The following is a 72089-nucleotide window of genomic DNA, read 5'->3' as shown; positions in this document are numbered from 1 at the left end:
GATCGGTTTCTCTAAGTTGTTATCCTCCTTGAAAAGAACCGAACTGATAGCGAAGTCTGATATTACGAGATAAAGCCCCAGCATTTCCTATCTGTTGGTTTGGCTAGGACGAGAGGTGTTGTCAGATATTCTTTGAGGGTGGAAAACGCTTGGTGGCATTGATCGTTCCATGAGAATTGCTCGCCTTTTTTAAAAAGTTGTAGGAATGGTCGGCACTTGTCTGACGCCCTTGAAATGAATCGGTTGAGTGCTGCAACCATTCCTGATAGCTTCTATATTTGCTTCTTTGTCTGTGGATCGGGCATGTCCAAGAATGCTCGGATTTGGTCTGGGTTAGCCTCGATCCCGCGTTGTGATACCTGGTACCCCAGAAACTTCCCTGAGGACGCTCCAAAAAGGCACTTTTCTAGATTCAGCTTCATTCGAGTTCGGCATAACCTGGAGAACGCTTGCTCAAGGTGAGTGAGGCGGTCACCTGCTTTCTTGCTCTTGATGACCATGTCGTCAATATAGACTTCCATGGTATCCCCTAATATGTCCTGGAACATGTCAGTGACCAACTGTTGATAAGTCGCTCCAGCATTTTGAGACCGAACGGGAGAACGTTGTAGCAATAAATTCCCTACTCTGTAATGAATGACGTCTTCTCTAGCTTGGTCTTCTTCAGGGAGTGGTATTTGGTTGTACCCACTATATACATCCATGAAGGATAGGAGCTCGTGGCCACAGGTCTGGTCCACAAGTTGGTCAATTCTAGGCAAAGGGAAGCTATCCTTAGGTATTTCTTGGTTGACGTTGGTGAAGTCAACACAAAGGCAAACTGTGTCATTCTTCTTTGGGACTGCTACAATGTTAGCGATCCATTCGGGGTAATCGACCTTTCGGATGAAACCGACTTGTTTTAGTTTGTCGACCTCATCATTGATTGCTTTCTGAAACCGCAATGATAGTCGCCTAGGTCATTGTCGAACTGGTCGAGCCTTAGGGTTGACATTTAATCTATGACATTGAACATTAGGATCTATACCTGGTACATCGATATACGACCAAGCGAAAATATCTTTGTTCATGGATAAAAAGCTTACAAGCTGGGCCTTGAGTGTAGGGTCAAGGTTAGCCCCTACATAGGCGAATTTAGGATCGTCTTTAGTTCCTAAGTTCACTCACGCCTTTTTCTTTTCTTATTGCTTGCTTGTGGTGGTTGAGCATCCTCGGGGAACTAAAATATTTCGGAGATGCTTTGTCGATCTGATGAATAATGGGAGTGGCCGCAGGAACTGGAGTGTCTTCTGTGGTGATGACAACAGGGTTTGATGTGACCTCTGTGGTCATGACAACAAAGGTTGGAGTAGTCTTCTGAAGCTGTATTGGTTGTATAAGGCATGGTGGGGCGATCTCTGAGGTTTTAACAGGTGGAGCGACGACTGTTGGAGCGACCTCTGGGGTCCTGACTGGTGGATCAATAACTGTTTTAGCAACCTTTGGGGTTTTGGCCGTATGCACGACGAATAGACCTTCTTGCTTTGGAGCCCCCAAATGGAGGGTGGCTCGTTTTGGTGCTTTTGGGCTCTTACCACCGGCTGACGAGTCTTTGGTCATCGTGTAGCTGGTGGGATCGTTCCTTATGCTGATAGGTGAGTCAGTGGTCTTGTTCACTGAAAGGATTTTGTTACAATGATAAGCCTCGAGCTGATTGCTCCGAAGTTCCATCATGCCCCTAGGGCCTGGAAAGCGGAGAACTTGATGCAGTGTTGACCGTATGGCTTGCATTTGATTAATCCAACGCCGTCCGAGGATGGCATTGTAGGACGACTTGATGTCCAGGACGCTGAAATGCGTATTGAAGCTGACTTTGTCCTCTCTAGATCCCACAGAAACTGGGAGTATGATATCACCAATTGGGTCGGCTCTAGAGCCATTAAACCCGTAGAGGGGAGCGATTGGATCTATGAAGACTGACTTAGGCAAGTTCATCTCTTGGATGGTATGGTAGAACAAAATGTCACACGAACTACCGGGGTCTATCAGAATACACTTGAGTGTCCAGTCACTGATTTTATTATGGACTACTAGTGCGTCATTGTGTGGGAGGCAAACCTTGTTGAGGTCGGCCTCCGTGAAAGTGATGTCACCTAAACTGCGACCAGAACTGCGTGGAAGCAAAAAGCCCTGGAAGAAAATGGTAAACTTCTTGAAGCGGCTTAACGTATTATATTTAAGTTGCGCTTACTTTATTTTCTCTCTGGACGATGTTACTGAATCATCTGGAAACGTGATCATATAAATGGTTATGTCATTGTCAATTTATCGATGAGGCCGACGCCGCCATGGCGGGAATGGTCTCCGGGGCGTCCTTTATGCATTATGGAGATGCCTTTGCTTGAACATTGTGGCGATCATGGTGGGGTTACCCTGCGGGCTATAAGTTTATGGCGAAGATCGCTATCATCGGTGATGTTAGTGTATTGCTTGATATGCCCCCGCGATGATGAGGTCCCCGAATTAATATCTTTAGCCCCAAAGACGCATCGGGCCTCGAAGAAATCGTGACATTTTAACCGCCGCGTATGATTTTTTGGACCAATTAAAAGCTTGTCGAAGATGAATGGCCTCGATGTTAAAACGTTAGTTGGGTTGTCGTACATCGCCTTTTATAGTATTTTTGGACGGTGTCGGGCATCCGGCTTCAACGCTTGTCCGGATGTAACCGGGAGATCGTGTGAGGGACAAAGAAACGGTTGTTGTTTGTTTTGTTCCCCTCTTTAGCTTTCTTTAATTTGTCTAGACCGCTTCTTGGTTTTGTTTTCCCTGGGCGCCGTTGGAGATCGCCGCTACTTCCTATTCTTCCGTTAGGCGCTAACGCTACAAATTTTGGCCCTTATTGATATATATCCGAGCTTTCTTGTAACTTAATGTACTTGTCTACTCGAGCGTATAGCTCGGACAACGTTTCTGGACGCTCTTTCATCAACAATCTGGAGAGGTCTGTGTTGCACACTAGACAGACGTTGGAGAATACCAGTGTGGCAAAAGACTCTTTGAGACCACTCTCCATTCATAACAGTTCAGCTTTGAACCGACCTAAGAATTGGCGAATAGTTTCATCTTCGCCAAATGATAGCTGAAAGAGTGAATCAAGATCAGCTTTCTTACGTCTGTTGTGGACGTACTTACTAGCAAACAGATCGGTGAGTTGCTCAAAGGTCTTTATCGAGTCTGGCTCAAGTGAAAAGAACCAATCGAGTGCGCCATCTTTGAGACTGGATGGAAACAAACGACAATGAAGATGATCAAACTCCGGTGCACTATAAAGTGCAAGGCTTTGAACGTAGCATGCTACGTGCTGACCGAAGACACATGCTGCTATCATACATCGAAAAATGTGGTTGGACGAAATTTGGAGGAGAAGCTCTACTAAGTACCTCAGTAGTGAATGGGGACGTGTGGTATGTCTTCAGCATTTTTTGGACGATCTGGGTGGCGTCTTTCTTGACTACACTTTGGTCAATCCGTTGTGATAGTTCGTTAATATGTTGATTAACCTTGTTGATGTCGTCCTCTGCTAAGGTAGCAGGTGGATTCTGCGTGTCTACTTGCGCGCGAAGTATGACGTTCTCCTGCCTGAGCATTTGGTGATTTGCTCATTCATTGTTTCTAGTTGACCGGCTAAACTTTGGATTTGAGCTTCGAGACTTTCCATGCTTCGTGAGCTTGAGAATTTTGGTTTTTGGTTTTAGGATTTGTTAGGTGGTTTCTTAAAAAATCGAGACCACAGACGGCGCCAATGTAAAGATGCGTTCTGATCTTCCTTTACATATAGGGTAAGAAGGAGAAAGGGGATTGAATATTTGAATAACCGAGTTCGTTCTATGAGCAAACTGCCTACGTATCTTACTCTCGATTCTGATGGGAGAGAAGAATCAGGTCTAGCGTAGTTCATATGGGAGGTATTTATAGGTGGTGAAAGTGGATTTTTACCCAACACGTGTAAAGATCAATACAAATGTAGGGTGGAGATTACGAAGGCGTGTGAGAACTGTGTTGGTAGGCATGCTGTAATGATGGGAATTAGTAGCAGTGGTTAGTAGCTTGCGGCAGTGGTTAGTAGCTTGCAGCAGTGATTTGTGTAAGTGCAGCTTTAGTCATGATTGTTTCTAGAAGATAGGCTGAGTCATGATTTGGAACGATCTGCGTAGTGACATGATCTGTTCTAGAGCGATCTCGTAGCTCGTGGACGCGAGCTAGTGACGCAGGTCGGAGAAGTAAGTCAGAAATCGGTGTGGTATTTCCACCATGCTGAGCACGTGCTTGATATTCCTGAATGAGAATATCACTCCTTCACAAACATGTTTCAGATAATTGTGTCGTATCATATCCGCATATCATGGGCTGATAAGTACATAGTCATTTGCCATAAATCAATCCGAAAAGCGACAATCTTCTAGTGAACAAGACGGCTTACCAAGATATAAGCAAAGAACTGAAAGAAGAACATTCAGCAATATGCTTCACCAATCTCTTTGAGACAGACACAAAGTTCCTGAGGCCTAGAGAGCATGACCATATGGTCTGATCTTGCGATTTCTTTCACCTGATCTACTGGATTATTTTTTATCATCCAAAGCTGGAAATCCTTTGTACCCGACTTATCTTCCTCAGTGACGAAGAAAACTCGACTAATTTATCCATAATTCTCATTCTCATTGGACCCGCTCTCTCCACTGCGCAAATTCATAGGCCTGACCAACTTGGTTGCCAAGGTCAAATCCTGTTAAGATGTAAATTATATGTAACATTATATATGCATGTCCATGAAAATGAAAACGAAAGACCAAACTATTTTCCATGAGGTATATTGCTTTTACCATGTGCTTTTGAGTGGAATGTGATTAAGACCTAAAATACCACACAAGTAAATAGTAGCTTGAGTAATTGAATTATAAGTACCAGTTCCTGTTTTCTAAATTGTGATCTGCTCCAGAATACTGAATTAGTGCAATTTTTTTTTTAGGATTGCTTATATTCAATTGAATTTGACATAAAATAAAGATCAACTAGTCTTATGAATTTAATTACCAAGCATAAAATTCTCACCTCAGGTGAACAGAGCTGATACAGAATGGACGCCAAGTAGTTTGGACCAAATTCTAGTGATGTTGGGGGTTTGTCAAAGCCATCGTGGAATTTCAACCTATTGTACATTTGAGAACCATAGTACAAAATATCAAGATATGGCAAAATATCGATCCCTGATTTATAGATATGTATCGTGAATATATTCATTTTTGGAAATATTTGATATTGTTTCATATATAAATATCGTTGATATATCTAAAATATCAACAAATATCGTAGATATTTCTTTATATATTATGATATATACTTTATATTTATTTGAAATATAATAGTAAATATTAAATAAAATTGTTACATACACAAAATATTGCCAAATATTGATAATATCGTTGAAATATGGCCGATATTTATAGTTGTAAATATCTCTAAACATATCGCAATATTTACTTATCCTTTACTAAAATCTCGATATATATCACGATATTTCGTAATATTTTGTATTATGCTGGGATCTTTATAAATTTCCATGCCTTAGTTTTACACTGATCCACCAATGCCGTGGTCAAATGATATAGGTTATTTTTTCTTGGAAAGATTGGTACGACATGTCATGTTTTACCCCAAAAAAATGGCATGTCATGTTCCATGTGTTTAACACCCAAAAACACCTAACTGTATGAGTTCAAACTTCAAAAGTTGAAACTTGAAAGTAGCAACTCGTAGGCAAGAAGGGCAGAATCTCTCTCCACGTACATTTGTATGAGGTTCATTTAAATACAATTGTTCTTTATTTTCGATAACTATAAACCGCATTTGTTCAAATAATTTGTTTGGTTTAGGAAATGGTCCTTACATAATGACAGTCATAGAAATTGTAGACGCACTCAAACTAGATTAACTAAGTACGCAACAATAATCAAGAATAAGTCTGAGATATCGCCTGGAGATGGGCACATAGCTCTTGAGGCTTAGAAAGCATAACCATGTGGTCTGCATTTGTAATCTCTTTCACCTCCTCCGTTGGATTATTCTCAATCATCCATTGCTGAAAATCTTGCTTTATTATTTTATCTTCGCCGCTTAAAATATAAACTCGGCGAACTGATCCATATTTTTCTTTCGAAAACGAAACGTCTTCAATAATATTATCATCACCTAGAAGAAACAATGGCCTTACCAACATCTGTGCTAGAGTCAAATCCTGTAAACATCAAAATCCAGCGATGTTAGTGGGACAATACGAAATTTGGACGTTAGTGGATTGGGTTTATGAAAGAACCATGCCAGGCCCATCACGGTGATTAACGTAAGCAATTTTACCTCTGGTGGGCAGTGTTGGTAAAGCTTGGATGACAGGAACTCATTGCCAAAGACAAACGAAGTGGGACGCTTGTCGATACCATTATCGAAGAAAAACTTGTTATCAAGTTGAGAATCAAGTCTGTTGTAATACTGCAAAACCCAACAAATTTTTCAATTTTACTGATAAGAGATAATAAGTACGAAATCACGAGATAATAAGACAATTTTAGCAAACATAGCCGTAACATTAATCTCAGAAAACTTTCATCTAGGAGTTTACACGACATGCATATTTTATTGGACAATTGAGTTCCAAACACGAGCCCAGCGTGTTGGAACCAGCCCATAGTTCCGAGGCTAGGCACTTGTACGCCATAGTGGTATACCCTGACCGGCCACGCCAAAATTCCCCAATGAACTGGGGATACCTTGGACGTCCCTTGAACTCTTGAAACATAGTGCAATCCAAACCAAATTTGATAATTAAGATACCATTCTCCATGGCACGAATTTGACCTGTTTTAGGTTTTCAGCCCACCTAGAACCGAGAATTCTATTTTCAAGTGAACTGAACAAGAACAAAGCAACAAATTTACCTCGTGTACGAGAGTAGTTAAACTGAGGTCGGGCCCAGGCATGAATGCAGTAACAAAAACAGCCACTGCTATTTTATCAGGAAACCTCTCCATAGCCCAAGAAATAGTGATCCCTCCAAAGCTATGTCCTACTAGGATCACCTTCTCATCAGATGGTAGAGAAGCCAAGTGATCCATCAACGGCTTCGAATACTCGGATATCAACTGCACCTCCTCGACTTGTGTAAGATTGATGCCAGAAGCGGCCATATCGAGCGTTGTGACTCGGTAACCAGATGATTTCAGAAGGGTTGCGAGCTTGTACCAACACCAGGCTCCATGACAACCTCCATGTACCAAAACGAAATGACTCTTGGTATTCTCCATCTCTTCTTTTCCTAATATTTTGCCTCTTTACCGTGTACTGTACTTAGTTGCTCTATTTATTGGTGTTATATAGTGTCGTATCACTTTATCTTGTTCTCTTTGTCTAGGAAATGACGATAGTTTCTAGAAAGTGTTAAATGATGAAATTGAAAACTTCTCCCTCCTTTGTTTTAGAGTCAGGATATAGAGGTAATATCACTAGGAAAATAAAGAGGAACGCGTAGGTGCGCAACATTATATCGCGGTAAAAATTGGAGAAATTTACTTCAGCTGTTCCACTAAATTACACTGCACCAAAAGTCGTCTTCAACGGTTCATCAGCTTGTGTCCAACACAAGCACAATGGTACATCCAGATTAGTAGCATCATCTTTGGCGGTTCATGACTTCAATCAGCAAATTTGTTGCTGGGTTTTTTTTTGAATGAAATGGTGTTACGAAAATTACTCACTGAATATTATGTTTTTTAGCTTGATGCAAGGCAAAATACCTTGAAATGACAGGATAATACTAATATTTTCTGATAGATATATATGCATTAATTAATTTGATCTCCTACCTGCTTGTCCATGCATTGATCTAGGAACTATTTTTCCAATATAAAAAACGATTTAAAAGGGTATCAAACTTTACATTTTTGTCCCCAAATTATTTGTTTTTTGCAATGTAGGAATTTATGTCAAATTTCTCTAACACTGTTTTCTGTATTATTATTTTTTTTTTTTTTTGAAAAATAAAAAACATGCTGACGTGATACAACTATAAGTACCTGGCTCACACACACTCTCACGTGATAACAATAGGTCTTCCCCAAATTACAGTTTCTAAAGAATATCTCAGGCTCGCTTTCTGATCCTTTCGTTAGTGTTATAACATTGACATCCACGAACTAAGAATCTCATCCCAACTCCCAAGTGCCCGAGTGGACAAAAGCGCAATGCTAACCAATCAGAGTGCAGAAATGTATCTGAAGAGAAAAAGAGCAAGGCTGGTTGATTTGTAAGGACCCCAAAAAAAAAAAAAAAAAATCATGGAAAAGCGGGAATGTTATCTTTATAACCCAAAGACAAGTAGGAATAGAAGAGGCGTTAAAGGATTCTCCACCACCCATGTTCACTGTAGTTTACCTTTTTCTTCTAATATGTATATTGGCGCGAGCCATCAGTGATAGCGTTTCATTAGGCCAGTAATTTTTTTTTTCTTTAATTCTTTATGAAGCATGCAGAATATATGTTGTTGGAGAAACGCCTCGAAAGTCGAAAGGGTCATATATCACATAAATATGTGGAGTCACAATCCTTTTCAGCTTGGACAGAGTCTAGAAGGGTTGATGTGGATGGAGTGCGGATGCTATAAGCCTATAAGCATATCCAGTGAGAGTTTCCTGTTCTTTTCTATTTGTTGCTTTGGTTCTTTTCTCCCTTTTGCATATCTTTTCAACCAGAAAAGTTAGAAAGCGTATTTCACTTTTGTTAAAGATCAATCCTCTTGGCTGATTTCTGTGAGCTTTTCTCTTTATCCAACCTAATGAGGTGAGATATCTAAACAGTACGGTCGAGGGATTATTCTGTATCTAAAAGAAAGGGTGGAACTATTGGGGAAGACCTATTGTGTCACACTCCGAATTTCAACAGAATTGAGAAAAACAATATTTGTTCCCGACTCTTCGATTTCCGAGGTATGATACACTCTCAACTTCCAAAAACTCATAAACAGTTTAAATATGCGGATAAAAACCAATAAGAATTTAACATTTAACAAAAGTCATTTTTATTACAAAACTTCACAAATAAGATTAGGTTACAACTCTCCTTTCAATAACTCTTTAATTAAAATTACAAATGAAAATACAAAAGCATTATCGAGACTAAAAATTTATATCACCTCAAGGGAAAACAAAACATATCCTGAAATGCAACGCAAATCGCAAGCAGCAACCAACCTTCTTCAACACTAAACCTGTCAAGACTTATCAACTATGTTCATTTAATGAACACACCTGATAAGCAAATATGCAAATCGGGTCAGCATTATAGCAATGCTGGTGTGAGTAGCCCTAAAATAAAACATATACTTATACATATATATACACAATCCATAAGGCAGTTAGTTCCTCCACCGAGGCGCCTTAACTTTCAACGACTAAAACAACATCCTTAAGTACAATAATTAAAGGCGGTAGTTCCTCCACCGAGGCTTTTAATTTCCCACTAACCACACAACAAACTATCGCGATAATAAATAAGGCATGTAGTTCCTCCATCGAAAGGTCTTAGGTTCCAACTAAACAAATAACCAACCAAGCATATTATATAATGCATCGCATTTCATGCTCAATTCTGAGTGGGTTGTCTCGCACAAGTAATTAGTTTGACCCACCCTTATGCCAAACCATATACAATCATCCGCCTAAAGATATATCATTAACCAACATATTACCATAATTATATTAATTAGGGTTAGTTAGACTTACCCCATTACTAGTTGCAATTAGTGTTACCGTTTTCAAAATATTAGTGATACCCCCAATTGCAAGATCCAACCAGTTTCGGATGAATTTTTTTTTTTTTTGATGAAGAAATCGTCGTTGGATCACTCAAATGGGGTATCACTAATATTTTTGAAAATGGGGTAACACTAATTGCAACTAGTAATGGGGTAAGTCTAACTAACCCTATTAATTAAGGCTTTTTGTGTGTCCCTAAAATCACGCTTGTAACTATGTCTTACCTAGTTTTCCCTGGCTACCACAATCGCTTCCCAACGAGAACATGTACATCCACATGCCTCCCCTTACATAATGAACCACTCGCGCGTAACTACCACTGGCGGGATGCGCGCACACCGTAACCCTCACACAAAAGCCATTATGTAAGTAATCGCCATTATTCGCATAAAAATCGCTGCGTCTCGTTCTAATTTTGCGAATGGAATAATCAAGCCACCATTCGGCTACGCTAGAAGGGCCATTCAAACTTTCTTGAAACGCCCGGAAGGGCCAATCACATTACTTACGCCCGGAAGGGCCATTTAGATTCACTGAAACGCCCGTAGGGCCAAATCACATGAGTTGTGGTAGCTAGGTTTTAGGATTTTCGTTACGTAATTTATTCAAGTGTCATACATTTATGACTCATAATAATTCCACTACATCATGTGCAGGTCAAATACCTTATTGCACTAAGCCACAAAATTTAGAAATATCTCAATTATATCTCATAACCACTTTCATTCTTTCACGTGCCAATATATTATTGCACTACGCCACACTCGCCGAGAAATATCCACAAATACTCTACTACCTCCTAGTAGCATCTCACAGATAAAATAATGGAGCGTTTATATATTTATTTATCCAAAACTATTGTATTTAATATATATATCCCAATATATCATATAATATCACAATTGCTTCAAACATATCGTATAACATTTTTATAGCGTTTTAGGAATATTATATCTCCTAAAGTTTCTATCTCGTCACGTGTCAAAATATACACAATATCAACGTCAAATCTTTCTTAGATAATGACCACCAAATTTATACAAGCTTCCACAGCATTTTAGCATTTGATTTGTCCATACAATTTACAACATAAAACGTAGCACAATTAAATAGTCCACAGTCCACAATCAAAGTCCATGAATCTAAGTCCGTATATAGTTTAATACTCATAAAAACATATATATCTAATTCTTATTATCATAATTCTCTTCTTGTTACGTGCCAATATATTATAGGTTTTACACACTACCCACGTCAAATCTTAATTAGATAAAGACAAACAAAATTATTCAATTTCCGACAATATTTTATTACTACATTTGTCCATATTCTTAAACATGTGAAAAAAAACTGAAAAAGTCAACATTCCACAGTCAACGGTCAAAGTCAAAGGTCAACGGTCAAAGTCAAAGTCAACACGTCATGGTCAAAGTCAACACATAATGGTCAAAGTCAAACTGTCATTGTCAAAGTCAAACTGTCGTTTCTATGTTTAACAGGTTCATTGTCATAGCCATGGTTCATGGCTAAGGTCAAGGTGTATGGCTCATGAGCTCATGACTAAGGAAACGGTTCGGACCCAACTAGCTGAGCCCAAACCCCAAACCTTAGAACCCAAAAGTCTACATGTTGAAAGACCAATTTGAATCTCTATTTTTAAGTCTTCTGGACTGGCCCAAGCAATATTAGAAACTGGCCCAAAAACTTTAAACTGAACTGGTCCACAAATTAAAACAAAATCGGACCCAATCAAAACAAATGAAACTGGCCCATAGAGCTTAATCTAGAAATGGCCCAACAACTTAAAACAAAACCGGGCCCAATCAAAAATAGAAATTTCAGCCCAACAACTAATAAGCTAAGGCCCAAAAACCGAAACCGGCCCAAGGCCCAGCTAGGTCATCTTCTCCCTCCAGCAGGCACCAAATCGGCCACCACCAGCCACCACTAATCTCCACTCGTCCAAACCAAATCGAAAATACTCAGGGGAAAAACCCCCACTACTTTAACAAAAGCGAAATCCCTAACTCCTTCAATCAATACTCTTCCTCAAATCTAGATCTGAACCATGCATCCGCCATTAATGGCTTCTTCAAGCTTTCAAAATCCCCCCACCACTCTACAACACTCAATCAAACATCCACAACCAACAATTCATCAAACCAACAAATACCAAACAAGCAAAACTACAAAAGTTCCAACCACAGTATAACAGGGGACGCCATTAACGATTTCTCCAAGCTTCACTGCCCCGACATCACTCAATCACCCAAAACCAAACATCAACCCAACGTCATTCAATCCTAACCTCATCAGTAAGTAAGGGTTCACTACCCCAACAGAGTTCAAAATAAACATAGAGGACGATTTCTTGCTATTGGGCTTTATCTGCCATTAACGCCCATAAAGCTTCGACAGTCAATACGACATAGTTTCAGATTTAATCGTTTATCAATACTACAGTTTATCAATACGACAGGAAGAAAAATTATCGACAGTAAGCATAACCAAAAATATACTGAGCCCGAAGCCAAAACTCTGACAGTACCGTAGGTTCGGTGAAAATTTAAAAATATAACCACTCACCTGTATTAATAGCTCCTACGAATTCCTCCTAGTCCGAGTCGTTACGCTCCAACGCTCGAGCAAACAAACCGCCTCCATTTTTATTATTTTATTCTCCAAAAACCCTATTCTCTAGAACAATGTGATTATATACTTGGGTTTGAAACCCAAGCCCAACACAGACTCGGGCCCAGAAACCAGGCTCACATATCTCAAATCCAATCCAGCGAAATTTTAAATAAATAATTAAATTAATAAATAAATACGTATTTTAAATACGGGCGTTACATATTGTTATCACGTGAGAAGTGTGTGCGTGTGAGCCACATACTTATAGTTGTACCACGTTAGCATGTTTTTTATTTTTCGAAAAAAAAAATTAATACAAATTAGAAACAGTGTTAGAGAAATTTGACTGAAGTTCCTAAATTGCAGAAAGCAAACAGTTTGGTCCCCAAACTGTCAAGAAAAAAAGTTTGGTCCCCAAATTGTCAAAAGGTGTAAAGTTTGATACCTTTTTTAGTCATTTTTCGTTTCCAATATATCGCCGAATATATCAAAACTTTAGGAGTTTCATAAATCACCAATATTGTGGATATTTTGGGTGTAAGGGTGTAAAGTCGTGACCAATAGAGTAGTAACTAGAAGGATTTTGAAGACATTAGCAAAAAGTGTAAAACACTCCATCATTCTGAAATTGCCTCTACCCAATTCACCATTTTTATATTTTACTACATAGGTTCAGGACTTCAGGTGATGCTGCAAGAGAAAATGACAATCATTCAAGGCCAAATATTTCGATGTCGGGCAATATATCAGACTCCTCAAAAACCAATATATATCGAATATATCGGTATTGGTAAATATATATCTTTTTGTTGACTAGTTAAAATTTTGTTTTGTACGTCGATATATTGGAAATGTCGCCGATTATATAAGAAATATCGTTAATATATTAATAAAAATCAGTCAAAATTGGTCAAATATATCATATATATCGGTCTATACATATCGATATATCGAAAAATCTTATCAACTGAGCAAAGCGAATGTTCTGAGCCGAGGGGGGTATGTGGCCCAAAATGTCGTTTGGTTGGTTTTCTGTCTGTCTGTCCGCTTTTCTCTCCGCCAAAACTCTCCTCTCTCAAGTCTCAACTCCTCTATCTCTCTCTCGTTCTCCTCACTCCTCTAGTATATATCTTTGTTGCTACCAAATTAGAAAACGAGGATTCAGCAAACAAAGCGACATAGACTGATAGACGATTTGAAGAGAGAGAGACGATCTCGAAGCGTTGTTCGTTGCTACTGTTTCAAGTTTCAACAATGAAGGAAGAAAGGAACAAAGATGATTTATATGGTTTTGGAAGGATGACCCCTTTTAATTATTAAGCCTGGTAAACCTATTTAATCGTCTGATACATGTTTTATCTTTTAACTATTTATTGGATGCTGGCACCTGACCCCATCCCTTGTACAATTCCATCTTCTTTTAAATAATATTATTGAATTTGGTTTCTTGGCAAGTCGTGCGAGATGCTATTGTATAGTTAATATACACTTTTGTTGTTGCCATTCTTGTAGAGGTACTTTCCTTTCTCCCATGTTGTGAGGCCAAGTGTTAGGTTATGAAAGTAATCCCTTGGGCTGCCTTAGACAACATCCTTACATGTTATTATTATTTTATTTTTATTGTGGTTAATATTTATTTTTAACTTGATTTTTGAAGAAGCTTATGAAATTTGGTGTTCCTGGTTGGTTGTGCAAGATGGTGCAGTAATGTATTTGTGTCCCTTTGTTGTTGCCATGCTTGTAGAGGTACTTCTCTTTCTCAATCTTATCGTTACTTTTAATCAGGAATGACTATATGGCATTGAAATCTTGGGAGGACTTCTCCTTGGTGTTTACTTAATCAATCGTGCTTTACTTTTTTCAATTAATAGGGTCAGGATTGGCCTATAATGAACAATCGACTCTGAAGAGAGCCTGAAACTTCAGGTAAACTTGATTTTCTTTTTTCGAGCACATGTTTCTTACTATATTTTTTTTTTGTTATTCAGTTTTATTTCTATTGTTTAAATATATATTTACCGAGTTTTAAAACACTGGGGATGATTTATCGGCATTGTCAATACTTCGAAAACGGATATCGGTGTTGGGTGTTGATAAGGAGAGAGTACATAAGTTAGCTGGTGGGATTATTTTTTGTGGAAATGAGGATATGGGTAGTTGTTGTAGTAGTAATGAGCATTTGAGGAGGAGGAAGTTGTTGGTTGAGTTGGAAGAGTTGTTTCCGCCACATGTTATTGTGCCAGATAGAAGGTTGGAGTGTTTGGTCGAAATGGCAATTCTTGCCTAGAGGGATGCTTGAATCAAAATTTATACCGAGACTTTCTAGGTTCGTGGTTCTTTGATTTATTATTTTTGTCGAATAATCATAGCATATGTAGGGGTTCCGCTCACGCCCCTACTGCAATGCAATATAAATATATATCCTTTTGTTGACTGTTAAGTGCTCAAAAAGTGTATTTTAACCCTCGATTATGCCTCTTATTTAGCCATCTTAGTGGACTAATAGTGTTTGTAAGTTATATTTTATGATTCTACAGGTGAAAAAGAGAGTGTTGTGGAATATTAGAGAAAAAAATGGTAAAACAGAGCAATTCGAAGCATTAAGGATAACATGGGAAGCCCATGGACAATCATGGAGAAGACCAAGGAATTGAACCTATTAAAGATGAGACTTTGTCCTATTTTAAAGCCTATTTGGAAGCCCAAGGCAAAGTGATTCGTTGCTTGGACCAAAGCCCGCAAAAGATTATTGTACCTGCCTAGATTATTGTACCAGTGGAGGAACTACCTGCCTAGATTATTGTACTTAAGGATGATGTATTAGTCGTTGAAAGTTAAGGCGCCTCGGTAGAGGAACTAACTGCCGTATGGATGGTATATATATATGTATAATTATATGTTATATTTTAGGGCTACTCACACATTTTTTTATAATCTTGACCCCCGATTGCATGTTTGCTTATCGAATTGTGTTCATTAAATGAACCGATTGTTGATAAGTCTTGACAGGTTTTAGTGTTGAAGAAGATTGGTTCTTTGCTTTCGTGGTTTTGTGTTAGCGTCGCATTTCAAGATAGGCTTTGTTTTCCTTTGAGGTGATATAGAGTTTACTGTTGAGACAAAGTTATTTGTATTTTCTTTTGTAAATTTTTTGTAATGAATATGACTTTTATTAATTCAAAATTTTTATTGTTTTTATTTATCCGCATATTTAAAGCTGTTTATGGGTTTTGGGAGTTGAGAGTGTGTCACACCTCCGAAGATCGAAAAGAGTCGAACAAATAATGTTTTTTTTCACGTCGCATTATTATTTGTTCCCCACTCTTCGATCTCCAAGGTGTGACGACTCTCAACTCCCAAAACCCATAAACAGCTTTTAAATATGGATAAATAAAACCAATAAAAAATTTTGAATTAATAAAAGTCATCTTCATTACAAAAATTTACAAAAGAAAATACAAATAACTTTGTCTCAACAAAACTCTATATCACCTCAAAGGAAAACAAAAAGCCTATCTTGAAATGCGACGCTAACGCAAAACCACGAAAGCAAAGAACCAATCTTCTTCAACACTAAACCTGTCAAGACTTATCAACTGTTCATTTAATCGAACACACCCGATAAGCAAACATGCAAATCGGTCAAAGATTATAAAAATGCTGGTGTGAGTAGCCCTAAAATATAACATATAATTATACATATATATATACCATCCATACGGCAGTTAGTTCCTCTACCGAGGCGCCTTAACTTTCAACTACTAATACAGCATCCTTAAGTACAATAATCTAGGCAGGTAGTTCCTCCACTGGTAATTCGTGCGTCCAAATGGATGAACCGACATTGTAGCCACTTCCTTCTTAGTTTTGGAGACGAAGTTGGACTCTGAAAGAAGTTGATTTGTATTAGGAAACAAATGGCGGTTTGGAATGCTTCTAGAACTCATTGTAACCCCTATAAATAGAAGACCTAAGTGCCTCATGTAACTCGCCAATTCACTTATATTCTTGTCTCCAGAACTTGAGGCAGAGAGAGATTAATAAAAAAAAATATTTGGTTTTAACTAGTCGAGTCTTAATAAGTTAGTCTTTCTAGTCTTATGTTCTTCGACTCTTCTTTTTCTCATTATTTGTGTTCTTCCTTCTTCATGGAAGACTAATCTTCTCTTTCAAGGGAGGAGATGAAGTCGGTGCTTAAGGTTTGATGATTATTCTGGTTCATGGTGTTCTTCAATCAAGTTAGTTCTTTATATTTTTAGTTATTAGTTCCATTGCCCACACCAGGGGATGGAAGTATAAAATAGAGTATATGGTTTGCAATATTAATATCATGCTAGTGTTCTTTACTTTTCTTATAGTAGTGTAGTTATTTAGAGTTAGGGAAGTATTTTTTGTGTTGCCCTAGAAGGGGTAGCTCATGGAGTGGCTGCCTAGGGGAAGTATTCTTTGTGTTTGCCTTAAGTGGTGATTCATTGAATAGCCGCCCTATTAGGAAGTACTCCTTGATGTTGCTCTCGGTAATACATTGAATGGCTGCCCGAGCTTACATAAAAGGAAAGAAGATATTAATAGCATAAACATAGGAACAGCCTTAAGTAGAGTTAATTGTTAACGATGTTTCATCTAAGAGGGCATCGGCACTCGCTCGATTGCCTAATTATAGTCTATTTGTGAGAACAACCATGAAACAGAAGGTCACAGATCAAAGGTATTGGTGGATTCTAATCTCTTGAATTTCCTCTCTTATAAATTCTCAATAGTTTAGTTAGTTTAGTTTAGCATTAGAATCTAAAATCTCTATAATCATAATTTTTAATCCCTTAAACCCCCTTTTCAGTCCTATCCTTCACATAACATACACTTAAAAGTAAAACGATACCCTACTCATCCTTTACTTATTGAGGGATAATTAGGTTTTTGTACGCTTCTATTTTGTTCACCGACCATCATCTATCTACATCATCCATATACCATCTCATACACATAAAAAGAAGTGTGTGTCAAATGGCACCGCTGCTGTTTTAAGTTATTTATGTTTAACGTTTTCTTTCAAGATTAGAACTTTGGATCTTGAGGTACTTTTAGCCGCATCATCCATCCTTTTAGGAAAGAAATAAGCTTGAAGGACATCTCGAAGACAAGATCTACCATCCAGGTTAGTCGAATCTTCATTCTTTTTATTTCATTCTTAGTATAATTGCATCGTAGTTTAGTATTATTGCTTTCTAATATAATTGCATTTAGGACCTTTTCAACAATTGAAGTTGTAAGCCAATACAGTGAAACATCAAACTCTAGTGTTTCTTGTCTGAATCTTGACAAACAGACTATCGTCTGTGGGCCGTGGTACTTAAGCAATCCAAGTGATTCACCATAACCCTAGAAGAGACGACTTTTAGACAATCCAATAGATACTAGTCGCAAAAAGCCCAACCCAGTTGAAGGAAAGTAGTTTTGCATTTTAGTATAATTTAGAATAATTGCATATTAGTATAATTGCATTCAAGCATAGTAGGATAGTTTTTCGTTATTTTCACATAGCATTTTCTAGTGTAGGCCCCGTCCTCCATATCATCGTCCGGTAAGAACACAACAGTGGACAAGGTTTAACAACCGACTCACAAGAATACTAGACGAGATTGATACAATGGCCGCACGCAATAATAGAGGTGTTATGGACCCTAATAATCCTGAACCTATCCCACCCATGCAAGCACAACAGAGGAAGAAGCTGAGTGATTTCTATTCGCCAATCATTAGAGACCCACCCAGCAGTATTGTTTTTCCAGAGACAGAAGCTAACCAGTTTGAACTTAGAGCATCAGTAATCTTTATGCTTCCAAAGTTCAATGGTTCAAACAATGTTCAACCTTATCTTCACATGAACAAATTTCTATCAGTCCTCAGAACTTTCAAGAACCAGAATATCAGGGATGAAAGTATCAAGTTAATTCTTTTTCTACTCTCACTCGAAGGTAAAACATCCGAATTGTTAACTGCACAGCCGATCAATTCAATCAACAACTGGGAGAAGTTGAGAACAAAGTTTATGAACAAGTTTTACCCACCCCAGAAGACAGATGTCATGCAGCAAGCCATCAACAATTTCAAAGGGAATGTGACTAAAGAATATCATCAAAGTTGGGAGAAATTCAATAATCTGCTAGTCTCATGTTCATATCATGGTTATGATAAGAGTACACTGGCTTATTTTTTCTTTCGAGGACTTTCTACTATGAACAAACAGATGATACAGTCAATGCATCAAGGTAGGTTTAAATCATTGGATGGAGAGGAATCCTACAACTTTCTTGAGAATTTAGCTGAAGACACTCAATAATGGAGTACTAGCAACGAGGACGTAGCTAGAGTGGAGAGGGTGCCGAAGCAATTTGGTAACCAAATTCATGAAAACCCAAATCAAGCAATGCTATCAATTATGGCAAGCCTATCAACAGGACTTGAAACTCTGAACAAGAAGTTTGTTCAGTTCTCCATGAATCCTCCAAAAGCAAACAATTTCCAAGCTAAACCGCAGCCATCCAAGCCTTGTTATGTCATTTGTGAGCTATGCTCTGATGAAGGCCACACCACTGAAGAGTGTTCGTACTATCTGGATACTAATGCAGATGCATGTAATATCAACTCTTTAGGAAGAAATAACCAGTTCAATCAAAGACAGAATTATTTGAAGCCACAAAATATAATTCAAAAATTTTCCTCCAAGATTCCAAAATCAGTCAAATCAGTTCCAAGATCGCCAGCAACCATACAAAAATCAACAGTCATACCATAATCAGCAATACCAAGCCAACACAAACAGAGAGTTAGTACCATATCTTATGAGTGGATACATTGCCCTACGCCTCAATAGAGCAAAGCAGTTATCTCACATCTAGAAGAAGCTATCACCACCATTGTCAATGAGCTGAAACAAACAAATCAAAGAACCCAGAAGCTAAAGAATAACTTTAGTGTCATTCAAGGCCAGATAGGGCAAATCACTGCCGCCTTGACAAAGAGATCAAAAGGAGCATTACCAAGCCAGCCAGAGCCAAATCCGAAAGGAAGAGGTGTCTTGCAGGTGGATAACTTGGGGATTATTCAATCGAATGACTAAGTTAATGTTGTCACCACTCTGAGGTCAGGCAAGAAAGTTGATAACAAGATTGTCTATGAACCAGGAAAGATTATGCGGAGCCTAAGGTAACTTATGTCCCCACCATCCCACCCAATTCTAACATTCCAGATATATCTAGTGTTGTGCCACTGATAAGAGCCCAAAACTATAGTTTTAACCCTGTAACAGTTATACTTTTAGACCAATTATGTGAGTAATAATTAAGAGTTAACACTGATTACGTGTTTTTATGCATTTCAGGTTTCAAAGTCCATTATGTGTAGAAATGTGCCACTTTAGCGAGATAAAGGAGCAAAGGTCGGTTACTAAGTAGTTCTGTGATTAAAGGCCAAGATTCAAGAAGACAAAGCCTTCCTAAAGCCCGGTCAAAAGCTGAAAAGTCGACACGGCGTAAAAAAGACACAAGTCGCCAGAACTTTCGGGCGTATCTTTGGACTCAGACCTCGGAATGGGGCCTACCTTATGTCAAAACGACCGGATCGGAAAGAGCTTTCCAATGGTCTAAGGCTTGACCCAATCAGAGGAGCAGAAGTGGACGAAAAGTCTGTTGAAGCCAACTGCAGCTGAAAAGGCCTTTTTGGACTGAAAGAATTGGGTTTTGGGCCTGATTCTCTGGCCCAAAACATGGCTCCAAGCCCATGCACGATTTTTGGATCTGAAAGTATAAAAACCAAAGCTTAGCTCTTTGTTAAGGGTAGTTAGTTAGACCTAAAATAATATAGATAATTCTAGATCTAGTTTAATTAATTAAATTAAGTTTTAGTTCCATTTTCAATTCTTGTTTTAGATTAAGTCTTTGAATCATTGTTCTTAATTGATTAGATAAAGATAATAGTTATTTTGTCAATTTCGATTTTTGTCATTTCAATTTATAGATCTAATTTTAATTCTTGTTGATTATCATTTCGTAGTTAAATAGATTGAAACATTGTTAGTTAATTTAGTTAAGTTAGAATTTTAATATGATGTGTAGTTATAATTCAATGGGAAATGATGGTTTGATGACTCAAGGCTAAAACCTCCATTAGAGGGGTTGATGAAGCTTTGATGAAAACTTAGTGGTATAGTGTAGAAGCATTGTAGAATCTATTCCACTCTAGAAGGTCGTGATTCGCCATGAGAATGGGTGGACAACCTCACATGCTAGTAGTACTTGGTAGAAATGCCATGAACACTAGGGATTAGAACTCGAATTTCTTGCCGTAAGAACGTAAGAATCGAGATACAAGAATCTATGCTAGGTTATTAAGTTGGATTCGAAGTGGATTCACTTCCCCTCTAATCCTTTATCTAGATTCAAAAACAATCATATTTTCATAGCATTCGTAGTTAGATTCAACATAATCAATTTCATATAGGTATCGTAGTATAACACACCTTCGTAAAGCTCTCATTAGACTTAAGACCGACTAATTAGATTAGAAAACATTTCATGCTAGAGCACTAGGAGTGGAACGAATTTGTGACTCCACTCTATTTCAATAGATTCGAGAGTAGAAAACAAATATTTTTGATAAGTCTAGTATAAGAAATAGTTTGTAGTTTTACTTTCGTATAGAGTTTCATCTCTTTATTTTGTAGGTAAAACTATCAATTTTATGTTGTATCAGCCACCTACTGAAGAAACTATTGCAAAAGAAGTTGAAGGAACTATTGTGGAAGTGAGAAGAAGCCATCATGAGTGACTCCACCTGTCACTCCACTATCTGTTACCAAGCCAACCGAAGTCGAAAGAAGAGAACCGATATTGAAGAATCCAAGACCGCTTTTCCTTCAAACTAGTGAATACCGAAAAGGATGACCCGATCTGAGGAGATTTGCAATGTATTTCAGAATTTGCAGATTAATATCCCATTTTTGACCGCCATCAAGCAAGTTCCCTCGTATGCCAAGTTCATGAAAGATCTAGTGAAAAGAAAACCAACATTCCAAAAGAAGCTTTTATTGCTCAAAGATGTTCATCATTACCCTCTACGAATCTAGCGGTTGTGAAACTGAAAGATCTTGGAAGTCCAACTGTTACATGCAGAATTGGAGATTCTTTGGAGGAGCAAGCTTTATTAGATTTGGGTGCTAATGTGAATCTTCTACCATATTTCGTCTACGAGAAGTTAGGTTTGAAGGATCTTAAACCGACTGATGTTACTTTACAGTTGGTAGATAGATCAGTGAAGATACCTAGAGGAATCATTGAAGACGTCATAGTCAAGATCGAAGATTTCTATTATTCGGCTGATTTCATAGTACTCGACACAGAACCTACATCTGGTAGGTAGATACCAATCATTCTAGGCAAACCATTCTTGGCCACTGCAAATACACTCATCAACTGTTGAAACGGTAATATGATGTTATCCTTTAGTAATATGAGAGTCGAGACCAATGTTTTCCATATGTTACAGCAACCATAGGAGGTGTGTGCTATAAACGAGGTATGCATGATTGAAGCGTTAGCACAGGATTATGTGACTCATTCATATCCTGCTGATGAGTTGTTGAAAGCTCTGACAGACTCAGACTATGAGGAACTTAGTGTCAAGGCAATCAATGCGATTTTGGATTCATCACCTGTCATGGATGACAGCAAGTTCAAAGAAAAGTTTGAATCGCCTATGCTTGATGGACCATCTAAAGAGCTTAAGAAGGAGCCGCCTAAACTAGAATTGAAGCCTTTGTCGTCTACACTCAAGTATGTTTTCTTGGGAGATTTGGGAACCTACCCAATAGTCATTGCATCATATTTGACTGAGGAGCAGGAATCCAGGTTAGTAGCACTTTTAAAGGAATACAAGTCAACTATAGGTTGGACAATTGATGATATCAAGGGGATCAGCCCTATGATAGTTCAACATAGGATTCATTTGGAAGAGGATCACAAGACTTCTAAGCAACCACAGAGGAGGATTAATCCGAAGATAAAGGAAGTAGTTAGAGAAAAGGTCATCAAACTCCTTGATGTAGGCATTATCTACCCTATTTCTGATAATCAATGGGTTAGTCCAATTAAAGTTGTGCCGAAAAAGTCCAGAACCACAATGATCGAGAACGAGAACAATGAGTTGATTCTAACCAGGATTCAGACTGGATGGAGTGTTTGCATCAATTACAGGAAGCTGAATAGCGCATCGAGGAAATATCATTTTCCATTGCCATTCATCGATCAGATGTTAGAAAGATTAGCTGGACAAGCTTACTACTGCTTTCTTGATGGTTACTCAGGATATTTTCAAATCCATATTCACCCTGAGGACCAAGAGAAGCCCACATTCACATGTCCATTTGGAACATTGACCTACCGTCATATGCATTTTGGTCTATGCAATGCACCGGCCACTTTTCAACGATGCATGATGAGTATTTTTGACGACATGGTGGAGAAATACATGGAAGTTTTTATGGACAATTTTTCAATTTTTGGATGATCTTTTGAGGATTGCCTACACCATCTCTCCTTAATCCTTAAACGTTGTTGCGATACCAACTTAGTTCTGAACTGGGAAAAGTGTTACTTCATGGTAAAGGAAGGGATAGTACTGGGTCACCAAGTTTCAAAGGAAGGAATTCTAGTAGATCAAGTGAAAATTGATATTATAAAGGATCTACCAAAACCGAGAACTGTAAAAGATATCCGTCCCTTCCTAGGTCACGTGGGATTCTACCATAGATTTATCAAGGATTTTAGCAGAATTGCAAGACCGCTATCACATCTGTTAGGGAAAGATATTGTCTTTGATTTTGATAGCTCATGTGTCGAAGCTTTTATGAAGTTAAAGGAAGCACTCATTTCAGCACCAATCATTCGTGCACCCGATTGGAGCCAGCCATTTGAGATCATGTGTGATGGATCTGATTATGTTATAGGAACCGTTCTAGGACAAAGAGACAAGGAAGTGTCGTATGCAATCTATTATGCTAGCAAGACTCTAAATGGAGCTCAGATTAATTATTCTACTACTGAAAAGGAACTCTTAGTCGTCGTCTATTCTCTTGACAAATTCTGACAATATCTAATAGGTTCAAAGGTAATATTCTATACTGACCATATGCTGTCTTGCGTCATTTACTCGCTAAGCAGGATGCCAAGCCTAGGTTGATCCGATGGATACTACTTTTACAAGAATTTGATTTGGAGATACATGATAATAAATGAACATAGAATGTCATTGTTGATCACCTTTCTAGATTGCTAGTGGAGAATACAGAAGACAATTTACAAATCTGTGAGACTTTTCCTGATGAACAGTTGTTCAGTATATCAGAAGTACCATGGTACGGCCACATTGCAAATTATCTTGTGACCGACAAGGTACCATCACATTGGAGCAAGCAAGAAAAAGATTTATTCTACTCAAAGGCCAGATATTATTTTTGGGATGATCCATACTTATTCAAGAAGTGTTCGGATCAGATTATTCGAAGATGCATCCCAGAATCGGAACAGGAATCCATTCTATCATTCTGTCCCGATCAGCCTTACGGAGGACACTTTGGCCCGCAGCGTACTACAGACAAGGTATTATAAGTTGGATTCTATTAGCCTACTCTTTTTAAATAAAGATGCAAATGTTTATTGCAAGGCATGTCTGAGATGCCAATTTTTAGGTAAGACCTCGAAAAGGTTCGAGTGGCCTCAACAACCGATCTTTATCTCAGAAATCTTTGATGTATGGGGTATAGACTTCATGGGACCATTTCCGCTTTCTTTTGGTTACACCTACATTCTACTGGCTGTGGACTATGTTTCAAAGTGGATTGAAGCAGTTCCAACAAAGACCGCCGATCATAAAGTCGTCGTGGACTTTCTGAAGAAGAACATTGTACCAAGATTTAGAGCACCGAGAGCCATCATCAATGATAACGGTTCTCACTTCTATAACCGTATATTTAGGAATCTTATGGCAAAGTATGGAGTAATGCACAAGCTAGCTTTACCATATCATCCTCAGACTAATAGTCAAGCAGAAGTTTCGAATAGGGAAATCAAGAGTATTCTGGAGAAAACAGATAATCCTTCTAGGAAAGATTGGTCGATCTCTTAGACTCCAAGATGCACTATGGGCATACAGGACAACATTCAAAACACCCATAGGGATGTCACCCTATCGCTTGGTATATAGAAAGGCGTGTCATCTACTTGTTGAGTTAGAACATAAAGCCTATTGGGCAGTGAAAGAGATGAATTTCAACCTAGATCAAGCAGGAGAAAGGAGGAAGCTTTAGATCAATGAATTAGAAGAATTGAGAATTGATGTTTATGATAAGTCAAGGATTTACAATGATAAGACTAAAGCATTACATGACAAAAGAATTCTGAAGAGAGAATTTGAACCTAGACAGAAGGTTCTGGTCTACAACTCTCGTCTAGAAATTTTTCCTGGAAAGTTGAGATCTAGATGGATGGGATCGTTTGTAGTAAGACATGTTACATCTTTTGGAGCTATTGAAGTAGAAGACATAAAAAGAAGGACTCGTTTCAAAGTCAACGCTCATCGACTGAAGCCTTTTATGGAGTTACCAACTGGAGACGTGGAGGCCGTTTTTCTCTAGGATCCGGTTTATCATACCACTGTTGAAGCAGAAAATTGGGTAAGTTACCTACACACCTTAAAGATTACATTCTATGTCTTGCTGAACCTGTCACTCTGTCTAGTTTAAATTTTTTGCATGAGGAAGCCAAGCGTCGTAAGCTTGACTCCTTAAGATCTCATTAGTATAAGTGCCACTGATAGTCAAGCCCTCAAATTTTCATAACTTTACCCTTTACTGAGAGGAGTTGCAAGCGCCAGAGTCAAAGTCTCATAACTCTAGTAGACCGAGTATAAAATGTCTACAGGAAGTAAGCATGTTGTTGAGAGATCAGTTTTGAGATGGAAACCTAAGTGTTCACCACCTGTTAGTTTATGGGATTTACTCCCCGTTGACCTTCAAAGGAAGATTATTTCTATCGCTCGTGTAGGGTTCGGTAAAAGTTCATTTGTGCGTAAGAGGAGAGTGTGTAAGCTAGGCTGGTGTAAGAATTGTTATTCTGAAACTTATCCTGGGTTACAGCCATTAAGAGAAAATTGTTGGTACAAGGTATACTTTTGTCAATCACCTGCTGAGAGAGATCAGAAGAATTCCTACAAAGTGAAACCTAGTGGGTTGGAATATTAGTCTTGAGGATCTGACTATAAAGGACTCAAAAGTATTGAGAATTTGACTTTAAAAGACTCACATTACGTCTTGGGGATCTGACGTAAAAAGACCTAAAAAAAATACTGATAGATGATTATGAGGACTAATGCTGATTATGAGGATTAATTTTGATTTGAACTAATTGTATTTTATTTTCTCTATCTTGTGAGCTTAACCTTTATATGACAGAGAAATATCAAAATATTGACATTCGGCATCAATGGTAATATCCTACATTTTTCTCATCCATTTCATTTACTTCTTTATACATTGAGGTCAATGCATGCATAAGTAGGGGGAGGGTCTAGTTGAGAAATGAATTTCGAAAATTAGTTTTCAAAAACAAAAATATTTTTGTTTCTATAACAGTAGCATGAGAAAAATGAATTTTAATGATGAGCCTGAGATATAGATTCTATACTGCTTAGTGTTGAGTTTGATCAATAGTTGATATTATTGATTTCATTACCGTTTAGACTATTTATTATGCTCGGACATAGTTCTTGTTGATAGAATTCTTTATCAAGGCACCATCATAATACTTGGTCAGTTTTGTGTACTTTTGCTATAAGAGAGATTTAACCCCTAGTAATCTGGAAGTAGATTTATTTAGACTTAGCCCGTGAGACTCGAGCTTTATACCCATTCTTTGGAGAGTTCTTATGAAAAATCCGAGTCTTAGTGACTCAACATCTTTCAGTTCTCTATGTCGTTGTAATATAGTCTCATTATTCGTTGATTTGGTTAATCACGAAGTGACATCAACTGGGGAGATAGCCATTAGGTCTTGTAGTCTATTCGGAACATAGTATCATATTGACAAGTCAAGTATTGAACCCATTCAGCCTTTATCCCACCTAATATGACCATCATGTTAAACCCTTTTAAGCCTTATAATAAGTCATTTCTTCCAAAACCCTTTATCCTTTACCCAACTCCGAACCCATATCACCATACCCATATGTTTTGAATGGATGGAAAAAAAGAAGATTAAGAGAAATGATGAAGACTATCATTTTCTAAGTGAAAGAAGCTAGTGGAAAACAAGCATATCCAATACTCATCAAGGATATACCACGAAAAAAAAAGTTCCAAATGGATGGAAAAGCTAAGACAAAGAAAGAATTTTCTCTGCAATACAGAATTTGAAAAAATCTTTCAAAGAAAGAAGCAAAACCCTTAGTGCTTTCAGAAACAACCTTTGAATCCTTTTTACCTTTCCTTCTTCATAAACCAATACCCAAGCCAAGTTACAACCCATGACTTATCACTACAGTATGGTATGAAGTCTAGAATAGGTGAGAGGATGCTAAAGTGAAGGACCCAACACTTCATATGTGATTGATATTCTTTCCATGAGACTACTGTCATCTAGAAGTCTGTTTTTCAAGGTAGTATGTGGGATGTTCTTATTCAATATTCTTTTCTCCACATACATGAGGTAAAATAGTAGACCATCTTCTGAAAGATTCTTTTCTGAGAGTATAACCGGTGAGGATTGAAAGTCGAGATTATCTATCTAAAGGTAAACTAGGGATTTCGTTTCTTGGATAGGAGAGTATAGGAGATTGACTAAGTACACACATAAGCCATGATTGAGAATTTTGTCAATTTTTACTATCTCCCATCATAATCTATGAGTCTTTGCAGCAATGTAGTTAGCAATGGAGACCGTCTATTGGAGTAAGCACTAAGTGGGTAAGGAATTTCTCTCTCTGAAAAATACTATCATTCTTGAACATGTTATTGATTGATTTTGTGGGTATATCACCTGAAAACCCTCACGAGACTATAACTCGTCCTTTTTGGGGAACTTAAAGGTTTAAAGCCTTGTTACATATGGTAAATGCAATCGCGACGCCTGCGAAAGTGAGTTAGGATTTTATTTTTGTTATTAGGATATGATTTTGATCACTTGTCCATTTTTTATCTTATTTGCTAAGAGACTAGCAAAAGGCTAGTTGGGGGTTGTGATAAGTGCTCAAAAAGTGCATTTTAACTCTCGATTATGCCTTTTGTTTAGCCATCTCAGTGGACTAATAGTATTTGTAAGTTATGTTTTATGATTCTACAAGTGAAAAAAAGAGTTTTGCGGAATATTAAAGAAAAAAGGGTAAAACGGAGCAATTCGGAGCATTAAAGATCATATGGGAAGCCCATGGACAATCATGGAGAAGGCCAAGGAATTGAAGCTATTAAATATGCGACTTAGACCTATTTTAAAGCCTATTTGGAAGTCCAAGGAAAAAAGATTCATTGATTGGACCAAAGCCCGCAAAAGAGGAAAGAAGGATAGAGCAAAAGAAAGAAAACTAGACTCTCGCGTCTGGGACGCAAGGATCGTGCATTGCAACGCTCGCATCTGAGACGCATGAATCGACACTGTAGCTAATTCTTTCTTAGTTTTGGAGACGAAGTTGGACTCTGAAGGCGACACTGTAGCCAATTCTTTCTTAGTTTTGGAGACGAAGTTGGACTCTGAAAGAAGTTAATTTGTATTATGAAACAAATGACAGTTTGGAATACTTCTAGAACTCATTGTAACCCCTATAAATAGAGGACCTAAGTGCCTCGTATAACTCGCCAATTCACTTATATTCTTGTTTCCAGAACTTGAGGCAGAGAGAGATTAATAAAAAAAAAAAAATTGGTTTTAACTAGTCGAGTCTTAATAAGTTAGTCTTTCTAGTCTTATGTTCTTCGACTCTTCTTTTTCTCATTCTTTGTGTTCTTCCTTCTTCATGGAAGGCTAATCTTCTCTTTCAAGAGAGGAGATGAAGTCGGTGCTTAAGGTTTGATGATTCTTCTGGTTTATGGTGTTCTTCAATCAAGTTAGTTCTTTATGTTTTTAGTTATTAGTTCCATTGCCCACACCAGGGGATGGAAGTATAAAATAGGGTATATGGTTTGCAATATTAATATCATGCTAGTGTTCTTTACTTTTTTTCTAGTAGTGTAATTATTTAGAGTTAGGGAAGTATTCTTTGTGTTGCCCTAGAAGGGGTAGCTCATGGAGTGGCTACCTAGGGGAAGTATTCTTTGTGTTTGCCTTAAGTGGTGATTCATTGAATGGCCACCCTATTAGAAAGTACTCCTTGATGTTGCTCCAATAATACATTGAATGGCTACCCGAGCTTACATAAAAGGAAAGAAGATATTAATAGCATAAATATATGAACAACCTTAAGTAGAATTAATTGTTAATGATGTTTTGTCCAAGAGGGGATCGGCACTCGCTCGATTGCCTAATTGTAGTCTACTTGTGAGAACAGCCATGAAACAGAAGGTCACAGATCAAAGCTATTGATGGATTCTAATCTCTTGAATTTCCTCTCTTATAAATTCTCAATAGTTTAGTTAGTTTAGTTTAGTTTAGCATTAGAATCTAAAATCTCTACAATCATGGTTTTTAATCTCTTAAGCCCCCTTTCCAGTCTTATCCTTCACATAACATACATTTAAAAATGGAACAATGTCCTACTCATCCTTTACTTATTGAGGGATAATTAGGTTTTGGTACGCTTCTATTTTGTTCAACGACCATCATCTATCTACATCATCCATATACCATCTCGTACACAAAAAAGAGTGCGTGTCATTGACTAGTTAAAATTTTGTTTTGTACGTCGATATATCGGAAATGTCACCGATTATATAAGAAATATCATTAATATATTAATAAAAATCGGTCAAAATTGGTCAAATATATCGTATATATCGGTCTATACATATCGATATATCAAAAATCTTATATATATTATATACAAAATGTGTCCATTGTAAAGGTGTATTTTAGTTTAGGCTTTACAAACTGTGTTTATGGAGGAGGAGAAAGGGTTTGGAGATTGGAAAGACCGAGTTCGTTTTGAGCGAACTGCCTACGTATCAAGCTCTCACTTCTGGGGGGAGAGTTGAATTAGGTCTGACATAGTTCATGTATGTGGTATTTATAGACATTAAGGGTGTAGATCTGTGCAACACATGTGCTGACAAGTACAGATATGTGGCTGAGATCAAGGATGAGTGTGGAGTTGGTTTTGGTAGGAATTCTGTAATGATGGAGTGTGGTTGGAGTGGTTCGCAGATTAAGGTGATTGGTTGTACAAGTATGGCCTTGGTAATGATTGCATCTGGATAAAGGATGGTGCCATAAGATAAAGCATTCTGCATCCTGCGTTCTGCGTTACTCTGGAGCGAGCTTAAGTGAACCACCTACACGAGGCGCGCTGCTTATGAAGCGAGCTTGGAGAACGATGATATGAGGTCGGTAGGATATATCTGCTTATGTTGGATGCGTCCTGATATTCATTAGATGTGAATATTACTCCCTCACACAGCCCCATCTCAGTTGATTGTTTTATATGGAGAAGCGATCTGCTGAGAAAGAACGGTGGCGCGTGTCTAGCATGAGTGAGGAGGAGAACATTTATGGATAGAAATATCCACCGATCTGGAGAGATCGTTTGGTGTTGTACCATGAGCTGATGGTGAACTGTAGTGGGCACGTGATTGACACGTGGGAGAATCTGAGCAGTTCAGTTTGAAAATGCGCCGCCTCTTTTTTCGGGATTTGAAAAGACAGGACAGTTCTTTGGTAGACGTGTGGGCTAGGGTTTAGGGTGTAATCATGATGCGTTGGGAACTGGAGGGTTGGTTGTATAAAACAACTTTTGGAGATCTGAAAAGCCATTTCTTGTTTCGTTACCAGAAAACGCAGAGACTAAAACTCTTCAGGTTAGTGTTTCCACCATTTGTTCTGTTGTTGCTTGTTTGGTTTAGTTGTTAGGCCGGGTTTAGTTGTTGTTGTTTAGGTTTGGTATTTGCTAAGAAAAAGAAGATGTCTGACTCTGATGATACTCGATCTAAGGAGATTCGAGAAGTATCTTTAAGTTGTGGTGAGTATGAGGAAGATAGAGAAAAGTCAGTGGGTTTTGAGAGTGAGGATGTGGAGGAGGATGTTCGATCTGAGTCTGTTGCTGCTGTAGCTAGTACTTCAAGTCGTGATGAGGGGTCGTCCTCTAGTGGGTTGCCCCTAAGACTGTAGATAAACGTTTGACGAAAGCTTTCACTGATCTGAGGGAAGTTTATAATATCAACGTGGGTGATCTGGAGATACATGAATTGGAAAAGAACGTCAAGGTGTTTAGTGAGAAGTACACACAACCGAACTTTATGGTAATCGTCTGTGAGGGCCAGCTGAGGGCTGGTATGAGGATACCGTTCTCAAAGCTGACTTGCGAATTTCTGAATTTTTGTGGTAAAGCGCCCTGCCAGTTTGTGGGGAATACCTGGTGGCTGCTTAGAGTGTTCGACCTAATGAATGGAGGTAGCGAGTACCGCATAGAGGTCGCTGACATTATTGAACACTTCACTGTAAAGCGATCTAGCACTTTTAACTTTAGTTTGCAAACAGTGACAAAAAAATCGAGCGTTCTGGACAGTGTAAGCAATGAGGCTTGGGAGAGGAGGTCGTTGCTATTAGTTGGGAACTTCTGTGCCAGAGGGTTTGGTTTGAATTCTAGGGTTTGTAACTTTGCAGGTGTGTAGAAGTATATTGTTATATTGTCTTGATGTTCTGATTGTCAATATTGTATTTGACATGGTTTTGTGCTGTTTTTGCAGAGCTCATTATAAAAAGGCTTAACCGATGGGGTAATAGAGCAATTTGCAAGGCTAACTCACGCTGAGAAATGGGTGAAACTACCTGAAGTAGCAAACTACTTTGTAGAGAGGGGAGGTCGCGTGATCAGGAAAAAGAGGAGAAGCTAGAAGAAAAGGGCTCAGGGCCGAACTGTTGGTGAACCGTTCAGTGTATCAGTGATGGAGAGGGCTAAGAGCGATCTGGTGACAAGGGAGGACAGGAATCGAAGCCGCGCTAGTCCTAAGCGACCTGCAGGAGGTGCTGGAGCCTCTGGGCTGGGTGGGTCGACTAGGCGACCTAAAGTGCCCCCGGACTTAGAGGAATTCGACTTCAATCCTCACGAGCGAAGCAGCTCGTTGAAGAGGAAAGCCTCTGTGACCATACCGAGAGCTGCCAAAGTTTTGAAGGCGGCGGAGCTAATAACGGGGGGCAGCTCCGGTTCTGGTGGTGTGATAGGTGTTGACTGAGTTGGGAGTAAAACCTCTCGTAGCTCTAGGTCGAGGGCTGCGCTCGACCTAACCGTCTTGGACCTGGATACCTTTCAGGTCGGTCAGAGCCAACCACTAACACCTCAAAACCCCAGCTCAACAGTGAGGTCGAAGGTCCCAAGTAAGGCGAGTGGGAATTCTGTTGTAGTTGGGAACGATCTGGATCGCCAAGTGGTGTATGTGGACGAACATGGGGTGCAGCAAATGGTTCAGTGAATTGATATCAGCTTCAAGTCAAATAAGATTGCGGCCTGTATGGTTGATTACATGGCCCTGGATAGCAATTGTTAGGAACTGGACTCCAAGAGCCTTGCTGAAAATCTGAGGCGAATGGACCTGGCTCACTGTCTAGTAAGTGATGTTCTACAGATCTTGCTCATTAGTTCTTTCTTTTAACATCGGGCATTGATTGTTGTTGTATATGCGTGTATGTAGCTTGTGAGCGGATACCATAAGCTGAAGGAGATCGCTCAGATAGCCTAGTCAAACAGGGAATTAGTGACAAAGCTAAGTGAGGAGTTGAAGAATGTCCAGGACGCCTACACCATTGACCGCAAGGAGCTTGCTGACCTGAAGAAACAGCACGAGGATGTTTGCTTGGAAAAGATGTTGATGACCACCGATCTGGAAGGGGTGAAGCTGGAGCTCAGCAATGCAAAGGCTGAGCTTGCCAGGGTGACCGATTATACCGAACATTGCAAGGGGGTCGCCAAGAAAGCTACTGGGGCTTACAACAAACTGAATGATGATTATGCTGAACTGGAAGCAATGTACAAGGCATTAAAAGAGGAGCATAAACGTGGGGTTTCTAGTACACTGGTGTTACCCATATTGGAAGATGCATGTGATGCTCCTGCCATAGCTGCAACTGATCTGGGAGTCATTGAGCCCCGTACTGATGCTCCGGATGTGCTGATGGAAGTGAATGTTGTTGGTACCTCGGTGTTCGCTGATGATGAGAACGCTGCTGGTGATAGGAATGCTACAGAGGACTATCTGCATCCCTTGTCTACTGAAAATTTGTCTATTATGTCTTGAAATTGTGAGTTAAGAGTGATTTTTCTATTCCTGTTCTGATGATGCGTGTTGTGATACATTAGAGCTGGTTTCCTGGGGCAACCTGGGCAGTTCGCCTTTCATTTATGTTTGTTAAAATACTGAACAAACTGGCTTCCCAAATTGTTCTGGGGAGCTCGTGGTGTGATGAAGGTTGGCTAACTGAGTTGGATTTCCTGAGTAGACTCAGCAGCTTGGCTAGTAGATGAACTGGGGCCTGAGTATGGCTGGGTAGTTCGTCCTTTTGCTATTATGAAATGCATGTTTCTTTTTCTTGCTCAATGCCTTGATGTTATGCATGTGATATTCTTGATGCTATTGTACTTGTCGAGCGTTATAATCTTTCTCTGGTAAGAGTTGGTGAGGCTATTTAGCCTGTGATCCTGACTGAGCGTCCTGGGTTTTAGTCAGTCCTAGCGTTGTAGGGTTTCAATACATTGAATAATGGAGGGTCAGGAGAACGTCTTGTGCAACTGGAGAGTTGTCCATGCCAGAGCGTTCTACTGAGAGAGGACCTTAGCACGTGCGTGGCACATGTGAAAATACGAATAGTTGGAGATGCAAAAATGGTATTCGCCAGGTGGCGCATCGTTTGGCATTTTGATGTATTTATTGCATGCCTTGGGAAGGGGCGCAAGGGAACATAAAATGAATTGTTGTGAGAAGTTCAAAAGTATTTGTTCAGCCTCTTCTTCAAGTTGCTCTTCCAGGTTCTCATCCATCTTCTTTGATCATTCAAGGTTGGTTTCTCTCCTTGTTTTTTTCCTGTCTTTTTCTTTTCATAAGACGGATGTGTGTTCTTGTTGAGTTGTTGATCATTGGGTTGTCTGTAGATTACATGATGACCAAGCAACATGTTGTTGATGATAGATATTCGAGGGAAGTTTTCCCCCTGGTGATGGAGGAGATTCAATTTGTGTCGCGTCGTCGGTGTGATCGTGGTAAATGTAAGGCGGTCGCGTCGAGCTCGCGGAGTGGCAAATGGTCCAAAATCAAAGGTCCCAAGTGAACTGGAGGTATAGTGTTCAGGTCTCCTAACCGCAAGGGTGAGGACGACCTGAGCACTTAGGACCATAGCGTGCTGGGCCAAAGACAAGGTGCTGCTGCCGAGAGTTCGGCGATGGGGGCCTTGGGTGTGCGAGCTGGTGACGTGGGAAGCGAGTTCTTCTACATTGAGAAGACTGGGAAGAAGCGCATGGTTAAGCGCTCTGACTGTAGCTTCCACTCAGCACCCATAGCAACCTATTTTCTTGAGGGAATTGTTCTAGATGGTGACAAGGCTGAGCTTGGCGATGAAGATTTGAAGTCGACTTTAGATACCATGGACATGGTGTGCTGCTTGGTAAGTTCTTCACTCCGTCTAATTGCTTGTTACTTTCTTGATGGTCGTAACATGGACATTCTGTTTGTAGTTTCTTGTTGGGTATGATAAATTGAAGTATATTGTTTAACGTGATGAGAGTGCTGAAAGTGATAAGGCCGAGCTGGTACGCATGTGGGCTTCATGGGAGACTAACATGAAGAAGTTGAAGGCTATGAGGAAAAAGCACCAGGACGTTGTTGATGAGAGATCGATGTTGGTTAGTTCAATGATTGACTTGCGAGATAAGCTGGCGGTGGTGACAGAGTACGCCAAGCATTACCAGGGCATTGCATGAAAGGCGCAAGGTGTATACGACCGGGTGTGCGGAGAATATGCCATGCTTGAAGAGAAGTACTTGCAGTTGAAAGAAGAGCATGAGCGTGTACGTGTCGTACTAGGTACTGCGAGTACTCCTTCGACTAGTGCTGCTCTTGTAGTGCGTGATGAGGATAAACACATCGTCTCTTATTCTTGACCATGGTTGTTGGACTGTTTTTTTGAAGTAAGTTGTGAAATACTTTGGAGCTTTTGGCTGTTTTCAGATTGGTAAGAGGTTGTAAAATAATAGAACTGGTCTCCATGGCTTGCCGGGGCAGTTCGCTTCTCGGTTTATTTGCAAAGATACTGAACGATCTAGATTTCTGAGTAGACCCAGCAGATCGATAGAGTAACGAACTGGTTTCCTTAACTTATGCAGGCAGTTGGAATTTTGAAAGTTATGGAATGCATGTATTTTGCTTATGTCCAATTGCTTGTGCGTGTTATTTGGTTATGTCATTGTTGTAGCCTAGAGATGTATGTCTACCATAGATGACATATGTAGAGACTAAGAAATCGCGTTGCTCGCGTAGAGTGTTCTCGCAAGTTAATCCTAGAGTTGTAGGTTATCAACTAGTAAGAACTAGATAGGTTATTGAGCTTATGAGCTCAAGAGAGCGTGTTAGCTTAAGAAAGCATTTTGCTCGTAAAGAACATTCTCACTAAGTTGATCCTAGAGTTGTAGGTCCTCAACGAGTGAGAATTGGAGAGGCTGTGGAGCCAATGAACTCAAGAGAGCGTGTTAGCTCAAGAAAGTGTGTTGCTCTTAGAGAGCGTTCTCACTGAGTTGGTCCTAGGGTTGTAGGTCCTCAACTAGTGAGAATTGGAAAGGTTATGGAGCCTATGAGCTCGAGAGAGCGTGTTAGCTTAAGAAAGCGTGTTGCTCTTAGAGAGCGTTCTCACTGAGTTGATCCTACAGTTGTAGGTCATCAACTAGTAAGAACTGGCGAGGCTAAGGAGCCTATGAGCTTGAGAGAGCGTGTTAGCTTAATAAAGCGTGTTGTTCTTAGAAAGTGTTCTCACTGAGTTGATCCTAGAGTTGTAGGTCATCAACTAGTAAGAACTGGCGAGGCTATGGAGCCTATGAGCTCGAGAGAGCATGTTAGCTTAAGAAAGCGTGTCGTACTTGAGAACGTTAAAACTCATGAGAGTGTTTTTAGTTCACATATGTTGGTGGCATGTTCAGAACGAGCGTCGCGTCTGCTTGTGGGCTTGAACGTAGCAGGTTGTAATGATACCCATAAGTAAAGTACACACAGATAGCTATTAAATAAGAGTATGACACTTTTATTGATAAAATTTATTTAACAAATAAGTGTTCCAAGGACGTGGTAATGCTTTCCCCTCTTGGGTCTTGATCCAGTACGCTCTATTTCCCATGACTCGCTCCACTATGTAAGGGCCTTCCCATGTTGGTACCAGTTTAAAGTCATCCTGAGTCTTTTTCAGAACTAGGTCACCAGGTTGAAAATTTTAAGGATTGACTCGCTTGTTGTAGGACTTTTTTAGAGTCTTATGGTAAGAAGCAACTCTGATGGCCGTTAGGTCGCGGCGTTCTTCCAATAAGTCGACCTCTTGAGCAAGAACGGAGTCGTTCTGCCCAGATTCGACGAGTTCCTACCTAGTCATGGTGATTGTCAGTTCGGTAGGGATGACGACCTCTGTGCCATAGCATAGCAAGAATGGTGACTCGCCTATGCTAGAACGAGCTGTAGTTATGTGGGCCCATAGGATGTTCTCCAACTGATTTGGCCATTGACTCTTGTTCTTTTCAATCTTCTTCTTCAAATTCTCCAAAATTGCCTTATTGCTGGCTTTTGTGGAGTGGAAAATGCATGAACAACTTTTCACTTTGCCAGGAACTCTTTGACTATCTTTCCCTTGAACTGGGAGCCATTGTCCATCACCAGTGTGTGGCGTAGACCAAATCTGGTGATGATGTGAGCCCAGATTAAGTTTCTAACATGTGACTCCTAGACATGAGCCAAAGGGATCTCTTCCACCCACTTAGTAAAGTAATCAGTTGCAGCAAGGACAAATAAAAAATCGGTGTTTTTTTATGGGATGAACAGACCCATGATATCCAAGCCCCACATGTGAAAGGGACAAGAGCTGGCGATGTTAATTAACTTCGCGAGCTGGTTGGATGATATTGTGGCCAAATGTTTGGCACTTGATGCATTTCAGTATGTACTGTTTGGCATCAATCTGCATTCTTGGCCAGAAGTAACCTTGGGAGATCGCTTTGTGAGCTAAAGAGCGACCTCCAGCATGGTTTCCGCATTCGCCCTCATGGATTTCTGGAAAAATCAGTTAACCTTGTTCTGGGCTTATGCACCTCAAGTGAGGACCGCCAGCAGACTTTCTGAATAGTTTATTATTCACCAGGCAATAGCGACATGCCTGATATTGAACTTGTCTAGCTTTGGTGCGGTCTTCTGGGGTCGTGCCATGTTGGATGTATTCTATGATGGGTTGCATCCAAGTTTGTCTCATCTGAATGTCAGAGAGTGGGCATAGGTCGTTGATTGCCAGGGCGTGCTCAGCTTGGTAAGCAGGTCGGTTAATTACTTCGATAAGTAATTGTCTAGGGGCACAGTTCGGTGTTTGAGTAGCAAGATAAGCTAAATTGTCTGCGTGGCGATTCTCATCGCGTAAGAAGTGGTGTATTGTGGCTTTCTTGAAACAAGGGAGTGATTGATAAACAACATGAAGGTATTTAGAGAGGTTACCTTCATGGGTAGTTTACTCTTTAGCAATCTAGCGAACAACCAGTGGCGAGTCACTAAAGACTTTAATCTCCTAGACACTGAGCTGTAGTGCCATTCTAAATCCCATAATTAGAGCTTCGTACTCCGCCTCGTTGTTAGAGGTCGCGAAAATCAATGCAAACTGATTTCTCAATCATAATGCCCTCTGGTGACACTAGGACGACACTGATTCTGCTCCCGCCGGGATTGCTAGAACCATCCACAAAGAGCAACCAGACTGATTTGTCCTGTGGTTTAGTGGATGGGATATCTATTTCTGGTTCCTAGTTTATATCGTCAAGAGGAAAGTTTACTAGGAAGTCCGCAATGACCTGTCCTTTCTGAGAAGTTCGCGGACGAACTCGATGTGATGCTCTCCGAGTTCTTCGGCCCATACTGCCATGTGAGTTGTCTTGTTGTCTTTGAGAATGATCTTCTTTAGTGGGAGATCGGTAAGGACTTTGATTGGGTGTGCTTGAAAGTAAGGCCTGAACTTCCTTGCAGAGTACAGCAACGCAAGTATTGCTTTTTCAATGTAAGAGTAATTCTTTTCAGCTAGTGTAAGCGTCTTGCTTGTAAAGTAGATCGGCTTTTCGGCCCCTTGGTCCTCCTTGAAGAGAACTAAACTTATAGCAAAGTCGGAGACCACGAGGTATAGCCCCAACATTTTGCCATCTGTTGGTTTGGCCAGGATGGGTGGCGTAGTTAGGTATTCTTTTAGAGTAGAGAATGCTTGTTGTCAATGGTCACTCCATGAGAACTGTTCGCCCTTTTTGAGAAGCTGTAGGAAAGGTCAACATTTGTCGGACGCTCTCGATATGAATCGGTTGAGAGCTGCCACTATTCCTGATAGTTTCTGTATTTGCTTCTTTGTCTTTGGATCGGGCATCTCCAAGAATGCTCAGATCTGGTCTGGATTAGCCTCGATTCCTCGTTGTGAGACCTGATACCTAAGGAATTTCCCTGAGGATGTTCTAAAAAGGCATTTTTCGGGATTCAGCTTCATCTGAGTTCAGCATAATCTGGAGAACGCCTGCTCGAGGTGATCGAGGTGATCCACCGCTTTTTTGCTCTTGACCACCATGTCGTCTATGTAGACTTCTATGGTATCACCTAACATGTCCTGAAACATGTCAGTGACCAGCCGTTGGTAGGTCGCTCCAGCGTTCTTAAGGCCGAACGGGAAGACGTTGTAACAGTAAATTCCTTGCTCTGTGATGAAGGAAGTTTTTCTTGGTCTTCTTCTGTCAGTGGGATCTGGTTGTACCCACTGTATGCATCCATAAATGAAAGGAGCTCGTGGCCACAGGTCTGGTCCACAAGTCGATCGATTCTAGGTAGAGGGAAACTATCTTTGGGTGTTTCCTGATTGACATTAGTGAAGTCTACACATAGGCAAACTGTGTCATTCTTTTTGGGGACTGCTACTATGTTAGCGATCCACTCTGGGTAATCGACCTTTCTGATGAAGCCTACTTTTTTTAGCTTGTCGACCTCATCATTAATGGCTTTTTGAAATCTCAGGGAAAGCTTCCTAGGTCGCTGACGAACTGGTCTAGCATTAGGGTTGACATTTAGATTATGACATGCAATATTATGATCTATACCAGGTACATCGATGTACGACCAAGCGAAAACGTCTTTATTCATTGATAAAAAGTTTACAAGCTGAGCTTTGAGGGTAAGGTCAAAATTAGCCCCTACATAGACAAACTTGGGATCGTCTTCGGTGCCCAAGTTAACCTTCTCTTTATCCTCATGTTGGACTGTTGCTTGAGAAAATGAAGCGACCTCAGTAGCTTTGGTCTAGGGTATGGGGATCGCGGCAACAGGAAGTTGTGCGACCTCTGTGGTTACGACAACAGGGTCAGGAATGACTTCTATGGTCATGACAACAGGGGCTGGGGCGATCTCTGGAGTCTTGCCTACCGCAATTGGAGCGACCTCTGGGGTCTGGACTTGTGGAGGGGCCTTTTTGACAAAGCCCCCAGCGTTCTCTTTTGGAGCTTTGGTTTTAACCTCAACGATGAAGTCTTTGGCCATCTTGGTACTAGCGAGCTCTCCCCTTGGTTTGATTGAAGCCCCAGCGAGCTTGTTCAGATAGAGGATCTGAATGCAGTTGTAAGCCTCAAGCTAGTTGCTGTGAAGCTCCATCATACCTCTGGGGCCTGGAAAGTGGAGTACCTGATGGAGTGTTGATGGTACCGCTTGCATCTTGGGGATCCAGCGACGTCCTAGGATTGCATTATAGGACGAGCTGACATCCAGATGCTAAAACGAGTGTGGAAGCTGACTTTGTCCTCCTTGGATCGAGTATGATGTCGCCGATCGGGTCAGCTCGAGAGCCATTGAATCCATAAAGGGGGGCTATTGGATCTATGAAGACTGACTTGGGCAGGTTCATTTCCTTGATGGTGTGATAGAACAGGACGTCACATGAGCTACCTAGGTCTATCAAGATTCGCTTAACTGTCCAATCGCTGATTTTGACGTGGACAACTAAGGCATCATTGTGTGGGAGGCAAACTTTGTTGAGGTCGGCCTCAGTGAAAGTTATGTCACCTGAATTGCGACCTTGCGTGGGGCAGGTGCGGCCTGGGATGAGAACTGGTAAACTTCCTGGAGAGCGCCTACTCGTCTGCGTTTTTCCCTAGTGGACGTGACAGAATCGTCCTAGAATATGATCATGTGGATCGTTCTGTCATTGTCTCTGTCAGATGAATGTTGGCGACAGTCGTGATGGGAGCGGTCTCTGGGACGTCCTCTGCTATGAGAGCAAGCTTGATTATGGTGACGAGTTGGAGATCTGCTACGCTCTCTGCGAGCCATGAGTTTATGGCGCAGGTCGCCATCGGCGATGTTGGTGTAATGCTTGATATGTCCGAACTCAACGAGGTCTTGGAGATAGTGTTTAAGCCCCCGGCACTCGTCGGTGTCATGACATTTGGCTCTATGGAAGGCACAGTAGGGCTTTCCTGGTCGATCTTCTAGCTGCCTTACCGTACGTAAGTCAGTAATAGGAGGCTTTCTTGATCTTCTCCAGTATGTGAATGGGAGATCGAGTAAGAACGGCGAACTCACGGCTGCTGTTTGTTCTATCTCTTGAGTTCTGGCCTTTCTGTCTAGGACGCTTCTTGGAAATTGGGGCATCGTCAGAGATCGCTACCACTTCTTGTTCTTCTGTTTGGCCTTGACATTTTAGGCCTTCTTGCAACTTGATGTATTTGTCTACTTGAGCATACAGCTAGGATAGAGTTTCTGGACGTTCTTTCATTAACGATCTGGAGAGCCACATGTTGCGTACACGGTAGGCGTTAGTGAATGCCAGTGTGACGAACTACTCTTTGAGGCCGCTCTCCATGCACAACAATTCGGTTTTGAACCAACCTAGGAAGGAGCGGATGTCCTCATCTTTGCCCAGGGACAGCTGGAAAAGTGAATCTAAACCAGCCTTTTTACGCCTGTTGTGGACGTACTGGCTAGCAAATAGATCGATAAGATTCTCAAAGCTTTTTATCGAGTCTGGCTTGAGTGAGAAAAACCAATCGAGAGCACCATCTTTAAGGCTCGCCGGGAACAGACGGCAATGGAGATGGTCGAACTCCTGAGCACTATAGAGTGTGAGGCTTTGAATATAACGAGCTATGTATTGACCAGGACACGTACTGCCATCGTACATTGCGAAGCGTGGTTGGATGAAATCTTGAGGGGAGGGTTTACTAAGTACCTCAGCAGTGAAGGGGGACGCATGGTACGTCTTGAGCATTTTTTGAACGATCTGAGTAGCGTCCTTCCTAACTGCACTCTGGTCGATTCTTTGTGATAGTTCGTTAATCTGTTGATTAACTTCGTTGATATCGTCCTCTGCTACGGTATCAACTGGGTGTTCTGCGTCCACCTGTGCGCGTAAAGCAACATTCTCCTGCCTTAGCAGGGTGATGTTCTCGTTCATTATACCTAGCTTACACCTAACTGACCTGCTAGACTCTAGATTTGAGCTTCGAGGCTTGTCATGCTTCGTGGGCTTGAGGTTTTTTGTTTGTGTGAAGTGGTTTCTCAAGAAATCGAGACCACAAACGACCCCAATGTAAAAGTGTATTTTAGTTTAGGCTTTACAAACTGTGTTTATGGAGGAGGAGAAAGGGTTTGGAGATTGGAAAGACCGAGTTCGCTTTGAGCAAACTGCCTACGTATCAAGCTCTCACTTCTGGGGGGAGAGTTGAATCAGGTCTGATGTAGTTCATGTAGGTGGTATTTATAGACGTTGAGGGTGTAGATCTATGCAACTCGTGTGCTGACAAGTACAGATGTGTGGTTGAGATCAAGGATGAGTGTGGAGTTGGTTTTGGTAGAAATTCTATAATGATGAAAAGTGGTTGGAGTGGTTCGTAGATTACGGTGATTGGTTGTATAAGTATGGCTTTGGTAATGATTGCATCTGAACAAAGGATGGTGCCATAAGATAAAGCGTTCTGCATTACTCTTGAGCAAGCTGAAGTAAACCACCTACACGAGGCGAGCTGCTTATGAAGCGAGCTTGGAGAACGATGATATGAGGTCGGTAGGATATCTCTGCTTATGCTGGACGCGTGCCTGATATTCATTAGATGTGAATATTACTCCCTCACATCCATATATCCATCCGATATATCACAATATATTTATATTGGGAATCTTAAAAACCGATATATATCAGCGATATTTTAGTCCTTGCAATGATTACAGGAAAAAAAAAAATGACAATTCACTGAGAATGCCTTTTTCATACAAAGATTGCCCTCAATACAGTAACTTGAGCGCAACATATATAACAACAATACCACCAACTATAAAATACTTAACCACATCGATCTAAACTCAATTCACTGACGCAGCTTGTTTATAAATACCGTACCGCAAACTACATATACCATGAAACGTGATCAACTGGAAATCTTGAAGTGATGAATATGGATATTTTCTACTTCCAACTTCTTGAAATTGCTAGTCTTCCTAGTCCTAAAAAACTTCCCCCAATTGTATTCCTTGTATTTGGGTGGGTTGTGCTCATTAACGAGCTCGTCCAGAGGCTTCACGGCTTCACCATCACATAATGTGCAGGCATAAAGAAGAAAGGAACGGCGAACCTTTCCCTTTGTGGGTTTACCATCACACGATGCTCCACACTTTCATACTTGTCATTGCTCCAAACCTGCTCAATAGTTGAATAGAACGAAATTTTATATATGCACATTCCCAACGTAACAAATCTTGTTACACTTCTATGCAAAAGAGCTCAACATAAATCAATCAGAGATAGTACCTGAATTATGTCACCCACGTTTATAATGTAAGATTCTGGAATAGGTTTGACGCGAACCCATTCACCATCAGCCTTTCGCTTCACATCAAGACCACCAACATCGTCCTGAGCTAGTACTGTAAGTGCGCCAGCATCCTTCTGACTACCAACCCCAAGAGCGAGGTCTGGTAAAGGGCATGGAGGATAGTGGTTGAGGCGAATAAAGCTAGTATGGTCTTTGAAGAACTCATTAAACCGTTTTGCAGGTAAGCCTAGGCTCAATGAGATAAGCTCCAACAAGTCATAGGAGAGTTTTTCCAAGGCTTCGGCGTATTATAAACATACCTCCCTGTTGAACAAATATTTGTATTACATTTGTGTGCAAGTTACCAAAATTGTTTTGCCCGAAGAGATTATAGCTTATCTCGAGACCTCATTTATTAAACAAAATCAACCCCAATTGACATTCTGAACTTGTTAGAGCAACTCCAATGGGGGTTTCAATATAGCTTGCCAATTAGGTGCCACGTCACTATTTTTGCACTTATACCACATTACCACAACCATGATATATTTAGAGCCGCAAGTCATTCCAATGCAAATTTTAATTTCGAAGCACTAAATCTTTACGGATTAAACAATTCTTACTATCCGTCTATTAGGATTAGGATGTACACTTAAATAGAGAATTATGACAGAAACAACACAAAGTCTGTCATCCGTTGCTAAATGTTCAATGGCACAAAGTCTGTCACCCGCCAAATTATATTTAGCAATATAATTTAGCTGTTATGCAAGCCCTCAAATTTAGTTGAGTTTATGATGTAGAACATAGAGCCTATGGTTATTACTGTCTAATTGTTTTACTAAATCCAAATTTACTAAAAACAAGTAATTTCGTTTTTATTATTTAACCCTAGTTTAGAAATGTCTAGTAGTCTTAAAATGTTACTATTATGATATAGATATGTGAGAAAAATGTTTCTTAGAGTTTTAGAAATTTTCTAAAATGATTTCAAGGAGTTATCTATATAAAGAGCTTCATGGACGAAAATTGTAATCAACTTTTCAATATTATCAATAAGCTTATATTTCAAATTATCTTTCTCAATATATATTATAATGAACTTTTATTATCGCCTACGCTATGTCAATTGAGATCAGATTCAGACGGTGTTCTAGGGTTGATATCCAATTTGAAATTGAAGAATATTCTCAAGATGTAAATACTGGCTTTTTTCTATTCAGAGTATCTTTGAATTAAAGTTTTTTATTTATTTATTTTTTATTAAAAGATTTGTATCTCATCAACCATAGTGTTGATACCATCTTTCTCCATTCAAGATCACAACAAGAAGACAAAGGTATGAATTTTCTCAATTCCAATGCACCAACCATAGTGCAACCTCCATATCTTCAGGTTTGATTTTATATTCTCTTTGTTTTTCATTTTCCACCCTATCGCCATCCTTACCCAGCATTGTTTGTATTAAATCATCACCATCACTACCACCAAAAACAAAAAAGAATAAATTTTTTGTCATCTTTCGAAATTTTTACAGAATAACATACTTTGAGTTAGAAATCATGCTATATACCATTGGAAAGATCTGGAAGTCTAGTTTCTAACAAAAAAACGGATCAATGTTTGGAGTTAGAAGGTAAAAGATATTGCAATTTTCATGTAGAGTGTCAGTTTTAGATGGGAATTGAATATGAATATGGAGTTTCAAAGTTCGAAGGTAAAAGATATTGCAATTTCCGTGTAGAGTGTCAATTTTATATGGGAATTTAATATAAATATGAATTTTCAAACATCTTCTACTTCTTTGTCTTTGTCGCCTACAATGCAATATATAATATGGAATCGACAACACATCTATACTCACTTGGAATCTTATCCGCTTCGTGACAGATATAGATGGATATCTAATTGGGATGCAGGTTTCTACGACAAGAATGAATATTGTCCAGTTGTTTATTTTGATGGACAATTTCATGTAGATTATTGGATTGAAAAAGTTAAAGATGTCTTTTGGTGCAAAGGCACTTTGAAACAAAACAAAGTAAAATTGGCAACTAGAAACCTTCGAGGAGAAGCAAAATTTATATGGATGGAATTGCTACGAAGATGACAACATCGAGGTGAACCACCAATTTTTTATTTTCATTCCATGAAATATGTTTTATGTCTTCTATATTTGTCCCATCTTACTCAATTTAATACATCTCCAAAGTATTGCAACTACAATCCATTACCTCAACTTCACCCATCCACCCCTCAATACCCTTATCCCACTCAATACTCTTACACTGCCACTCAATACCCTAGTGTACTTAAACCTTTCATGCCACTTCCCTAAACCCTTCCACCACTATTACCTCTACAAAAAACTTTACTCCCAACAATCATATTTTTTACACGGCTATACCAATACCAATACCAATACCAATACCAGCACCCATACTACTACCTACACCCCCACCCAAAATATGCAAGCCAAAACCTCAACCTATTCGTCCAAATCATCCACTCACCCGAAAAAACTCAACCAATCCACAGAAGATGTAAATGGAGAAGTTACAATTGCTCCAACTCTAAATCAAATTTTGGAGAAAGTACAAATTGAAAATATTTGTATTGAAGAAGATAAATATATTCAAGAGAAGGAGAATGTTGATGTTGCTTAAGTTTTTGGAGATGATGTTAATTTGCATGAGATAATGTCACTTGTTGCTAAAGAATGAAGTTGTCAATGTTTTTAATCTTGAGCAAGAACTCAAGGACGAATTAATTGTTAAAGAATAGGAGAATATGGTATATCACAGTTTTCCAAAGAAATTTATTTTTGAAGACTCATACTTGAAGTTTTGTGAAAAAATGATTGATATTTGTATTTGCCTCAAGAATTTCGTGTCGGATTGTCAAAAGAAAAAATTGAAGAATCAAGCTATTGTGTCTACTTCGTCTTGCTCCAATTGAAATATTGTCATTCTTATACATAACTTGAGAGTGAATTATTTTAAAGAATGAGATAATGATGTAAAACATAGAGTCTATGGTTATTGTCTAAATGTTTACAAGTAATTTCGTTTTTATTATTTAAGCCTAGTTTAGAAGTGTCTAGAAGTCTAGTTTATGAGTTCTAGTAGTCTTAGAAGGTTACTATTATGATATAGATATGTTAGGAAAGTGTTTCTTAGAGTTTTAGAAGGTTTCTAAAATGATTTCAAGGAGTTATCTATATAAAGAGCTCTATTGACAAAAATTGCAATCAACTCTTCAATATTATCAATAAACTTATGTTTCAATTTATCTTCTTAATGTTCTATTGAACAATTTAATTTATTCTCGCTTACGCTATGTTAGTTTATTACACTAGCCAAATTTAGAGCTCCCCATTGGAAATGTTTGTTGTGGTTTGGGGTGTTATATTGCCTTTAGCAGCCATATAGCACCCCACAATCACAATATAATAAAAAGGGTTAAGGGGCTCATTAGTCGTAACTTTTTTAAGCTGATGTACATATAGTGGAAGAAAAGAAGAATCAAATTATTGGCCATTTCACGAGATTATTTTAAGAATCATGCCTCATAGTCCTTAACACTAAGGAGCATAGTTATCCTAGTACTTGTCTACCACAAATTGTAAAAACCATTTAAAACCTTCATGTAAAAGATTCCAAAATCCAAACAGATCATCGCTATTTCACAATTCACAGTGCTACTGGTGTGCCTCCCTTGCTGAGTCACTTGAGCAAACAACCCAAGTTAACTTAGGAGTGCAGACAGATATCTAAAAATCCGAATCCGATTCGTATTTGTATTCGAAAAATCAGATATTATTCGAAAATTTCGGATATCGGATTCGGATAAATTTTGCTATCCGATACAGAATACAGATGCGGATTCTAGTCATAATCGTCGTATAATATCCAAATTTGATTTAATTAATATAATTATTATACTCTTATATATATATATATATATATATATATAAGAGTATTAATAATAATAATAAAGGTCGATGTGGGGCCTATAGAGCCCCACCCAACAGCTACAAATCCTCCTCTCAAATTATGACATGGCGGATCCAAAGACTTATGGGGTATGTGTAGTTTATAATTTTGGCACAAGAGTACTAGATCATTGTTGATTTGGTCAATAATGACTGTTTTTATTGGCTGGGCTTTTATCTTTCGATGGGTTGGGGTTTTTTTTGGCCTAATTTGAAACAGGGATATATACATGTATATATAAACTAAAGAGACAAAGAGAGAAGAGTTTCCATAAGAAAAGTAAATGAAGTTCAGCTGGAATGTTGTATGCATGGGCACATGGAATATGGCCGGACAAGTTGAACTTGTTCATCTACATCAAAATCTACAAAACCAGGTGTAGAACCTTTTCTTTTCCATTTTCGTATTTGTTCCAAGGCATGATCAACTTAGATTCAATATTCTAAGTTTGATTAATCATTTTTCAAAAATCTGATTAGTTTTGAACACTATATAATCTCCTAGCTTAATCTAAGATCATTTTAGTACTTGAAAACCCAGAAGAGTTGTTGAACTACTACGGAGTTGAAATGGGTAGTGGAAATCGTTTCTGAGTTGGTGCGAGAGGTTAAGAGAGGGCAATATACACGAAGAGATAGTGGAGAGGCGAGATAGTTGGGATTAGAACGGCAGTTGCCATCGTGAGTTCGTGAAAGTCATGTACTGTAGAGCGGGACTTCTATTTTTTCAGGACTTCTATTTTTTTTTGGGATTTTTGTTTTCTTTGCCAAATTTATTCTAAGATATTTGGTATAATAGCAATTATATCATTTGAGTGCCGAGATATTTAGTTTAATATCAATTATATCAGTTCAATGTGAGATAAATTAAATTTCTTATTATATCAGTTCCACAATGGTGAGATAATTGAAATTTCCTATTATATCAGTTCCACAATGGTGATATAAATGAAATTTCCTATTATATCAGTTCCATAATGGTGAGATAAATGAAATTTCCTATTATATCAGTTCCATACCACCAGTGGTAAAATCCATATATTTTATCTCGGTTAAATAAGAGGCTAGATAACAGATTTATACTCAGAGTTAGTACCTAAATTATGAGACATATTATCTCATTTACAGGATATATTATCTCTCTTATCAGCATAACCGAGATAAGGCTAATTTTAGAACCGACATAAAAACCCTTTTTTTTAGTAGTGTGAGCTGTTCACCGTCTTCTTCTTTTTTGGGGGAAACCACCTTGCTTTTATGCTATATTTTCCGATTCATTGTTTTTCTTAAGATTCAATATCAAAACCAATTCTTACTTCCTCTTGATAGCATTTTTTATGTGCTCTTAGATTAAACCTAGTATTTTTAAAGTTAGTCTTTTGCTTTTTCACATGTTAGTTAATTAGGACTCGCTTATTTGTTGATTTCTATGTGAATGTTATTTTTCTCGTTGATTTAGCTTGGGTTGAGATTTGGGGTTTGCTTTTTAAGTGTGATTGTAGCAGATTGACGTTTGGCTTTGTGATCGGATTGGATATTATCCAATATCCGAATCAGATAACAGATTCAGATTCGAATAGTATTATCATACATCCCGTCCGTCGGATTCGGATAGTGATATAATTTTTCGGATCTGAATCTATCCGTCTACACCCCTAGGACTACTTAACTAACACTGAATGGGATCAAAAGTTCATGCATACGACCGTCATACGTATATGACAGAAGTCTGATTCTTAATACGTATATGCACTTACTGGAAAAATGTATGTACAAGAGCTACATAGAACTTCCACACATATGTTTAACATGCTAAGGTTAAAGAAATCTGCCTTCATTATGCTATGTGATCACTTTCGGCAAAGTGAGTGGCTTCATGATAGTAAACATATTAATATAAAGGAAAAAATGTCTATGTTTTTAATGACTATATATTGGTCACAATAAGCGAAATCAAACAATAGTGGATCGATTTCAACATTCAACACAAACCATTAGCAAATGTTTTCATTAGGTGCTACTGGCAATACTCCATTTATCAAAGGAGATGATAATTGATCCGCCGTTTGACGGGGTTATTCATAAAGGTGGATCTCGTTACCAACGCCGTCTTAAGAGAGGGCCATTTAAAGGAGCAGTTGGAGCTATGGATGGTACACTAGTAGATACACACATTCTACTTGATAAGCAAATTCCTTTTCAAGGAAGAGGATGTAAGAATTATTTTCAAAATGTTCTTGGTATGTGTGATTTTGATATGAAAGTTACTTATGTGATGGCTAGATGAGAAGAGATTGCACATGATGCTCGTGTATTAAACGAGACATTAAGGTGGCCTGAAAAAAAATGGATTTCCATTGCCTCCTGAAGGTGCGTATCAAAACAACATCACCGATCAAATATATATTTTTGGTTTAGATACTTATTTATGTGTTTCATTATTATAGGTATGTATTACATGTGTGATGCTGCATACACACATACTAGGGGCTTTATGTGTCCTTATAGGAATGCTAGGTATTGGTTGGCAGATTTTAAACGTGGTGGCCGTCCTAAAAACAAAGATGAGATGTTTAATCAGGCACATTCTTCGCTAAGAAATGTAATTGAGAAAACATTTGGTGTCTTAAAAGCAAGATTCAAGATATTGAAGAAGATGGCTCCATATAGTTTTCGCACACAAGTTCAAATTGTTGTAGCATGCATGGCGATACATAATTTTCTCCGTTGCGTGGCCATTGATGATGATGATCGATTGTTCAAGCGATATGGAAAGAAAATGTGACTATTCCAGTGGAGTCTTCAATTAACTCTGACAGACCAGAAGCACCACCAAGTATAAATCACACATTTGGACCTAAGGCACATAAGTACATGGTTAACTTGTGTGATCAAATTGTGGAACAATTGTTTAGTGGACATATATGATCAAGTTCACAAGAGCCGCACTTTAGAGTTACTTGTAATGTCATTTAACTTGGTATTCAGATTTTATGGATGACCTTATGGTTATTAAACTATTATTTATGCTTATATTTTTAGTATTTTTTTTTTTTTAATCTTATATTACTATATGAGTATTTTAGGCGTCAAAATGTTGAATAAACAAATGAAACTCTATCAAATCCATTTTTAACTCTTTTTGTTTTATAAGTAATTAAGTTAGTGTTCAAAATAGATTGTAAAGGTAAAAATGTCTAAATAATTTATATTCAGCATTCAGAGTCAGGTCATTCTGACATAAAACAAATATGTTTTTATCGAACACACTCGTGCCTCTCGCTTTTCCATGGCATTTGGGCAACTTAGCTATACTACTTGTAAAATAGGCGCGGGTGAGTGAGCTACGAAGACAGTGTCAAATGTTGCACCTTTTTTTTCTCTCTATCCCCAGTTGAAATCAAATCGCCCCACTAATTATGAGTAGCCACGTGCTCAAAACTAGTTCTCTATAAAATGTTCCTAAGAGTAGGAGATTTGATAATGGAGAAGGAAATGAAGAGCAACAAATCCAACAGTAACATGCATCATTTCGTTCTGGTACATGGCCGGTCTTGGTCAAGGAGCTTGCAGTATAAAGTTAAAACCTTGCTAGAGTCAGCGAGACACCAAGTCACTGCACTTAATCTTGCAGCTTCCGGTATCAACGTCACGAAATTAAACGAGGTTGATACCATGTTGGAGTATTCGCGACCATTGATTGAATTCATGCTTGGAAACAATCTCTACTGAAAATAGAATAATTCTTGTTGGGCACAGCTTGGGAGGATTGAATATAGCTTATGCATTGGACAAGTTTCCCAATAAAGTTTTTGTTGTTGTGTTTCTAACTGCTTACACGCCAGATGCTTCACATCATCCTTCTTATGTGTCTAGAAGTGTAATACATCGTACAGTTATTTATGTGTGGGAAAGTCTTGATATTGGGGGCTGATCGAGGAGACTTTCATGGGAGATTCTTCCCAAAAACCAAAACAGATACCCATGTGGATTTGAAGATTTCCTATAATCTCTGCAAACTAGTACATGATTCCCTTGGAAATGATTCTTGTGTCCAAACAGCCTTAATTAGGTCTCGGAATGTATTCAAACAAAAAATCTATCCCAAACTCCATAAAGGGAGTCTCACCAGAAATAGTTGGTTTGCATTGAAATATTGGTACAATTCAATACTGGTTAGTTTGCGAGTCCCTGCAAGTAATTTGGAGCAGGTTAACTTTAGGATTTTCAAGCACCCTCACCATTTAAACAACCTGCATTCGTAGTAGAGGGGAATCAGTAGTAGTTAGGTAGCAATTGAGGAAAAGGAGGCTTCAGATCGACCTCGACCTAATGACCTTCGTCAACTTTTTCGAGTGTAACATCTGCATCTGCCTCACGAAGAATTACTCCTTCCCCATTTCAGTTGCAGCGAGTTTACTTTTATCCGTTCTTCTAATGCGGCCAGCTATAGGGGAGTAGAAATTAAGAGCCTTAGGCAAGCTAAGGCCATCCTTTTTAGAGGGACAGGATCTGTGGTGTCATACTGTCATCAACTTCTTTTGGTGGGATAGAAATGCATAAAAGGAATCTGCATTGGTAACTGTTCGTCAAGGTTCAACAGGTATATATTTGAACTCCCTTGGCGTCGGTTTTCAGGTTTGATCAACTCCAGTTGGTCGACTTGAACTGAAAATTTAAGCTGGTGTCATTTTTCCTAAATTTTTTGGTTGTATTAGCTACCAGTTTATGTTGGAGTTATCCTTCACATGAGGAGAAAAAGGAGTTCAGCCTGCATGGAGAAGCCTGAGCGCGCACGCGCTTAGATTAGGCTTTTTTTTCGGCGCGACCACGCTCTTGCCTTTGACTTGAACCTCCAGGCGATTGGATTGAGCCCCCGCCCTCGACTTTGCTCGCCAAAGTAGCCCCGCACCCATGCCTATTTTAAATCGATTTCTATTTTTGCGAAACCGCAAGTTTGCAATATAAGGTTTGGGTTTTTGGCAAAACCTAACACACGAGAGACAACACAGAAGTCAGAGAAAACCCAATCTTGAAAGCTATCAAGATTGAGAGATAACTTTTACAGAGTTACAAGCCTGTAAAGAGAGAGGAGTGATCTAGTAAGGTGAGAGACTGAAAGGAGTAATTGTAATTGTCCTTCCCACTTTATAAAGGATTAGCTCTTGTGGAAGTAGGCATCATTGGTCAAACTACGGTATATCTTTGTGTTGTGATATGCGTTTTACTTCTTTACATTATTATCTGCTGTTAATAGTTGTTTAAAGAGTTGGGCATGCTAAGTTGGTTGTAGTGAATATTTAGAATTGTCTGGAGATTGTTGTTGGTTCAAATACAAGTTATCTGTGTAGTGGGGATCGATTGGTATCGGTATTAACCCCAACAAGTGGTATCAGATCCGTGATTTGATTAACCTAGGGTGTTATCCAAATCTTGGTTAGAAGGTGTTTGACAAATTCATGAGAGAAGATTTGAGTTTAAATAATTTGTAGAAATGGATCATTCCATAAACTCTCGCATGATTAGTCTGAATAGAGCAAACTACACCATTTGGAAAGCCAAGATAGAAAACTTGTTATACTGCAAGGACTTGGCACAACCCATTGAGAACAAAGGGTTAAAACCGGAAAAGACCGAGGTGGCTAAGTGGAACAAGGTTGACAGAAAAGCGATTTGATACATTCGACAGTGGATTGACGACAGTGTCTTCCGCCATGTATCCCAAGAAACTACCGTTTTTGGCTTATAGAAGAAACTCGAAGACCTCTATGAAAGGAAGTCTGTCGGAAACAAAGTGCTGCTCATTAAGAAGTTTGTTAACACGAAATACAAAGAAGGTTCTTCAATGTCAGAGCATCTTATTGAAGTACGGAATCTCATCAATCAGTTGCACTTGATGGAGATTAATATAGGAGACGAAGTTGAGACTTTGTTCCTATTAACCTCTCTACCCGACAATTGGGAGACGTTAGCAGTTTCTCTAAACAGAGCCGCTAAGGATGGAGTTATTTCCATAGAGATGGCTACCGGGGTATTATTGAATGAGGAGACAAGAAGGGGTTCACGAAGCAACTCCTCTCACTTAGAGATACTTGTCACAGAGAAGTAGGGGAGAGGAAAAAGCAGAAAACCATCTCATTTCAGAGGTGATGACAGGAGAAAATCTAGGGGTGATGCTATAACTCCTAAGGCAGAGAGACAGTGTTACTATTGTGCCCACCAAAGGTCACTTCAAGTATGAGTGTCGAACACTGAAGAGGGATGAGAAGAATAACTGTGTACATGAAGACATGGTACAGAGGAATGGAAACACAAGCAGAGATACTACCCCACTAGTCGATGATCTAGTGGGAATTGTGTCAGATTGTGGTGTGTGTTGTCTTAGTACTTCATGCCAGGATACAAAGTGGGTGATAGATACAGGAGCATCCTATTACGTCATACCGCACATGGGATTCTTCACTACCTACAGTTGTGATAAGTTTGATGAGGTAAAGATGGGTAACAGTGGCGTCTCAAGGATTGTAGGCATTGATGATGTTCATGTAGAAACCAATGTCGGCTACACCTTGACACTCAAGGATGTAAGACATGTCCCTGGCATTCGGCTAAGCCTAATTTCCGCTGGGAAGTTAGATGATGATGGCTTTGTAAACTCGTTTGGCAACGGGGTATGAAAACTGAGCATAGGTTCCATAGTAGTAGCCAAAGGAAAGAAAACTTGCTCTCTTTACAAGACACAGGCTAGTTTGTGTAAAGCAGAAGTAAATGTGGCAGAAGAAGAAGCTTCCTCCGAACTATGGCACAAGAAACTGTGTCATATGGGCGACAAAGGCATGGAAGTTCTTGACAAGCAAAAGGCATTGCCAAACATTAAAGGTACGCATTTAAATAGATGCACTCATTGTTTGGTAGGAAAGCAACACAGGGTGTCTTTCCGAAAATTCCCGTCTCACAGAAAGGACAATGTTCTTGAGCTTGTTCACACTGACTTATGTGGTCCTATGAGAGTAAAGTCCCACGGGGGAGCTTTGTACTTCTTGACCTTCATTGATGATGCGTCAAGAAAGATATGGGCATGCAGTTTGAAGACCAAGGATGAAGTACTTGGCGTGTTCAAGACATTTCATGGCATGGTGGAAAGAGAGACAGGGAAGCTTTTGAAGTGTATTCGCTCAGATAATAGGGGTGAGTACATAGGGCTGTTTGAAGAGTATTGCCAGAGTCATGGGATTCGTCATGAGCAGACTGTTCCTAAGACACCACAACATAATGGAATAGCAGAGAGAATGAACCGAACCATTGTAGAGAGGATGAGATGCATGTTGTCTCACTCTAAGTTACCTAGAAGTTACTGGGTAGAAGCAATGCGTCTGTTACCGCGCATGTGATCAACCTATCGCCAAAAGCCTCCGAATAGTGATTATCCGTTAGAGAGTATGGTTAAGGCGGAGATATTGATTATGGATATTTTAAGGTATTTAGATCACGGGGAATTTGTTCATATTCCCGAGGATGAGATCCAAGCTTGATGACAAAGCCAAGCGATTGCATTTTTAAAGGTTATGGGGATGAGAAGTTTGGCTACAAACTCTATGATCCATTAACAAGAAGGTAATCGAAGTCGAGATGTTATATTCTTGGAAAACCAAACCATAGCGGACTTTGAGGGAGGGTGAGAAGCTACATGCTTTCACTAATGATCTTGTTGATTGAAACCGAAGTTCCTACCGTGGAGCGTCATAAGGCATTGAGAATCTGAGAAAACCATGAGTTTGAAGCTCATGATAGGATAGAACCTATTGATATAGAAGATGCAGATGAAGTGCATGAACCACCACCTGAGCAAACAGAAGTGCATCCTCCTGAGGCACTAGAAGATGGGGCAAGGAGGTCTGACAGAGAGAGACAAGTTTTAACCAGGTATCCACCACATACATATATTTTACCGTCTGATGGTGGAGAACCTATGTATCTATCAAGAGGCTCTTGAAGGTACAGACAAAGAGAAGTGGTTGAAGGTCATGCATGATGAGATGGATTCTTTGCATAAGAATCACACTTATGAGTTAGTTGCGAAACCGAAAGGAAAGAAAGATTCTCAAAAATAAGTGGATCTACAAAGTCAAGCATGAGGAGAACAATCCACACCGAAGGCACAAAGATGGCCTCGTAGTGAAGGGATTCGGTCAAAGTAAAGGGATTGACTTTGATGAAATTTTCTCTCCTGTAATGAAAATGACTTTTATCCGGGTGGTATTGGGTATGATCGCAAGTATGTACCTGAAAGTTGAGCAGCTAGATGTTAAGACAACTTTTCTTCATAGAGACCTTGAAGAAGATGTCTACATGGACCATCCAGAGGGGTTTGAGGTCAAAAATAAGGAGCACCTAGTATGCAAGCTGATAAAGAGTTTGTATGGGTTGAAGCAGGCACCGAGACAGTGATACATAAAATTTGATTCCTTTATGGCGAAGCAAGGATACAAGAAATCTGCTTCCGATCATTGTGTGTTTGTTCAGAAATTTTCAGATGGAGATTTCATAGTGCTCTTGTTGTATGTGGATGATATGTTGATAGTTGGCCCAAATATCAACAATATATCCAAGCTGAAGAAAGACTTGAGTAAGTCCTTTGAGATGAAAGATTTGGGTCAAGCAAAGCAGATACTTGGGATACGGATCACTTGTGATAGAAAGAGAGAGAAGTTATGGCTTTCTCAAGAAAGCTACATTGAGAAGATGTTGAAAAAATTCAACATGGATCAAGCGAAGCCAGTCAGTTGTCCGCTTTGTGGCCAGTTCCACATAACCAAAGAGATGTGTCCAAAGGTAAGCATAGGTAGAGTCAGATGGAAAAGATTCCTTATGCATCCACAGTTGGCAGCTTGATGTATGCAATGGTGTGTACAAGACCGGATATTGCTTTCGCCGTTGGTGTTGTAAGCCGATTTCTGTCAAATCTGGGTAAGGAGCATTGGGAAGGTGTTAAGTGGATATTGAGATATCTCAAAGGCACTTCCAAATCATGTTTGAGTTTTGGTGGAAGTAAGCCTTTACTTGAAGGCTACACTGATGCAAACATGGCAGGTGATGTAGACTCGATGAAATCCACCTCCGGTTATCTGGATACTTTTGTAGGGGGAGCAGTTTCTTGGCAATCTAAGTTGCAAAAGTCATTGCCCTCTCCCACTCTGGCCGAAAGTATATTGCGACCATCGAGTGTTGCAAAGAAATGTTATGGATGAAGAGGTTCTTCGACGAACTAGGGCTAAATCGAAATTGGTTTGTAGTTCTATGTGATAAATGGTCGGCGCTATCCATTTGAGCAAGAATCCGAGTTTTCATTCTAGATCCAAGCACATACTTATGCGTTATCATTGGATTAGAGAAGTACTCAAAGACAAGTATTTATGTATTGAGAAGATCCATACCTACAAGAACGGGTCGGATATGATGACCAAAATCTTACCAAAAAGTAAGTTTGATGTTTGTTGTGCTACCGCCAAAATGGTAGCACACTCCTCCTGTTAATTTGGAAATTGCATAGAAGAAGCCCCCCTCACTATTCGGGAAGGGGAGATTGTTGGAGTTATCCCTCACATGAGGAGAAAAAGGAGTTCAGCCTGCATGGAGAAGCCTTAGCGCGCACGCGCTCAAATTAAGCATGCTCGAGAACCCACGCCTTGCTTCGCCAAGCTCCTCCAGATTGATTGGCCCCTCTCCGATTTTGTTTAGCCAAGTGCCCGCATACTCCATGCCTATTTTTCGATTTCTATTTTTGCGAAACCGCGAGTTTGCAATATAAGGTTTGGATTTTTGGCAAAACCTAACACACGAGAGACAACACAGAAATCAGAGAAAACCCAATCTTGAAAGTTATCAAGATTGAGAGATAACTTTTACAGAGATACAAGTGTGTAAAGAGATAGGAGTGATCTAGTAAGGTTAAAGGGAGAGGAATTAAAGCTAAACAATGATTTACCATGCTCGTTCTTCCCACTTTATAAAGGATTAGCTCTTGTGGAAATAGGCAAACTTTAGAACCCCACGAATATATTAAATAGCTGTATATGTAGTATTTTTTCTTCTTTACATTATTATCTTGTTAAACGAGTTATTTCAGAAGCTCATTTGTTACATGCCTTTGGTTGGTTGTAGTGAATATTTAGAATTGTTTGGAGATTGTTATTGGTTCAAATACAAATTATCTGTGTAGTGGGGATCGATTGGTATCGGTATTAACCCCAATAGTTTATCGCAATTTTTTTCTCTATATAGCATGGACAAGGATGCAAGTTTATTTCTTATTTTATTTTCTATTTCTTTTTTTTTTTTTTTTTTCGATAAAGATTTTATTTTCTATTTCTAGAGCAAGAGTTGTTAACTAATTTATTCAGAATTGTTGAAAACATCAATTGCCTGTCTTTAAACCTTGTTACAATGAAGAAAGTACTCTATATTCTTGAAGGCCTCAACTGTATCTTATACACTCAATAAGAAACAAAAGTTTCCCATACTTATACCCTTCAAAGGAAAAGTATATTATGTTCGCCATTTCTATGTTAATTCTTATTGGTTTGACAGAGTTCACAATTCTAAACGTAATGTCGGAATTCCACTGGATATTTTAATTTTTCAAAAACGGAAAAAACACTATAGGATCGAAAAATTAATGATTCTGAAATTAGTTGAAATCAAAATATGACATTAATCGAAATATTATAAATTTCTGTTTTCCAGATTTTCAAAATTCCAATAATTCCAAAATCCTTACATTCGCTGTTTAGTTAAGCTTTGTCAAATGATAGGATGTTTCAATGTGTCTTTTAATATGTGTAATTTAGTGCTTGTGTAACAAATGGCTACAGATACACCCCGGCCTCCTTGAAGGAGGACGTGCACTTTTCAAATAGTCACAATTAATTAATAATAACTGTTGTTGCAGATAATTGTGTCGTATCATATCCGCATGCATATTACTATGGGCTGATAAGTACATAGTCATTTGCCATAACTCTAGCCGAAAAGTGACAATCTGCTAGTGAATAAGACTGCTTACCAAGATATAAGCAAAGAAGAACATTCAGCAATATGCTTCAGCAATCTCTTTGAGACAGACACAAAGTTCCTGAGACCTAGAGAGCATGACCATATGGTCTGATCTTGCGATTTCTTTCACCTGATCTACTGGATTATTTTTTATCATCCAAAGCTGGAAATCCTTTGTACCCGCCTTATCTTCTTCAGTGACGATGAAAACTCGACTAATTGATCCATAATTCTCATTGGACAAATTAATTTCCTGTGACTCGCTCTCTCCACTGCGCATATTCATAGGCCTGACCAACTTGGTTGCCAAGGTCAAATCCTGTTAAGATGTAAATTATATGTAACATTATATATGAATCTCCATGAAAATGAAAACGAAAGACCAAACTATTTTCCATGAGGTATATTGCTTTTACCATGTTCTTTTGAGTGGAATGTGATTAAGACCTAAAATACCACAATAAGTAAATAGTAGCTTCAGTAATTGAATTATAAGTACCAGTTCCTGTTTTCTAAATTGTGATCTGCTCCAGAATACTGAATTAGTACAATTTTTTTTTTAGAATTGCTTTTATTGAATTGAATTTGACATAAAATAAAGATCAACTGGTTTTATGAATTTAATTACCAAGCATAAAGTTCTCACCTCAGGTGAACAGAGCTGATACAGAATAGACGCCAAGTAGTTTGGACCAAATTCGAGTGATGTTGGGGGTTTGTCAAAGCCATCGTCGAATTTCAACCTATTGTCCATTTGAGAACCACGTCTGCGAGAAGACTACAATTTCCACAACCAAAAAACTTCAAGTATTGGTCCATCAGTCCATGCATGACTAAAATCATGTGTTATAATTCACGAGATTACCTCTTGTTGAATGGTAGAAGCACTAAAAGAAGGACCAGGCATAGCAGCACAGACGAAAACAGCCACAGTAATTTTATCCGGAAATCCCTCCATAGCCATGGAGATACCAAGCCCACCATAGCTATGTGCCACTAAAATCACTCTCTCTTCTATAGGTATTGCTTCCATGAACTTTGTCAATGGTTCAAAATAGTCGGAAATCGATTGTACTTGGTCTACTTGTTTTGGATTGATACCACAGGTAGCCATATCCAATGCCGTAACTTTATGACCAGCTGATTTTAGCAAGGTTTCTACCTTATACCAACACCATGCTCCATGGCATGCCCCATGAACCAAAACAAAATGCTTCGTGTCAAGCTTTTCTTCTGATTCACTACCCTGATTATGTTGGTTTGAGCTATTTTTTTCCATTGCCAGCGAAGTTGACACTTACACTTTGACACAACAAGGAAGTGTAAACTCCACTAGTGTACTACACTATTATTTTTTATCTTTTTATAAGATTTTGCTCTCGTCCGTTTATTTGAGTGGCTGAAAATTTAGATTGAAAAATCAATATTTGACCTTGTACCTTACGTGGTTAAGTATTTCTGTACAAGGTCCAAAATATCGTAGAGATATCCGAGATATCGCCGATATATCTCGTTTTTTAGATACACCGAGATGAAAATATTTGGTATATCTCAACTGAATATTGAATCTATTTTTTTCCGATATATTTCACAATTTCCGATATAATAATATATATTTACCGATATATACGATATAAATTGTTGACTTTGACCGATATTATTGACTTTGACCAAATATTGTTGACTTTGACCGATATATTGACGAAATTTACGATATAATCAATGATATTTCTGATATATCAACATACAAAACAAAATTTTGACTAGTCAACAAAAAAATAGATATCTCTGATATTTCCAATATATCCGATATATCTCGATTTTTGGATATATCGAGATATTCACCAAATTCGATATTTTGGGCCTTGGTTATGTACATAGTACAAAATGCCGCGATATATCGCGATATATATCGGTTTTGCAGCCAACCGACATAAGAAATCACTGATATATTTCTGGGCATGAGAAACTCAACTTATCTAGTGAAATCTTGGTAAATTACGATATTTTGGAATATAATCCAATTTACCGCGATAGATTGGTTTGTATGGGGATTGCAAGTATTGACCCCGACAGTTCGTCTTCTTCCTCCACCCTCCTTCAGAAAACCAATGTTTTCATCAATTTCTTACACCCTTCCACCTACTTTCTGCAAGTTCCAACTTCATACTGAAAGTTCCACCTCCACTACAACCAATCTAAGCTCTCCCTCAACCAATCTAAGCTCTCCCTCTATCTTATTTAAACCCCGTATCCTTCTCTCACAATTCATATGCCCATCAAGAATAGACGACCAACAATCACCACTGGAACACCGAGCGTTCTTCTTTCAGGTGAATTTAATGCTTCTGCATATTTTTTATAATATTTATTTCCTGTGTATTTTTTCTCTCTGTGTTTAATTGAGCATGAGTTTATGTAATTACTCACTAGAACTTCAAAAGTCAAAACTGTATTTTCGATTTCCAAATTATCACTATATTATGTCTCAGGTTGTCTTAATCACATAGTATAGAAGTTTCATATTTAAGCTTCTAGTATTATTAAAGAAAACAACTCAAGGACTACATAGTTTATACTTTATAGCTGTAAATCAAGTGTCGGAATGAGGGAGAAAAATTACATAACCTGGAAGCTGAAACTGAAAGTCTCAATAGTCAATACCAAACCTCCATTTCATACTACTGAAAGTCTGAAACTATATTGCAAAATGAACAAAAGTCTCATCAATTGACAACACATAGTCTCATCAAAAGCCTAATATTCCTTGTTATCAAATGTATCAGGTATTATAATGGGTAAAAATAAAGACGTCGCTTGGAAGCATTGTCAAGAAATCCCGGGCAATAAGAATGGGACTATATGTAACTATTGTGGTGCAATTTTCAATGGTGGTGGGATCACTAGATTTAAACACCACATAGCGGGTGGCAATGTAAACGTAGAGATGTGCAGAAAACAAGGTAAGAAGGTTAGGGACTTGTTTAGAAATATGGTAGACAATGCTAAACTAAAGAAACTAAACAAGGCGGTAGCTCAACGAGTATGAGGAAGCAATGTGTAATACTCAAGATGTCTATTCCGATGATGAGTCCGAGACCCAACATCGGGGGTTATGATCTAGATGATCTTGAGCAAGCTAGGAGAGCGCCACTTGCAAGCCACCACAATGAAAACCAGGTTGCACCGAGGTGGGAGTTTACTTAATGGAGGTAGGTGAAGGGGTCATGTTCTAAAAAGAAAGGGAAAGGGAAAATGGGGTCTCTTTAGAAGATCCAAGAGCATCGCGGCTTTGGTAAGCGACGATATTGCAACCATCGACGTTGACCTCATTCGAAGAGAAGATACAAAGCAACCGTCCATTAAACAATCGTTTAAAGCTGGGTCGAGGGCATTGGGTGATCAGTTTAGAACATTTTTTGGAAAATTTATCCATTATGCTTGCAATAAACCCGCACCAAAAGCTATTGCCAACCCGTATACTCAAATTTATGATTGACGCAGCTTGTAGAGCCGGGCCTAGGAGTAAAGCCTCCCTCGCTTATGACTTATTTCATAAGGAACTAGATATTATCTATCCGAAGTTGAGGAGTACATTGAGGCCTTGAGATCAAAATGGGCTTACATATGGGGTGATCAATCATGTGTGATGGGTGGATTCAGACAAGGAAGTCTCTCATGAACTTTCTTGTGTATTGTGATGGCCTGTTGTTATGTACGCTGAATGTTTCAAAAGACTATAAAGACCACATATCGATCATGGATCACATGAAGTCTGTTGTAAATTGGGTCGGCAAAGAAAATGTTGTCCAAATTGTTACCACAATGGACCCGAACTACAAGAAAGGAGAGAACAGATTAGCTAGGCTTCCCGGTATGTTAATTACAATTATGATTTATATGTTCTTCATTTTCTTTTGCTTAATAAATGTTAATCTCAATAAGATCTGGGTACAACTTGTTTTGGTCCGGATGTCTTCCCATTCGATTGATCTAATATTGAAAGACTTCGTAAAGAGAGCATCGGTTTTGAAATTAATTAAAAAGCTAAGGTGGTGGTGACCTACTTGTACAACCATTCACGGGTTTGTGAACCGATGAGAAGGCTTTGTGGTGGTGACATAGTCAGACCTGCTTTGACGAGGTTTGCCACAAACTTCTTAGCTTTACAGAGTATGTGGAATAAGAAGGATGGACTTAAAGCCATGATCGTACACGAAGATTGGGTGGCAATAAGAGGACGAGGCAATAAAAAAATGGAGAAACTTGAGGATATTATTAATGAAATCCAGGTTTTGGAGAGATGTCAAGATTTTAGTTGATTGCATGGAACCTTTGGTGGAGACATCTGCGACTTGTCGATGCCGATACCAAACCTACTATGGGATTTCTCCACGGATGGATGTCAATGATGAAAAAGAAGATTGAAAGTACCAAACGCCATCCGAAATGGGTTATTAGACTAATTGATCGCAGTGGACAAAGAATTTGAGTCACACATTGCACTTGGCGGTGAGATAAACTTCCCCAAAAATTTAATTAACCAAAATGGGTTCTTAAACTAATTGATGGCAGGTAACCAAATATTAAAATGAAGTTATTGTTTCTTTTTGTAGCCTACTACCTCAATCTGTCATACAATATGGTCCGTAACGTCCGTGGTAACTATTGATCCAATTCTTATAAAGGTCGCTCAAGATGCGATCGGTGTCTTGGTCCCGCATATTGCAACCCAAACACTATGCTTGTCCGAGGTAAATATGTACTCATTATATGGAAGAATTTGATCCATATCATTTTGCTTATAAGATAATAATTTTCATATGCAGATAAAATCTTTTCGAGGCACATGGTACATTTGATCTAACCCCATCTCTTCACACAAATGACTTCGAGAGATGCCGGGTTAGTGAAATAAAAGTTTAAATACAATGTTTTATTGAAGGTGCTAAAACTCTTTATCGACAATAGGTTTCTCATGCAGCGAGAATGGTGGACTTTGCATGGTGGGATGCCCCGAACCTCGAGAGCCGTGGCTATTAAGATTCTATCCCAAACCGCAGCATCATCCGGATGCGAACGAACCGAGCACGCTCGAATGGTGCATTCGGATAGGCGTTGTAGGTTGGCGATGATACACTACATAAGTTAGTGTATGTGCACTACAACTTGAGGCTCAAAGCCAAGAACCTAAGGTTGCAAATATTCAAGACTTCCATACCAAATCTTGACCTCACTTTCGGTTGTACCCGACCGACGGAGAGGATGCACCTTTTGACCGATCCAAGACGATGAGGGTTCAACCCGAAGTTGGGCCGAAGATGGGCGGCTGAATGCTTACATTGCTCATGAGATGCGTGTAGAAGTCGAAGAAAATCTTGTACCACCCCCACCATTAAGATGCATTGGATGACACTCTTCCTCCCTCTGAACGGAATGATGAACCTATTATAGGAGATGGTTCAGACTTATTTGCTTCATCCTCGGTTCGGATGATGATGGTGGTGGTGGTGGTGGTGGTGGTGGATGGCGGTGGGAGATGGAGTAACCGGTTGCAAGGTGTGGGGTAAACGAAGGGGCCGGAGATGGAAGTTATGCCTCCATTACGCTTCAATGGGCGAATCGAATTTCAATATGCCACCCGGATGAGGATCATCTTTGGGACCGCTTCAACGCATGCCTAAATCAAAGCGGGTAAGACAGGAGGAGGCCACATCCTAATGTCGAAACAAAACCAGAATCAGCCAAACCGGAGCAATCCTTCCGAGTGAGGGATATACATCCGATACTCTTATGCGGGGAGGCAGGGACAATCAAGTTGGAGGCTTGTTTGATTGGAACACACCCCAAAATTACTATCCTTCCGAGGATTACGGTTCCTCGACTCCATCTTATGCCTATGGAAAGCTTCCCGGGGGTATAACTCTTCGTCGTCACATGGCCAAATTCCTCAAGCATCTTCCGATTATGGCTATTCTAGTGGGAGTTATGCAATTACCACATAGAGGAGGTGGGGAACAGTGGTTTCCAAATTAACTACGTTGGTTAAACCCACTCACCGGTGATATCGAGATGGTCATTTGCATCCATTTCATCCCCTATTACTGAGAAGCTTGGGTATCCTATTATTGGCTTCTTGGTTACTGGTTTCCCATATCAAGTGACATATGACGGGCACGCGTGGGGATTTCTTTAACTTGTACATGCCCATGACATGGATCCAAAGATCAAAACATCACTTGCTACACAGTCGGGTAATGTGGTCAAAACATTGAAGTCGGGCCGTAGCTCATTCTGGGGTTAACCTCTTGTTTGCAAATTGCACTATTTCTTATGCCTCTTGGTATTGTTGAGTTAATTTACCATGCACTTTTAATTTGTTTCATTGCGTGTTTGTAACTTGATAAATTTTATAATAAAATGGAGCTTTACTGTCAAGCTTATATGCAATTTTCCATGCGTAGAGGCATTATCATTTATAGTAAAATGGAGCTTTACTGTCGAGTACTACGGAGGAGGTATTTCTTTCTCCTGTTTCTTTGGATCTGGTTACTCTTTCAATTTCATTTTATTGTCGCTTCCATCTAATATTGTAGTAGCTGCAGTTTGCAGGAACCTCTAATATTAAAAATTTAGCTTTACTTGTTGTCTTCTGAGTATTGTGGATTTAGCTTTACATGTCTCAAATCCTATTTGGGATTCACTTTGCAGGAATTAGATAAATTATATCAAAAGTTTGGAGAGAATGTTTTGGATGCAACAAAGAAGTTTGAAAATTTAATTACTGATAAGAAGGATATTGAAGGGTTGCCTGCTTCAGCACTTGGTTTAGCAGCGCAGACAACAGTTTCCAAGGTACTTCACGTGGAATACTATTAATGTGGTTTTGCACAATGTTACTTAATTATCTTTTTCTTTTCAATTGCATTTTTTTCCCTTTATTACATTCTCTTATTGTTAATGTTTTTTGTACAATCTCATTAGGGGCATGAGAATGCTACTGCTGAAAATGGTCCATGGATTATAACATTGGATGCCCCCAGCTTTCTCCCTGTTATGCAACATGCTTTGAACAGACCCCTGCGCGAGGAAGTTTATCGTGCTTATGTAACTCGTGCCTCTAGTGGAGATTTTGATAATACACCAATTATCAACCAAATTCTGAAACTTAGGTTCTGTAACAGCTTTTTCTGTCAGCATAAGTGGACTGTTTCTCGTGATTTCTCTCTTCCCATTCTCTGCAATCCTGTATTTGCAAAGTAAAAATGATTAGATGTATGTGCGATCAGAATTCATAAAGCTTGTCAATGTGAATGTGTAGTGTGGTTTTCAGTAATAGTCTTGAAAAATAAATAAGCATATTGGATTCTTTCTTCCACACACAGAGAAACCTATTTGAATCCTATAGGTATGCGGAACCAAACTATGTGAATTTGTCAAATAATCATAGCATACTTTGCCACTAATTAGTCGACCTCTCTTTACCAATGATATTTTATGGTATATTGCGATATTTATGTATATTTACCATGATTCCGGTTTTCCCACACCTCATTATGCCGACCTTTGACACATGATATTTACCATAAATATAGGAAATCTATCTTTCCGATAAATTGCTTTGGTACGAAATTTTGTACTATGGTTATGTATGTTCCCTTCAGCTCATAGTTCATTATTCTGAAATCCTTGAAATTCCGACGGGCTGAAAAACCAAATTTCCATACGGAATACCGAGGACAGTGTCAAAATTTGTAAGGTTGCTATAGTTTATAACAACCATTGATTTTTTAGATCTGAAAATCCAATAGGCTTAAATTTGTTCTCATTTAAAAACCCTATCAATTTCTAGTTTCTCCCCCTTCTAATTAGAATTTAGAAACCTACTTCGGTGAAAAAGCATAGAGATTGGTGAAGAAGATTGTGATTAGAACATGAAGTGAGAGTTTTCAACATACCATCGATGGTGGATGTCTGGATGATGTAGGATCTCCATTCTATAATTTTTTTTCTTAAATTTTCTCTTCTCCTTTTTCAATTTATGATTTTTTTTTCCACTTAAAAACCTTTAGTTTTGATTTATATTTTGATAGTGTGTTAAATCTTTAGATCTAGGATTAGTTTTTTTTTTTAATTGGTTAGTAAACCATATTTAATGATTAATTCATTTTTTAATTATTTTTATTTTTTTGGGAATTCCAATACTGTATCGTTTTGGTGCCGTTTCGGTATATCCAGCGGAATCATAAATCATGCTTCCGTACTGGGATCTTTATAAATTTCTATGCCTAAGTTTTACACTTGATCCACCAATGCCGTGGTCAAATGATATGGGTTATTTTTTCTTGGAAAGATAGGTACAACACATGGACTAAAATATCGCCGATATATATTGGTATTTTGGTACACCGACATCGATATTTCCGACATATATCCACCGAATATAGAACTATTTTTTTTCTGATATATATATCGGAATTTCCGATATAAAACTTTATATCGCCGATATAATCGATATATCCGATATTTACGATATATATCGGTTGACTTTTTGACTATTTTTTAATATAAATCCGATATTTCCGATATTTTAAATAGTTTGGACTGGTCACCAAAAAAATAGATATATCCGAAATATCCGATATATTCATCGATATCGATATTTTGGGCCTTGGTACGACATGTCATGCTAGTTACCAAAAAAAAGACACGTCATGTTTTATCCCAAAAAAATGGCGTGTCATGTTCCATGTGTTTAACACTTCAAAAGTTGAAACTTGAAAGTAGCAACTCGTAAGCAAGGAACAAAATATCGCCGATATATATCATTTTTTTGGTACACCGATATCGATATATTCGATATATATTTACTGAATATTGAATTTTTTTTCGATATATATAAGAATTTCCGATATAACGATATATATTGACCGATATATACGGTATATTCAATATAAATTGTTGATTTTGACCGATATTGTTGACTTTGACTAAATATTGTTGATTTTGACCGATATATTGTCGATATTTTTGATATACTATACGATATTTCTGATATATCGACATACAAAACAAAATTTTGACTGGTCACAAAAAAACTGGATATATCTGATATTTCCGATATTTATTCGATATATATCGGTTTTTAGATATTTTCGATACACCGATATATTCACCGAATTCGATATTTTGATCCTTGCTCGTAAGCAATAATGCCAGAATCTCTATCCACGTACATTTGTATGAAGTTCATTTAAATACAAGAGTCCCGATTAGGAGAGATCGATCTCTCTATCCAAAAGAGCGCTAATCTATCTACTGTTAGATCGAGCAGAGTTTAACCCTCAACGAAATGTTGAGTTGGAAGCTAACGATGACCAAAATAAATTACAGTATAGTACCAAAAAGACCCTTCAATCCCGTCCCCATATCTTCATCTTCTTCTTCAAGTCTTTCCCATTTTTCATTTATTATTTTTGGTAATAAACTGTAATGAAATTAAATGATAAAATAGAAAGATTTAATAAAAAAGATAGACCAAAATTTCATAAAGGATGATCAGAAAGTTTTCAATGCATTAAGAAAGAAAGACAAGAAATTATAATACTAAATTGTATAACAAATTCTTCAACAAGATGAAGAGATGCACCAATAATGGGTTGTGTTAAATTTGTAAATAATATGACGAGCCCATCTGTTAAAACTTCACTGTAACAATCAGTACACTTTAGATTGTGCTAGGAGTAGAGGAAACTTTTGAAACGTTAGATTACTAGAGAAAAAGTTAAAAAGGGTGGGGTGGATGGAAAAAGATTAAGGGATAAAAATGTCATGTTATTGTCTTTAAATTTTATTTTATTGCCACTAACTGTCTTTTTTTCGAGATACGAGTGTATGTCTATCTAACGGCTATTATTGCCGTGCGCACTAAATTTAGGGAGAATGATCTTTTTTATCATTTGCCTAAATACAATTGCCTAAATACAATAGTTCTTTATTTTCGATAACTATAAACCGCATTTGTTCAGATAATTTGTTTGGTTTAGGAAATGGTCCTTACATAATGACAGTCATAGAAATTGTAGACGCACTCAAACTAGATTAACTAGTATGCAACAATAATCAAGAATAAGTCTGAGATATCGCCTGGAGATGGGCACATAGCTCTTGAGGCTTAGAAAGCATAACCATGTGGTCTGCATTTGTAATCTCTTTCACCTCCTCCGTTGGATTATTCTCAATCATCCATTGCTGAAAATCTTGCTTTATTATTTTATCTTCGCCGCTTAAAATATAAACTCGGCGAACTGATCCATATTTTTCTTTCGAAAACGAAACGTCTTCAATAATATTATCATCACCGAGAAGAAACAATGGCCTTACCAACATCTGTGCTAGAGTCAAATCCTGTAAACATCAAAATCCAGCGATGTTAGTGGGACAATACGAAATTTGGACGTTAGTGGATTGGGTTTATGAAAGAACCATGCCAGGCCCATCACGGTGATTAACGTAAGCAATTTTACCTCTGGTGGGCAGTGTTGGTAAAGCTTGGATGACAGGAACTCATTGCCAAAGACAAACGAAGTGGGACGCTTGTCCATACCATTATCAAAGAAAAATTTGTTATCAAGTTGAGAATCACGTGTGTTAGAATACTGCAAAAACCCCAACAAATTTGTCAATTTTACTGATAAGAGATAATAAGTACGAAATCACGAGATGATAAGACGATTTTAGCAAACATAGCCTTAACATTAAACTCAGAAAACTTTCATCTAGGAGTTTACACTACATGCATATATTATTGGACAATTGGGTTCCAAACACGAGCCCAGCGTGTTGAAACCATTTTGGACTCTTCTTGTACGCCATAGTGCCATAGCCTGACCGGCCACGCCAAAATTCCCCAATGAGCTGGGGATACCTTGGACATCTTGAAAGTTGAAACATAGTGCAATCCAAACCAAATTTGATAATTAAGATACCATTCTCCATGGCACGAATTTGACCTGTTTAGGTCGAGAATTCTATTTTCAAGTGAACTGAACAAGAACAAAGCAACAAATTTACCTCGTGTAGGAGAGTAGTTAAACTGAGGTCGGGCCCAGGCATGATTGCAGTAACAAAAACAGCCACTGCTATTTTATCAGGAAACCTCTCCATAGCCCAAGAAATAGTGATCCCTCCAAAGCTATGTCCTACTAGGATCACCTTCTCATCAGATGGTAGAGAAGCCAAGTGATCCATCAACGGCTTCGAATACTCGGATATCGACTGCAGCTCCTCGAGTTGTGTAAGGTTGATACCAGAAGCGGCCATATCGAGCGTTGTGACTCGGTAACCAGCTGATTTCAGAAGGGTTGCGAGCTTGTACCAACACCAGGCTCCATGACAACCTCCATGTACCAAAACAAAATGACCCTTGGTATTCTCCATCTCTTCTTTTCCTAATATTTTGCACCTTTACCGTGTACTGTACTTAGTTGCTCTAATATTTTGCACCTTACCGTGTACTGTACTTTATCTTGTCCTATGTGTCTAAGAAATGACGATAGTTTCTAGAAAGTGTTAAATGATGAAATTGAAAACTTCTGCATCCTTTGTTTTGGAGGCAGGACTAGATTTTGGACCCGGTGACACGCCCGGAATCTATTAAATATTTTGTGTGTTAAAAGGCTTTACAAAATGTCTCATACAAATTTTCGAATCAGAATATATTTTTATTGAAAATAAACCAAAATACATTAATGAGCAGCGATTATGGTGCATAAGTATTTGGGAACTAAAGGATCAAATTGATATAGCCTCTTCACTTTGTGGTTTAGGATATTAATTCATAATTTTCAAATAGAATTATCTTAAACTCGATCTAGCTTGTATAATAGTTTTCTTAGATTTATGGTGATTTAGCAGCAAATTTTCGAATCAGAATATATTTTTATTGAAAATAAACCGAAATACGTTAATGAAGCAACGATTATGGAACATAAGTACTTGAAAACTAAGGGATCAAATTGAGATAACTTCTTCACTTTGTGGTTTAGAATATAAATCCGTAATTTTCAAATAGAATTATCTTAAACTCCATCTAGCTTGTATAATAGTTTTCTTAGATTTATGGTGATTTAGCAGAAATTTTCGAATCGAAATATATTTTTATTGAAAATAAATCGAAATACGTTAATGAACAGCGATTATGGTGCATAAGTACTTGGAAACTAAGAGCATCTTTAGGAGTGATATCAACCTAGCATCAAACACCAAAAATCGTTCAACTTCAGGGGAGTTACATGTTGATGAAAACACCAAAAAAACACCAAACCAAACACCAAATTGGCCAATATTTGGTTCCGTGTTTGGTCTCAGATCAAATCACCTACGCGGTTTTTAGAAAAATCAAGGCGGTTTTTACCAACACCGCGGGCTCATGGGCTAAATGGGCTTCAAGCTTTTGAGAGCACGCGGTTTTAGAAAAACCGCGCGGTTTTTCTAAAACCGCGTGCTCTCAATGACAACAACGGGGAAAAAACGGCTATATCTTTCTAACCCTATAAATTGAAACACTCACACCATAGTTTTACACTCACTTCTTTTCTCTACTCTCTACTCTATACTCTTTACTCTCTACTCTCTACTTTTAAAACAACAATGACTAATCAAGAACCAAAATCTAAATCTAAAGGGGCTTCATGGATACAATAAGAAGATGTTGCTCTCACCAATAGTTGGCTACAAGTTAGTCAAGATGGTGTAGTAAGAAATGAGCAAAAGTCGAACAATTTTTGGGCTAGAATTCTAAATGCATTTCATGCAAATCTAGGAAGAATGACCGAACGCAACTTGACGGGCATGAAACACCGTTGGACTCTCATTCAAGCTAATATCAACAAGTTTCATGCTATTCTTTTTAAGATTCAAACATCTCCTCCAAGTGGCTATAATGACAATGTGATGGTAAATATTTACTTTTTATTTGTTATTTTGATTCACAAATACATTTTTCAATTCTAATTTAGTTTTTGCTTAATTGGTAGGTTGAGGAAGCAATAAGTGCATATGTGATGCATAATGGGGTTTGGAAGTGGATGCAATTCTATAATATGGTGAAATACTCACCCAAATGGAAGAGGCTACAGTTGAGAAATGATTTGCATCCTACCAAAAAGTCGAAGTCAAACAGTGGGGAAGGAGGTTCATCCATTCCAATATCAACTGCGACAACTCAACCAATGGATTATGATCCACACCAAGTTCATGGGCTTGAGGATATGCCTCTTGGAAAGAAATAAGAAGACAAGAAAAGAAGGCAAAAAGAGAAAGAATAAGGTGATTCTAAATTGGAGGAATCCGCTAAGAAACTTGATGATTTTCTGGTGGAACTTTCTAAAACCACCAAAGAAGGCTATGAATTGGAAGCTCAAAGACAATTGAAGAAAGATGAGATGGAATTCGAAAAACTTCAATTGAAGAATAGTTCAATGGATTGGAAGCTCCAAATCTAAAAAGAAAAACTTTAATTGAAGAAAGATGCGCTCCGAGTTCGAGAAGATGAAAATGATGCGAAAATACTATGAATGAAATTATAAGGATTATCTGAAGACGAGCGCGAAATTTGGCAACTCAAAAGGGCAGAAATTTTACAAAAAATGAAGAATCGACTTGGCAATATCACTGGTAGTAGTCAAAGTAGTGCATAGTCTAAATTTGAGTTTGTATGTCTTTTAATTTGAGTATTTTAATTCGTTTTTTAATTTATGTCTTTTAATTAATGACGTACTTTAATTTGAGTTTGTATTTTGATTTTAATTAGAATGTACTTTAATTGAATATTTTCTTTTAATTTGAGTTAAATTACCTTAATTTAAAGTTGATACTTTTTATCATTCTAAAAAAAAATTGGCAGAGTCTACGTTGTATTTTCAAAATTCTCATATACATAAATCCTTTCATAGAAATAAACTTGGAACACAAATACATAGAAATAAACTTGTTGCACAAAATTCTCATAAAACCACAAATACATAGAAATAAACTTGGAACACAAATACATAGAAATAAACTTGTTGCACAAAATTCTCATAAAACCACAAATACATAGAAATTGAAACGATAAATAAACACAAAGTGCAAATGAAGTGCAAATAGAAATAGAAATCAAGTCTGACCACGCCGCCCACGCCTACTCCACAAATGCTCGACCAAGTCATTATTCAATCTATCATGAACAACTTTTGAATGAACCCTCTTGATGCCAGATGCCCAACGAGATAAAACAAATTGGCGTTGATATTCAGATGCACCTTCTCTACTTGGTATTTCCAAAT

General features: G+C 38.6%; 3 protein-coding genes, 2 long non-coding RNA genes and 1 pseudogene across 6 annotated transcripts; 1 reads left to right on the top strand and 5 right to left on the bottom strand.

The window, feature by feature from the left end:
• Positions 1–4349: 4349 nt before the first annotated feature.
• LOC147501571 (uncharacterized) lies at positions 4350–5281 on the bottom strand. Its single transcript, XR_015221414.1, has 2 exons — positions 5095–5281; positions 4350–4768 (listed from the first exon to the last, which is right to left on the bottom strand). It is a non-coding gene; the product is annotated as an uncharacterized LOC147501571 (long non-coding RNA).
• Positions 5282–5807: 526 nt separating this feature from the next.
• Positions 5808–7393, bottom strand: LOC147501570 (methyl jasmonate esterase 1-like). Its single transcript, XM_086606619.1, has 3 exons — positions 6975–7393; positions 6397–6528; positions 5808–6277 (listed from the first exon to the last, which is right to left on the bottom strand). The coding sequence occupies exons 1-3, from the start codon at positions 7338–7340 to the stop codon at positions 5993–5995; spliced, it is 783 nt and encodes a 260-aa protein (XP_086462745.1). The 5' UTR covers positions 7341–7393; the 3' UTR covers positions 5808–5992.
• A 34760-nt stretch (positions 7394–42153) lies between these two features.
• Positions 42154–43021, bottom strand: LOC147501569 (fe(II)/2-oxoglutarate-dependent dioxygenase 4 pseudogene; annotated as a pseudogene). Its single transcript, XR_015220876.1, has 2 exons — positions 42713–43021; positions 42154–42601 (listed from the first exon to the last, which is right to left on the bottom strand). The product of XR_015220876.1 is annotated as a fe(II)/2-oxoglutarate-dependent dioxygenase 4 pseudogene (transcript).
• Positions 43022–49357: 6336 nt separating this feature from the next.
• On the bottom strand, positions 49358–59107 carry LOC147501568 (methyl jasmonate esterase 1-like). The gene is made up of 4 exons (XM_086606618.1): positions 58628–59107; positions 58409–58540; positions 57773–58081; positions 49358–49567 (listed from the first exon to the last, which is right to left on the bottom strand). The coding sequence occupies exons 1-3, from the start codon at positions 59039–59041 to the stop codon at positions 57797–57799; spliced, it is 831 nt and encodes a 276-aa protein (XP_086462744.1). The 5' UTR covers positions 59042–59107; the 3' UTR covers positions 49358–49567; positions 57773–57796.
• Positions 59108–67735: 8628 nt separating this feature from the next.
• Positions 67736–69337, bottom strand: LOC147501567 (methyl jasmonate esterase 1-like). Its single transcript, XM_086606617.1, has 3 exons — positions 68836–69337; positions 68289–68420; positions 67736–68169 (listed from the first exon to the last, which is right to left on the bottom strand). Exons 1-3 carry the CDS (start codon positions 69199–69201, stop codon positions 67885–67887), a joined length of 783 nt encoding a protein of 260 aa, XP_086462743.1. The 5' UTR covers positions 69202–69337; the 3' UTR covers positions 67736–67884.
• Positions 69338–70360: 1023 nt separating this feature from the next.
• LOC147501566 (uncharacterized) lies at positions 70361–71592 on the top strand. The gene is made up of 2 exons (XR_015219833.1): positions 70361–70719; positions 70800–71592. It is a non-coding gene; the product is annotated as an uncharacterized LOC147501566 (long non-coding RNA).
• Positions 71593–72089: the final 497 nt, after the last annotated feature.

The sequence above is a fragment of the Coptis chinensis genome, chromosome 4 (genome assembly GCF_015680905.1).
Source record: "Coptis chinensis isolate HL-2020 chromosome 4, ASM1568090v1, whole genome shotgun sequence".
Classification (NCBI taxonomy): Eukaryota; Viridiplantae; Streptophyta; class Magnoliopsida; order Ranunculales; family Ranunculaceae; genus Coptis; species Coptis chinensis.
The sequence above is the reverse complement of the archived record's forward strand: the minus strand, read 5'-3'. Positions and strand labels throughout refer to the sequence as shown.

Bases quoted from the DNA above. Each gene is read 5' to 3' on its own strand.
- LOC147501570 (XM_086606619.1), bottom strand. From the start codon at position 7,340: ATGGAGAATACCAAGAGTCATTTCGTTTTGGTACATGGAGGTTGTCAT. The intron at 6,529-6,974 runs GTAAATTTGTTG...TGGGTTTTGCAG, and splicing joins TAACTACTCTCGTACACGAG to TATTACAACAGACTTGATTC. The intron at 6,278-6,396 runs GTAAAATTGCTT...TGATGTTTACAG, and splicing joins ACCAACACTGCCCACCAGAG to GATTTGACTCTAGCACAGAT.
- LOC147501568 (XM_086606618.1), bottom strand. From the start codon at position 59,041: ATGGAAAAAAATAGCTCAAACCAACATAATCAGGGTAGTGAATCAGAA. The intron at 58,541-58,627 runs GTAATCTCGTGA...TGGAAATTGTAG, and splicing joins CTTCTACCATTCAACAAGAG to TCTTCTCGCAGACGTGGTTC. The intron at 58,082-58,408 runs GTGAGAACTTTA...ACATCTTAACAG, and splicing joins ATCAGCTCTGTTCACCTGAG to GATTTGACCTTGGCAACCAA.
- LOC147501567 (XM_086606617.1), bottom strand. From the start codon at position 69,201: ATGGAGAATACCAAGGGTCATTTTGTTTTGGTACATGGAGGTTGTCAT. The intron at 68,421-68,835 runs GTAAATTTGTTG...GGGTTTTTGCAG, and splicing joins TAACTACTCTCCTACACGAG to TATTCTAACACACGTGATTC. The intron at 68,170-68,288 runs GTAAAATTGCTT...TGATGTTTACAG, and splicing joins ACCAACACTGCCCACCAGAG to GATTTGACTCTAGCACAGAT.